Source organism: Bidens hawaiensis, unplaced genomic scaffold (assembly GCF_021521415.1).
Source record: "Bidens hawaiensis isolate Kalapana, Puna unplaced genomic scaffold, B.hawaiensis_p1.1 tig00006845_1, whole genome shotgun sequence".
Lineage (NCBI taxonomy): Eukaryota > Viridiplantae > Streptophyta > Magnoliopsida > Asterales > Asteraceae > Bidens > Bidens hawaiensis.
In genome coordinates, this window is record NW_027491467.1 from 995211 (window position 1) to 1067299 (window position 72089).

Consider the following 72089-nt stretch of genomic DNA (forward strand, 5'->3'; position numbering starts at 1 on the left):
TGAAGTTCTGACTGGTTACAACATCCAGCAAGTCTTGCGGCGTCCCGCGCTCTCAGGGAGGCTGATAAAGTGGGCGCTGGAATTAGGTGAGCACACGATCGCCTACAAGCCCCGTCCAGCAATAAAGGGACAAGTCTTGGCTGATTTCATCGCAGAAGTCCCTGAAGGAAGAGTTGAAGAGGCTCAGCGCGAGGTAGACCCTCCGCGAGCCAATGATGAAGAAAATGTTTGGAGATTGTTCACTGACGGAGCTTCAAACAATGAAGGGTCCGGCGCAGGGCTCAAACTGGTGGATCCAGAGAATCATGAATATACTTACGCCATCAGGTTGGACTTCAAGAGCACCAACAATGAGGCTGAGTATGAAGCCCTGCTGGCAGGCCTGCGCATCGCGCACAAATTCGGGGTTAAAAAGCTAGAGGCCCATGTTGATTCATACTTGGTAGCAGCACAGGTCAATAGCCTTTATGATGCCAAGGAGAACACCATGCCTCTATATCTAGAGCAGGCGAAAAAGCTCATCGAGCAATTTGACTGCTTCAGAATCATTCATATTCCGCGCAGTGAAAACAAATCTGCAGACGCGCTGAGTAAGATGGCATCAACCAGTTTTGATCACTTTGGCAAAGATGTCAGGGTAGAAGTAATGAGCAACCCGTCGGTGGTAGCGAAGTCTGTCCTGGTAACTCATACAACACCTTCATCATGGATAACTCCAATAATGGAATTCTTGAAGGAGGGAAGAGTACCAGATGATCACGCGCAAGCGAGGAAGATAAGACACAAGGCGCAGAACTATGAACTGCTTGACGGTACATTATATCGACGCTCTTATCTTGGGCCGCTCATGAAATGCCTAGATGCTGAGGAAGCGAGCTATGTGATTAGAGAGATACACGAAGGAATCTGTGGAATTCATGCTGGCCCGCGCATGGTGGTTGCCAAGGCAATGAGCGCAGGCTATTATTGGCCAGGCATGTACTTGGACGCTCTAAAGGAGATCCAAAAATGCAAAGCATGTCAGAGCTATGCGCCAAACACCATGCGGCCAAAGAACAACTTGATTCCAGTGACCTCTGCATGGCCTTTCCACAAATGGGCAATCGACATTGTGGGTCCCCTACCGCAAGCGCCCGGGCGAGTAAAATTTTTGGTAGTGGCAGTAGATTATTTCAAAAAATGGGTCGAAGCCAAGCCACTAGCAAAAATCACAGCCGAAGCGATGAAGCAGTTTATCTGGAGCCACATCATATGCCGTTTTGGCTTGCCCATGGAAATTGTGAGCGATAATGGCAAGCAATTCACTGACAAGAAGATATCCAGCTGGCTCAAGGAATTGCGCATCAACCAAATTTTCACTTCAGTTTATCACCCTCAGGGGAATGGACAAGTGGAGCGCGCGAACCAAAGCTTGTTAAATGGGCTGAAGAAAAGGTTGGAGGGAGAATCCCATTCTTAGGTCGAAGAGCTACCTAATGTTCTGTGGGCACACAGGACATTAAGCAAAACCAGCAATGGCGAATCCCCCTTCAGCCTAACCTATGGAACAGAGGCAATGATTCCAGCGGAAATTGGATGCCCATCCCATAGAGTGCTCATGATGAGCAAGATTGATAACGAGCGCGAACGAAGGTTGGATCTCAACTTACTTGAAGGGCGCAGAGAGGCAGCTATCATCAGTGAAGCCAAGTACAAGAAAAAACTGGAAAAATACTACAACCAGCGTGTGAAAGAATGCCACTTCAAGAAAAATGATTTTGTCCTTCGAAATAATGAAGCTAGCCGCGCGATACCCCCGGGAAAAATGTCCCCCAACTGGGAGGGACCTTATCAAATCTCAGAAGAATTGGGGAAAGGCGCATATGCTTTAAAAGATTTGAATGGGAAGAAGATCCCGCGCGCATGGAACGCGGCACAGCTTAGAAAATGTTTCATGTAAATGTCAAGTTTGTAATCAGGGCTTTTTAAGCCATTATGAATAATGATACGCGCTATCTTCTCTTAATGTGGATTCTTGTTACCTTTTTGCATACATGTTTCACACTTCCCTTTATTAGTTTTGAGCAATATGACAACATTGTATTGACATCAAAACGAATTAAAAACGAAGTAAAACATACATGCGCGAGCTTCAAGCTCAAACGCGTTAACGAGTCTTAACTCTAAAACGTCAGGGCCGTAGCCCAATTCTATTACCTTTTGCATACATGTTTCACACTTCCCTTTATTAATTTTGAGCAATATGATAACATTGTATTGACATCAAAATGAAATAAAACGAAGTAAAACATACATGCGCGAGCTTCAAGCTCAAACGCGTTAAAGAGTCTTAACTCTAAAACGTCAGGGCCTTAGCCCAAAAATGTGAGCCTTAGCTCAAACAACTCACAACATCCATCCTGCATGCTGCGCAGCCTGACCATAAAATACCTAAACACAACTAAGGCAGAGCAAGCGCCAAAACATAGTTGTTAAGGTCTCAGGTCGAGGTCGCGCATAAAATTGTAATGGATATCTGAGTAACACACTGACGCGTAAGGCTAAAAAACTCATAATTTCATAAACGCGCGATAACGTCGCGCAAAAGAGGAATAATGAAAGCGCCAAGACACGTGTCAACATAATCAAGATATGGCAAAGTCACTTACAATATGACAAGGGTTAAGTATAATAAATCCCTTACAACCTTGTTCTTATTCCAACGTGCAAGCCTATCTTATATTCAACAAGCAAACATGCGATATAAAGAGATGAATGGGAATGCGCAAGATGCGAAGAAGGGAAAAATAGAATTTCATTCAAAAGCATTGAAATTTACAAGTTTACAAGATGAGATACAAACTACAAAAAAAAAAAAAAAAAAAAAAAAAAAAAAAAAAAAAAAACATGAAGGGCTTCTCAAGTCTCCACGTTGACATCAGCCTCTTCATCATCCTCATCATCGCCCTCGGCATCTGGCGCAGCCTGCTCCTCGTCGTCTCCAAACTGACCATAGTCAAGTTCTTCATCTTGAATGGAGTCTTCTATCATGACAGTGTCAGGAGCGGATCCTTTGGCCACGCCAGAGCCGCTAGCAACGCCAGCATTCGCCGCGCCATCATCGCCGCCACCAGCCCCTTCGCACTCGTCAAGTAATTTCTTTAGCGCGACGAGATCGGGCTGGTCAGCAAGCGCGGATATCTGCAAATCATAAGCAAAAATATGAGTACAAAAAGACTTAGAAAATAAGTCAAGGTAATCTCATTAAGGTTAAAATACCTGCGCAAGGATGGGAATGGGAGTGTTCATATACTTCTCCCCCATCGCGGCCATTTCCGCGCAGGCAGCGTTGCTCTGATAAGGGTACTCGGATGGGTTCTTCTTTAACATGCCATATTCGTAACCATCCGTGAACCCTTCAGCTCGGCCCCCCAAGCGCGCGGCAGCGTTGCAGTCCATCACAAGGGCCTGAAACTCGTCTGAATATTTCATCGCGAAAGCGCAACGATTCATGCCCTGTGAGATGAGCCAGTGGCGATCCTGCGCGAGGCCAGCAACAGACGTCTCGAGGGAAGGAACCTGAGAGTTTAATAACTCAACAGTTTCCTTAGTCTTTTTCAGCTCCTCTTTGTCAGACGCTGCTGCCGCCAAGATTTCTTCTTTCTCCGCTCGCGCAGCATCAAGTGCTTCCTGGCTAGACGCCGCCGCCGCCTGGGCTTCATCTTTATCGGCCTGCGCGGCCGCCAGCTCCCTCTTCAGGCGCGCAACCTCACTCTCCAGTGATGATTTTTCAGTGATAGACTGGACAAGAGCTTGGTCACGCGCCTCCGCCTCTAACTCCAAGTCGCGCGCCCTGCGCGCGAACTTGGCCGCATCCGCCTCCGCCGCCTGCAGCTTCTCCCGCGCCGCCTGAAGCTCATGCCCGCGCTTCACGAAGGCGCTGTTGGCACTGGCTCTGTTCTCACTGAGCTCGGCTTGGAGCTTTTCAGCTCTCTCGCGAGCATCAGAAAGATGCCAAGCAGACACCTTAGCCTCTTGCTTGGCTTCCGCAAGAGCATCACGTACTTTTACGTAATCAGAGCGAAGCTCTTGGGAGGCAGCAATGAAGGCCGACCCAGCATACATATGATCATTGAGCAGGTCGTCGTGAGCGCGGTCCTCCTGGAACCTCCTTTCAGATGGAGGCACAGCATGAGCCCAGAATTCCGCACACACCCCCATGGACTGAAATGTGCTATCTTCAGTAATATTCCATCTCGGGCGATAAGTGTGATCGGCTTCCTGCAAAAAACAAAGAAATTGTCTAAGTCATCAAAACATTAAGATGGAAGTCCGCGCAGCGGAGCAAAAAAGAAACTATACCTGCGGGGACGAAGCAGAAAAGTCAGCGCCAGCCCCACGAGATGGCGCCGCCGCGAAACCTCGTGGCGCTGCAGGGCTGGCGCGGGCGTCGTAGGAGTCTTCAGCATGAACCTCCTCATCCTCCTCTGAAATAGGCCTCTTCTCTTGCGACCTAGAATCAAAATCGGTCTCGCGAGGAGGGCTGTGCGCAGGAGGAGGTGAGGGAGGTCTCGGCGCCGCCAGGTCGGCGCGCAAAACGGCCTCCTGCTCCTTAGTAATCCCAATGAGGGGAGATTCATCGCTTGCAGGAGCAGGAGCAGGGCCAACGGCGCTGGCGCCGGCGCCAGGAGTGCCGCCAGAAGCCTGTACGCCAGCTACAGCTTCTGTGAAAAAATCAACAAAAAAAAAAAATGGTTCATGACTTGGTCTAAAAGAAAGTCAGGAAAAAGAGCGCAATACGTACCTTGGCGCAACTCCGTTCGCGAAGCAAACATCGCCATGAAGTCCATTCTACCCTTCTTTGAGGGTAAAACGGGGGACTTCGAAGCGACCTCCGGCGCAGCCTCGGCATCTTGTTGCGCTGTCGCCGGCTCTACAAACATTTGAGTGAGCAAGATTCATTAGTACTTCAATCAGAATCGCGCTCATAGAACCATAAAGGATAAGCAAAGTTTACCTGTCGCGGGCGTTTCCGCCGGGCGAAGGGAAGAGGTAGTGGCACCATGCCTCAGGTGGACAGGAGGTCTGCCCACTTTTATAGGCAGGGAAGACAAGGAAACCTTGGTGGTAAACTCCTGGGTTTTCCCAAATCCCCCCGCCTGAGTAGGAGGGTCCTGAACAACAGGGGCAACATCTTTTTTCTATTTCTTACTGGCCCCTGCGCCAGTTTTTCCCTTAGCTTTACGCTTTAGTTGGGGCGCCTCCTCCTCCTCCTCCTCTTCCGCGAGCTCCAGCTCGTAGTTTTCGAGCGCATCTACAATACATGCAACAGAAGTGTTAGCAAAATTTGGTATTGTAAAGGAAAATGCATAAGTACAAAGGCTTACCAGGCGCATCGCTGTCGAAGACAAATCCCAGATCAACAGGGATGAACATGTCATCAAATCGATCCGGGAAACCAACCTCCCCAGCGCCAAGCGCGACGGAGCCACCCTCCATGTGCTCATCATAGGCAGCATGGATATACTCCTTGGTGACTGCACAAAACAAGTCAAATGAATTCAGCAAAAAGAATTATATTCGCGCAGAAGTAAAGCAATGAGATAAAACTTACATAACCCGTCGACTTGGATAACGGGCTCAAGCGCGCTGTCCGCCCACCTCTTGCTCATACCAACCCCCACCAGCGCCTCCTCACAAATGTTCTTGGCGGGGGATGGTTCAGCGGTCAGCTTATTAACCCAGGCGCCAGTTGGGTTCTTGAGGACACCCACATCCGCAGGCGCAGAAGAAATCGAGCGCATGGTCATACGGATGGGGATCACACCAGCCCTTATGTAAAAGAACCTCTCAGACCAGTCATGAAGGCTCTTGAATGAAACAGTGGAGCACTTCACCTTCTGACTGCGAGGAACAAAAGAGAACCAACTGTCTTGGATCTTGGGCTTGTAAAAAAACTGAAAGCGCCGAGGGGTGGGCTCCTCGCGCTGGGATTTGCACATGAACTCAAAGTGAGTCATGCGCACAAGTCCAAACGGATGGACTTGGGATATATGAATCCCATAAAACTGAAGCAGTGCACCCACAAACCTTGTCATCGGGAGACGAAGGTTGCAGTGGGTGAAAAAATGGCTATATAGGGATATATAGCCGGTAGGCGGGTCCGCCGCCGTTTGCCCGGCCACATGCAACATGCAGCCAAACAGGGTGGGAAAACCCTGAGAGGCGATAAGGCTGTCAAGATCAGCCTGCCTCAATTTGCAGGGGATTTCATTCCACCTCTTCACTGCCTTGGTCCTCCCTACCTCCTCCGATGAGCCCTCAGCAGCCTTCTTCCCCTTGCCGGTCTTCTTCAATGTAGACATTACTAACGATTTTCTACGGCAATGTATGGGGGTGATTGTGTTGTCTGAGCTATCAGACATACAACGGTGACAAATAACAAACGATGCTTCTGAACAACAGATATTTGGGAAGCAGAACAATGATAATCAGAAGACAAAGAAAGAAAAGCTCAGAAGAATGAACAAGAAGATGAAGGATAAAAAAAAATCTAAGGGCTGGCTTTTATAGGCCCAGGAGAGAGAAATTTTGGTGCTGAACGGACTTCACGCGCCCCCACTCGCAGGATTAAGCCACTACGAGCGCGACACGTGTCCCTGACACTGTGTGAGGGGACATGAAAGGAAACTATACGGCTGCTGCCAGAGTTCACGCGCCATCACTCGCAGGAACGGACCAACGCGAGCGCGACACGTGTCCCTGACAGCATGTGAGGGGACACGAAAGGCAACTGTAGCACCTCGAGCACACGAAAGGTCTGACACGTCTACATCACTGACCCACGTCAGCAACAACCAACCACGTCCAGGGACGATTCGTTTGCAACCAAGAGGATAGAATTTCGCGCAACGGTGAATAATAAGAAGAAAAAGACAAACCACTACTAAAAGACCAAACTGATAAGTCTAATATCTATCTTGCCTCGCTCGCGCGAGACAAGACACACATTAGACTGGGGGGGCTTGAAGAGGTATGTACCCGCCTCAACACGGAGCAAGGCGGGTCAACCCACAAGATATAGACAAGAGGCTTGAAATCAAGACATTAAGAAGTCACAAAGCCAAAACCTATGCGCATGGCGCATATCACATATGCTCATGCATCACATGCTCAGGCATCATATGCCCAGGCACCACACATGCTCAGGCATCATATGCCCAGGCACCACACATGCTCAGGCATCATATGCCCAGGCACACATATGCTCGCGCATCACATATGCTCACGCATATCACATATGCGCGCGGCGCATCAGCGCGCGGCGCATATCACATGCTCGTGCATATCACATCTGCGAGTGAGAATAAAGAGAAGACCTCGCGCATCCTCAGGATTGGCGCATATCACACATGCACATAATCAACCTCGTCCTTATCCAAATCAGGATTAGGGCAACCCTGATTGTGCACGTCAGACAACCTTCCAGAAGGTATCTTTTTAAGGAATAAGAATATGCTGATGCTGACAGCTGCCAAATGAAAGGTGGACAACTCAGCATGACACATGTGCTACCACGTGATTACAACCAATGAGAAAGCACCAGGTGTCCCAGAGGACACGTGGCGCAAAGCGATTGGAGGAGGCCAACAAGGCTGAGTCCAATCAGTGGAAACCCTAGCACTATAAATACAGCATCAACTCCACAAGGAGAGAGACATTCATTCACATTCAATCATATTCAATTACATTCAATCACGGACAGTTACAGCCAGTAACATACACAATCATATTCAATCACAGAGTATTCAGCTATCAAGCAATACTCCCGAGATTTCCTTACGCTCTCATATTATTATCTTCTCCACAAATACTTATTCTCACACCGGAGGGTTACCCCAAAGAGGACCCCTCTGTCCCTTTCTGAGGGGTAAGTTGACGGTGCTGTTCATTTTGTAGGTGGAAGAACCCAGATCCAAGAGAAACCATCGGTGAAGTTGCATAATCACACCCGAGGAAAGTAGATCGTCTACCAGTGAGTCGATCCACATCTCTTCACTGAATATATATAGAAGCGATGGTAGAAGTTGACCAAAATAATATCATTTAAATTAGGTAAATATAAACATTTGTTAAAAGAAACATTGGTGTTTTTGGTAAATACCTTTAACCAGACAATTTGATGACAATATGACATGATACTTGTAGCTTGCAGTTATATGTTTTTAAAGTGTTTTCTTTTACTATACAATTTGATGACAATATGTGACATGAGTACTGTAGCTTGCAGTTATATGTTTTCAATGTGTTTTATTTAATTCTCATATATTTGTAGTTACCTGTGTAATTGTAAACTTTGATAATTCTATTCATTATCATCCCATTGAACACACGACATATAGATGTTGGTAATTACAGACTGTGTTCACAAGTTGGTGAATATGGAATGACTTAAGTTGACAAGTCAGTTAAGTTGGTGCAGTTTCCTAGTTGTAATGTCTTGGTCACCAAATTAGTGTTATATTATAAATATAGGGTTTGGTTAGAGCCTTTAGATGTGTGGTCAATAGAGAATTATTGTAACGAGTTTTTAAGACAATTTTCTCTTGCAATAATAAAGTGTTTGATCGATCATGTGCCTTGAATAGAACCAAATAAAGAAATTCGGGGTAAATCAATCTATGAAATAATATTATTCTAGAAGGGCCCGTCACTTCGTTCGTACCTTCTTGGCTTAGGCTTGCGACTTCACTTACTTTATGGCCTTGCCGCCTTTTTCTAGCAGAAGCTAAGCGCTTGAAAAGCGCGCTAAGAAAGGTTGCTTCTGTCGGCCTTTATGTGCAACAGTCCACCAGTAGCGGAAGATAGGGTTACCGTACATACAAGAGTCTTCCAGTTCTTACGGAAGCTCTTTCTTACCAGTCAAGTAGTACACTATATCTTATCTTATAGCCCGGCGGGTCGCCTTTTTAATTCAGTAGATAGAAGAAAGTATTAGATAAGGAGTAGGTGAGTGAGTCCTCGCTGACCTGAGCGATTTCGATCACCTAGCAGGCCTTTTATTTGGTAGGTAACATCGCCAAAGCGTATCATCAGATTTTACTACGAAGGAAGGAACTCGGCAGAAGATCGGTCTGCAAGAAAGGCCTACTTATCCACGGGTTCATTGACAAAAAACCGCCGTAGGAATGGAGACCTTTCAATAGAGCGGAGGCGAACTGATCAACGAGAAAGAGGCCCTACTCACTACAAAGGAATACACCACAAGATCGAACTACACTTATGCCTCTCCCGCATCAAGTTGACCGCCAGACTGGAGCTTCGTAACATGTTGACGAAGACTTCCGAACTGAGGGTTCGGTCAGTACAAGAGACTACTTTGTCTCCTCGGAAGAAGAATAGCCCCGCTCTCTAGCCGACTGATCCCGTTGATCAAACTGGGAGGGAACGTGTCACATTAGAGGTGAACGATCAAAGGTGTCCTCTAATCACTACGATGAGCTGGTCCCTCTTTTAGTAAACTCAGCTATGAATATTCAAAAATGAATGCCGGGCTCTTTCTTTCACAGCTAACCCCATTTTCTTAATGCCGAGACTTTCTCTTTCGTCGAGCCCCGAGCTTGTGGTCCTCCTTTGAGTTTGGGTTCAATTGGATGAATCTGTCAAGTCAAGGTCAACGTACGTAGCAGCAAGGAAGGTGCATCGCCTCTTTCTCGTTCTCGCTCGGGAGCCAAAACGAACACGCCTGCTACCTACTGTACTGGACCTTCGACCAGGCATTCTACCTTTGTCGAAGCGGAACCAATACCACTGCATTGCGCTCGAACAGTTGAGCGGGCGCCGGCCCTTCCGTGCACAGATATAGATTCATTCTTCGTACCTGCCTGGTCCAGCCTCACAACCCTTCGCGGGTTGGTAAGAAGTCAGTCTTGTTTGGTAAGACGGAATTTGACAAAGAAAAGAGAGTGCTCGCCCCGGCCAACAAAGACCGTAATTACCTAGATAACTGCTCCTCCCCTTCTCCGTCTTTAAGGCTTTAAGGCGAACCGTTTGGCGGCTGGAAATAAAGACGACCTCACCTTCTCGTAGATGGTGTCAGTGAGAGCCATTTTAGTACCCCCCCGTTGACCTTTTTTTGTAGAGAGAATCTTCAATGAGTGGAAACAAGCAACCTTACTAAGCTAAGAAAGGTGCTTGTTGAGTAAGGCCGGCTTTCTTCGAAAGCTTGAGCGCTTCTTTCTCATATCGATCATTCAATATCCTTGAATTTTCAATAAGGGGCGCGTTAGCTAGGCCGTTTTCTTGCAGGAGTGCTAGCGCGCGCCCTTACGTTTTCTTTGCTTGCTCTGCAGTACGAGCCTCATACAAAGCCGCGCCCATTTAATATGATGAAGAGGGGCCCCGCCCTCTTTGATTTTCCGCACCAATCCTTATTTACTACTACATATTTTTTGGGGTGTATAGCTCAGTTGGTAGAGCATTGGGCTTTTAACCTAATGGTCGCAGGTTCAAGTCCTGCTATACCCAAACCTAACTTGCACTATACTATGAGTAAGGATGCGTAGTAGCGCAAAGAGCACTCTTTGGCCTTTAGATTAGAGGCGCTTCGCCGTCTTTGATTGGAAGGAAACAGATATCTAAAGTGTGCAGTGAGGGATCTTTATATTCTAGGTAGCCAGTCTTTACTTCACTCGACCCAAGCAATGCCCAAAGAGTCCCCTGTCTTTCTTGGTCGGACCAAGCTAACTATTTCCGACAAGTCTTTCCTCATTTTTAGAGCAAGAAGCGGAACTACAAGAAATTTATCTAGTCATTAGTGAAACAAAAAGACTTGTACAGACCACGGAAGTTACTCCATCTCCCACGGTCCAAAGACGGAAATCTTTGGAATATTCTGAACCATTTATGAACATCACAGCAAAAATGATTAAAACATTTATGGCTCCTACATAAATAAGGAGCTGCGCAGCAGCTACAAAATGGGAATTCGATAGAATATAGAATAACGATATACAAACAAAAACAAATCCCAATGAAAAGGCAGAATAAATGGGATTGGCAAGTAATACTACTCCCAGACCCCCTAATATAAGACCTAATCCCAGAAAGGCTAAAAGAAAATCATGTATTAGTCCAGGTAAATCCATTATATATAAGAGATAAATAAATCAAAATCTTGCATAACTTTATTGACCCGGTCAGGAAAAAAGAAGTAACTCCACTTTTTTTCTATTTTATAACTTTTTTTCTATTTTATAATAGTTCTTAATTATTCAATTTGAAAAATTCCATTTTCATGGATATGGATTGATATAGATGTAGTTATTGGCCAAATCTCTCGAAGGAGTAATTTGAATCTATATATTTTCAAATCATCAATTTTCAAATCATCAATATAGACTATAGAAAAGAAATATATTTTTCATATTAATATAAATTACTCGCCGCCTAATCCTAATCAATATAATTATGAATATAATTGTAGTTATTCACCAAACAAAAACCTTCATTCTTTTAGATCAAAATGAGTTCTTAAGTTTTTATTTCAAGCAAATTTAAAATTGTTCGAATGGTGTAATCGTCAATTATTGACATTGGTAACCGACCCAAAGCAATTTGATTATAATTCAATTCGTGACGATCATAAGTAGAAAGTTCATATTCTTCAGTCATTGATAAACAATTTGTTGGACAATACTCAACGCAATTACCACAAAAAATACATATTCCGAAATCAATACTGTAATTAAGTAATCTTTTCTTTCTAATATCAGTTTCCAATTTCCAATCAACAACGGGCAGATCTATAGGACATACACGAACACATACTTCACAAGCAATGCATTTATCAAATTCAAAGTGGATTCGGCCGCTGAAACGCTCGGATGTGATCAATTTTTCGTAGGGGTATTGAATAGTTACAGGTAAACGATTCGCGTGCGATAAGGTAATCATGAAACCTTGACCAATATACCTTGCGGCTCGTACTGTTTGTTGGCCATAATTCATGAACTCAATTACCATAGGAAACATATCGTGAATATCTATAAAAAATAAGATACTTGTTTCTTTCTCTTGTTTGAGACAAGTCGTGAATATCGAAGTCTTTTTTTACAGTGAAAGAAGTTGGAAAGAAGTTGTTAATAATAGATTACCTAGAGAAATAGGTAAAAGAAATTTCCATCCAAGATTTAATAATTGATCCATTCTCAGCCGCGGTAGAGTCCATCTTGTTGCGATAGGAATGAACAAGAACAAATAAGTTTTAGCTAATGTAATAAAGATACCAATTATTGTTCCAAAAATTCTACCCCTTTTAGTAATATCAAAAAGATCAGGAACATATATGTACGGAATAGAAAGATTCCAACCCCCCAAGTAAAGAACTGTTACAAATAATGAAGAAACTAGTAGATTTAAATATGAAGCAACATAAAATAAACCAAATTTGATACCGGAATATTCGGTTTGATAACTTGCTACTAATTCTTCTTCTGCTTCTGGTAAATCAAAGGGTAATCGTTCACACTCGGCTAGGGAAGAAATTAGAAAAACTAGAAACCCTATAGGTTGACGCCACAAATTCCATCCCCAAAAACCATATTTTGACTGCGCTTCAACTATATCAACTGTACTTGAACTGTTAGATAATCATAGTAGATGATAACATCACTGTTCCCATCCCTATTGCAAAACCGTACATGAGATTTTCATCTCATACGGCTCCTCAAAGTCACAAATAAATCCAAGGACCCATCCATTATTCTTTTTCTTGATATGTTTGTAGGATAGATAGATAGATATAAAATGAAATCCATTATAGGGTCCCCATTAGACACTGGAATTCTGTCTGCTATATATATATTGCTTCTGAATTCATCTTATCTTTTAATAATTTAAATTCTTCTTTGTTGAGTAATAACTTAATCCTTGAATAAAATGTTTCTTGTAACAATATAAATAGATATGGATATTTCAACCTAACGTTTTCAATTACGAAATCCAATTATCCAATTAGACGTTGGATTAGTTCGCGAATCATGACAAGAATTATATCTCTATATAGAGAAAGAAAAAAATCTATTTTTTCTAGTGCAATTTCATTCAGTCTTTCTATTTCTTTTTTTTTTCGTTCCTATTCTCCTTTCTCAAAAACAGGGGACCTTAAACAAAGTTAAAGGATTACTTCGTTCTTGATAGTTATTTACTTAATCGGTGAATGCACCTTTCGTTTGAAATGCCCTTGTACTCCTATCTACTTTCAGTCTCTTTGCTTTGCTCGGTCCAAAAAGGATCAGGATCTAATTCTGCCATACGTTTCATTTTCCCCGTTTTCACAGAAAGAATTTGCTGTATACTTTCTGGGGGAAATATGTCATCGAATTGTAAAAACAATTGAAATAGTCTTTTTTGGTCGGGGACCGGCCACTAGCTCAATAACCTCTACCACTCTTGTAGATCACTGCGCCTATCTTCGCTTTTCGATCAGCCGTTGCTCCCCGTTCACTTAGCCTACGAACTCCGGCTCACTTCCAGCTTGGATCACTTCTGGCTCGCTTAGCCCTAGCTCGAAACAGCCAACTCACTTCGCCTACGCAACGAAGAGAAGTAGTTTACTTGCTTAGCTCGAACATGCCAACAGCATTCCGTTCACTTACGCAAGATTCACTCGTTTACTTGTTAGCTAGCGCTATTCCACATCTTATTTCATGGAAGCCCACGGAGCGGTTCTGAAAGAACGTAGTGGTGAACGAAGTTGACTTTGACTTATAGCATTTCTCCTTCTCTTAGCTGAAGGCTTATCCATGAATCCGGACTTGAAGAACTTGAGGGCATAGGATTCAATCCAGCCACAGGTTCTCCCTATGGCTACCTTGTTGCGAACGAAAGACCGGATCTCTTTTCTTCCAGCAATCTTCTTTTGATGAGAAAAAAGAAAGAAGAGAAAGAACTGGGAGTTGGCGCCTGCATAACTGCTTGCTTGCTTACCAAGCCATCCTGGCAAGCTCCCCCAGTTCGATTATGATTCTTGACCTGACTTATTATAAAAACAACTCACTATACAAATGAGAGACGATCGATTATCTACCCAAGAAGATAGAGAGTCCCACATACGAGAAAAGATCACAAATAGAGTTGAACCAAGTAACATTGCAAAGGCATAATGATAGTAGGGTCGGGATATCCCCGCCCTCCGAACCGGACGTGAGGGTCTCCCCTCATCCGGCTCTCTGCAGGGGAATCTCCACTCACTGCTTCCCCTAATATCCTCCCTTTACCACATCATGGGGGTTTACAGGAGATCCCAGAGGCTCGCTCGGAAAGGCTGCTATACCATACCTTTTGACTTAACTCTACTCTAGTAGTCACTAGACTCACTATAGTAGTCCGTCCGGCTGCTCTTGCTGAAATCATTACTCTTCAATCTCCCGTGCTCTAGCAATTGCGCTCCCTAGACCACTACCATGTTGTTAGGTAGGGACAATCAATCCGGGAATCTAGGAATGAATGGGGATCCCTATCAATATCAAAATGAAGAAAATAGAATGAAATAGATTACCTTTCTCTCACTCAATAGATGTATCTGGTCTGATACGGTACAGTACAATACGAGACAATGGAATGCAATGGGATAGATGGTAGAGGGCTGTCTGCGCCCAAAAGCGATGATTCACTTGTCCCCTTGTCCATAGGGACCTCGTGGCATACAACCGAAACGACTCCCGCTAGATAGCCGCCCCTTTCTCTCTTTTTACAGCCTCGTGGACGGACAAAAGAAGGTAAGTTACAGAACGGGGCAGTGAAGGCTCGCGAAGTAGGCAGCAAGCAAGAGCTTCTATTAGTCAAGCGCTAGCGCGCCCCTATCTCTAAAGGGGCGTAATGTTTATCTTCTAACAGTAATATAAAAAATTTAAGCACCAAATTCAGTAAATTGATTACTAATGGAGCAGTAATACTGATAGAACGTTCTACAAATTGCGGTTTAAAAAGGGGGACATTCATGCAAATGAAGTCACCAAATTGAACAAAATAAACAACCCAACTATCAATCTGACTAATTTTATTAGAATATATGCAGAGAAGTTAACAAAGAGGATTGATCATTATAACGATACCTGGGATCCGAAGAGAAGACGACATGTTGACGCAGTAGCATGTTGGTGGTAGCGAGTTCTTGGAATGTTGGCATCCAAGATTCCAAGATGGAGCTGAAGTTTAGTGACTGGAAGTGGGTACATCGCATTTACTTGATAATTTATGCTTAATTGTGTAAGATAAGGCTTGGCATATAGTGAAGTCCTGCTATTAATTCTTTAGTTAGATGCAACGTTAAATATCAGAATACTTAAAACTTGAGGGATTGCATCATGTCAAGAACACTAAAACACACATTCTTTTTTATTTACTGTGAATTTCAGGTTCAGTGGTTACTCTGACAGTATAATCTGTTTTCGTTAATATACCCTGGGAAACATTTTTGTGATCGGGTAAAATCTATTTAAAGTAAGTTTTCTACCTCTACCTATTATTTGCATTTTTCTTGCAACGTGTTGTAATTGTTTTTATATTTTATTTCAAAATTGTAAACAGTATTCATACAGCCTTGGTTAAAATTTAAAAGTATAGAGTATAAGGATGATTACCAGGCTACTATCTTTCATGCCCAAACACGAGAGGTTAACAGATTTGATCAGTGAAGAACTTTTTATCGGCTAACGAAATCGTTGAAGCAACCAAGGGTTGTTTATGAAACATTAGTTTCTTGCATACTTGCATATGTTCATTTTGGTGTGGTTTTGTTTTTTTCTAAGGTCTTAGTTTTTATGTTTATAACTGTTGGACACACAAAAACTTACATTACAAATTCAAAATTTAAAATTTAAAAAATTCTATCGTATATGTTACTAAGTAGCCGTTATAATTAAATTGAGTATCGTATTTCAGCGTTCACATTACTAATAAGCCGTTACAATCAAAGAAGCATTGTATTACAATGTTACTGTTGCATCAAACCCTCTATAAAAAGACATAAACTATACGAAAACCAACACATTCATCATCATATATAAATTAAACTCTTAAGTATCATACTCATCTTCAATTTACATCATGCATATCGCGCTAATCGATCGTTTATCTGAAGAAGATCTTGACATCCTTCCTGTTGTTTCCTCTTCTTCACAGCCGGTAGCTTCATACATTTTTCACTTTTATAATTATATAATTTGATTTAAAGTAGACAAGTAACATCTTAATATTATAACTTTTAATTTCCTCCAATTTATTTGTAATAATCAATTGAATATTGGTAAAAAATTAGTTTTTATTTATTTATTATTATAATAATAATTAAAAAATGAAGTGAAAATGAAACTAATTTATCCAGATAAACCGCGAAGAATCATCCCCAAGATCAATGAACTCAGCAACTGAACGCAACATCAATAATCATAATCCAAATCCAATGACCAGATTCTCCATCGGCGAAGAAGACGACGAGGAAGAAGAAGACACCCCCGCGTTGATCGTCAAGCGTCCTAGGTTATCCGACAACGCCTCTCAATCTCGTACACCGGATGACGTGGTGCCAGTGCCGGAGATGCAATCGGATGGTGGTGTGGCAGTTGCAAATAATTTGCCGAATATGAATAATATGAACAGCAGTACTGTTGGGTTAGGAATGCGGGTGTTTGTTACGGATACTGATGTCTTGGACTGCCCCATTTGCCTCGACCCCTTATCTGCCCCAGTGTTCCAGGTATTATATTATGTATGTATAAATGTTTGTTTTGTGTATCAATGCAAATTGTTATGTGTACGTTACGAGTAATTAGTTAATTGTTGAAAGAATCATAAGTTTCTTTATCAAATATACACGGTGACTATAATTAGTTTTATGTGTATCTTTGTAGTAAGTTTGTTTTCATTATTTGGTGTCAAGTAGAGGTGCACAAACCGCTTTAAAACTCAAATTATGATCAGTTTCGGTTTGGGTTGAATCTGGTTTATTGACCAGGTTACAATCAGTTTACTTGGTTTTGGTGGAGAAACTACAAACCGGTACGGTTTCCACGTAATTGGTTTCAAACCAGTTCAGTTAACTGGTTTATTTGCCCACCTCTAGTGTCAAGGGCTTTCTACCGGTCATAAGAGGTTTTTATTTATTAGTATTGTTTTTTTAAGGTTTATTTGTATTTAGTTTTTAGCCCACATGTCCAAGTTATGTTCTTTTTGGATTGTGAATTCTTTCCTGTAAATATCATTCAGTTGTACAATTTCCTTAAAAAGTAACAGTTGTTATCCTTTCTCGTTTTTCTCTTTTTGTGTTGATGTGGAAGGTTAACATGTATTTTATCGGTTTTCTTTTATGTTAATGTTGTTGCAGTGTGAGAACGGGCACATAGCATGCTCCTCATGTTGCAAAAAGGTGAAGAGAAAGTGCCCTTGCTGCTGCATGCCAATTGGATACAACCGTTGCAGAGCGGTTGAAAAGGTCGTTGAATCGGTCAAAGTTGTCACACCCCGACCAAAGGCGGAACATGCCAGGGTGCAACGTGATTGGACAAATACACAAGACACTATTAAAGTGAAAATATTTAATCAACTCATTTATTTCACAAATCAATAAACAACACATCTTAGTCATACAAACAAATTGAACACAAGTAAACAAATATATTGTTCGTTTTACTAATATCCTAATAGTCTTGATAACGTTTCTCGTCAAGTCCTCAAGTCGATAAAAGTCAAACCTGTAACAATGCATAAAATAATATTTTGTTAACACGTATGTTGGTAAGCAATTTCATAGTTTGAGTATATATAATATGAGCGAAATCCACAAACGTATATGAGACTATAAATAAAAGCATCAATCGTGGCATATAAACATATGTAAATGAGGATCCTTTCTACTCGGTAACAACCGACATACTCGGATAATGAGGCCCTATTCTACTAGTACAAGGCTAAGTAGTTAGGGGAGCGTATGATCATACTTAATGAGGCTCAACAACAACATAAAAATAAACACTCGCGCACGTAAAGCGTATGAGGCATATAACACACAAAAGAGCAAGTATTCCAAGTATCATATACCCTAAAGTTTGTGGTTTGAGAAAAATGTATAATAAATCATTCTTGTTTTGAATAAGTATGCATGTTACCCACAAAACATAAAAGGGAAAACGGGGGATGAAATGTACTCACCTCGATTGACGAATCGAGAAATAATAAATGATCGAACTATAGAAAGCTTGCGAACGAGACGAACGAATCCGACTTGAAAGCTAAATGAAAACGAATAAATAATATATTAATGAACTTGACTTTAGTTGAAACTACATTTGAAACATTGAACGAGGAAATTCGGTTGTAAATCGGATTATCGGTAAATGATTAGAGACTCGTAGTAAATTGCTAAATTTAAAATAAAATAATATTATTTTATTGGACTTTTAAATAACTAAACCAATATTAAATAGAGACAAGACGGGTTTAATTTAAGAGTTCGATTATATAGAAACGAATAGATAATAAAGTTTATAATAGTATTATTAATGTTAAAGATAGAAATGATAATAATGATTTTAAAGTATGTTTTATATATATATATACATATATATATATAGATATATAAGATAATGTTGATGATATAGAAAGATATACTACCACTCGAGGGTTGTTGTTAAAACTAATAATAGTAATAGTAATAACAAATATAATAATAATTACCTTTGTTGTTGATTATACATTATTAATATATTTGAATTTTACTAATAATAATAATTATTATTATAATAATTATATATGTCATATTATAACATTTTTAATAATAGTAATATTAGTGATAAAAAAATATAACTCAAATAACGATATCGTTAAACGACAACTAGGCCCGACATGGGTTTCGGTTTAATAAAACAAGTGGATGATATTAACAATACTAGATTGTAATATATTCCTTAATAATCATAATAATAAAGATAATAATAATCATAATAATAATCTATTACTATAAAAATAATGATAATAATAATAGTTTTGTTAAAAGATAATAACAACAACAATAATAATAACGATAAAAACTAATAATCTTGTTAATAATAAGAATGATAATAATTATAATTATCTTGTTAATAATAATATTAATAATAATAATCTTGTTAGTAATAATAATGATAATAATAATAATTAATGATAAATAAATATAATAGTAAGTTATATGTAATAATACTAATAATAATCTTTATGTATTGATGTTAATCTAATAGTAATATTAAATTTATTAAGTATAAAAAAAATAAACTATACCAAACCGATCTAGGATGAGACCCGAACCCTAGACCTCTAGTTTAATAACTAACGTACCAACCAACCGAACCAAGATAACCATTTGTTAAACAAACTCAAAATTAAACCCACAATTGTTAATTTACCTATTATTCGTTCACGGGGTCGTCGGAGAAAGGTTGCCGGAGATGAAGCAACGGAGGGCCGAGAGAGAGGCGGGGAGAGAACAGAGAGATAAAGGCGGAGAGGAAAGGAGACGGAGTGAGAAAGGGACGCGGCACCGACGGCCGGTTTTCCGGTCGCCGGAAAAATGCGCGAAGAGAGAGAGAGACGAGATAGAGAGATAGAGAGAGAGAGTGACGGTGGGCGAGAGAGAGAGAGAGCGTCTGTTGTGTGTGTGTGTGTTAGGACTCGCCGGAGGTGGCCGGGATCTCAAATGACGGCGGCGGCGCCCAGAAAGAGGGAAGGAAGAAGATGGTGTGAGTGGGAGGTGGTGGTGGCGTTGGAGGTGGGTGGTGTTCGGAGGTCGGAGGTCGGAAATGGTGGCCGGAAAATGTCTTCGCCGGAAATCATCTTCGCCGGAAATCGGCTAGGGGGTGGCGGCTGTGGTTTAATATAAAGATAGGTTTAGGATTTTTGGTTTATATAGGTGGGTTATAGATGTTACATTTTTGGCCCCTCAAGTTTCAATAATGGTTTAATACGAGCTTAAAGGTTTGTACAACTCATAACGACTTTACGAAAAGCATTTTGAACTCCTTAAGTTTTTTCTTAACGATAGTATAATATGACAAACATCGATTTATTTACGGTCGAGGTATATTATAATATTATATAATAAATAAATAAATAAGGTTCTAAATTGTTGAGTTGGTTTTACGTATTAAAAGTTTACAAAAACGAATATAATTCGAGATCTGAATTTGTCGAATGTCACAAAAGTGTCATGCAAAAACGCCCGATATGGTTGCAGAAGGATCTTAACTTACAGTAAACAGGCACAGCATGAGCAAATGTGTAAACACGCCGCATGCTTTTGTCCTTACCCATCATGCCCATTTTCTGGTTCTTCCAAGAACATGTACCTCCACTTCGGCATGCAACATGTGGTGTCCACCACCCGTTTCACCTACGACATCGCTTTCTTTGTTAACGTAGAACTGCACCAAAAACACATCTTCCTTCAAGAACAACATGAACGTGCTGTTTTTATCCTCAATCATGAAGTTAAAGAACATGGTCGAGCTTTGAGTGTCGATTGTGTGGGACCCAGCACGTTAAAAGCTTGTTTTTTATGTGATATCACTGCTACTGACCCGGTGTCGTCTCTTTATCTGCAAAGTGTACCAGAGGTGTATAGAAAGTGTTCTGAACATCCGCTTAGAAAGATGTACTTAACGATTCCATCTGACCTTTTTGGTACCGAGACTATGCTTATACAACTATGCATTAAGAAAGTTGTGTCGCCCGCGTGAACAAACAAATGTAGTGCATGCTAATTGTTCTCTTATTTTTTTAGAAGTTACTTTCTGATTAGTCTGTGTAACAGTGAATTTATCTTAATCTTTTTAAGTCGTGGTTGAATGATGTTAATTAATGTCCCATTTGGGATTTATCTCGTTTATTGATATATTTTGCAAGTTCAGAAGTTGATTGAGGTGGTAATTGATACATTAGATGGTCTATTTGGGCCTTCATTCTTCAATCAAAATAGGTTTTGATGGAATTTTTTTTGCTACATGATTCATTTAGTATTTCAAATTTTGTAGATTGTGTTATCAAACTCCAAGAGTAAACGTTACATGAATTCAAATAAAGAATCCAAATTTATTTTTAGAAATTAAACATGAAAAGGGAATTAAAGATCACTCCAAAAGAAAGATATTAATTTATTTAAGATATTTAAATTTGAGTCATTACAAATGATTTTTATGAGTTAGGATTATAAATGATTTTTTTAGAAAGAAAGTTAAATAAAAATGAGTATTTTAGAAAGAAAGTTAAATTCAAAGAGCATGTGTTAAATCACATATTCATGGATTAATATCTTTCACAAATTTCTGTTTTATTATTGTAATTTTATCTATGTTATATATTAGAATTGAGTTGTGATGAGTTGGAATGTGAAAAAACAAAGTGACAACACTAGTTGTCATGTGTGTAAGGGTGGTTTCATCAGATGCATTAAGGCGTGTTGTGAGAATATGAAATATTATAAGAGTGAGTATTAGAAAAATGAAAAATAAAATGATGAGATGGAGATAATGGATTAGTTTATATATGTGGTTATTAATTAAAGAATTAAATTAATTAACCAAATAGGGCCCCCACGCCCACGAAAATCACGAGATTCCACTCCATGGGGCCCTACACACCCTTCTTGCTGAGGTGGAAGGCCTTAGCATCCCTTTCACCTTTACCATAACGACACATAGCTTTTCAAAATCAACTTATAATAATTGTTTTTATAGTTTTATGTCAAATTAGCATGACTATTAGTGTAGCATAACATAGGGTCATTCACATTATATAGTAGTTAGTGTTGTTGATCAGTACTTCATGTAAGTAATATAAAACATGACAAATATTAAACCTATGAACCTGTTACAGCATGAAGAGTAGTAACCGCAGCAGGATATGATGTAGTCGACATGCTTGTCATCTTGATCGAGTTCCCCTTTAGGATGTATAGTTAAGGATGGTTAGGGTTCTTGAGATGAACTCGATTTAGAAGAGAGAGGAGACACATGATTTACTTATGTGTGTGAGATTAGGTTATGATATTAATTTATTCTCTCTATATATACATGATGGTCGGGTATTTTGTATATATATTAGTGTATTAATTATGTAGTTTTATTTAAAACTACATAAGCTCAAGACCCCCCCATTAATCATATTGCAGTCCTTATTTAAAACCTAAGTAGTTATGATCAAAATTTTCAAGTAAGCCCTTCAGAATGTTTGATTTGTATATTTAATTCGTCTATATGTCATTATGCATGCAGAACATATTAAGAGACGTACAAAATCAAAACTGATGAGGAAATTTAATAGTTAATCATTCATAGTACGATATGCAGTTGTACGTGGTCACTAATAAACCCCTCATGATTATAAGCGCTTTCATAATACTTATGGGTAATAGACCTTTAGTTATAGGATCCTTAAGCATATCATGAATGTATTCGATATGAAAATTTAGATTCCTCAATTCGTTCATAAACGAATAATTAATTTCATATCAAAATTTAATGTAGCACCTATCAAACTGTTACTGTTTGAGAAAACATGGTAGCTGACGTTATCACAATTAGTCTTCAATATATAAGTTATTTGAAGTTTAATAAAACTTATGAGTCCACTAATAAATATTCAACAACATTTATTGACAACAACGTTGTAATTAATCAATATATTATGTTGTTATGACTTAGGTTGTTGTTATCAGTTCATTATAACTCCTCATTGAGATAGATTTATCTACTGACATAAGAATATATCCCGAAAATCACATTTTCTTATCTCTGAATATGACAAAGTTTAGAGTAATATACCGGTTTGAATTCTCAGTTCTTCTTTTAAATTATAGTCTTTCGTATCTTTTAAAGATATTTTAATACTCTTTTAGATGTTTCACATTAATCTAGGAATATCTAGTGTGTTACAATTTTGAGTAATATCTGAACGAGTATAGACTTGAACCTACATAAGGCTTCTACTTAATGAAGCATAAGGTAATAATCTCAATGATCCTATTATCCTCTACATAGAGCAATATTGTTTGTTACATGTGTAAGGACCCATTTTAGATAAAACTTATAGAACAAAACTAATGTCCCTTTGGGTCTATCTCAGAATGTTATGATATCTATTATGTAAGGGATATCTTTGAGATATTTCATATCAAAGTGTGTGAATAATGCTTTGACTTATGTAACATATACTTGTCAGAAGAATGTCATCTATATAAGGACAAGTTTGTTTTTAGTTGCTTCCACTCATCTTGAGGTAGGTACATTAATCCACTTGGTTTTTGATGAAAATAATTGTATAAATATTTCATCAAATTTTGATGTTTGCATTAACCCATATATGGATTTTATTGACTTATGGACTAAATGTTCATTAACCTTCAGTTTATAACATTTAGGTTGTTTTATGAGCATGTAGATATGTAAGTCAGTTATTAGGGAAAGTTGTTTTAATGTTCTTCTAACGTAGTTCTTTAACTATTGTAAGCTACTTGAACAGTGATGATCCTCAAAGAAATGTTTTATAATATAGGTTATAAGATTCTTTGATGATTTATTCCCTTTTGAATCTAACCTTTAATTATCAATTATGCTTCTTAGTGTCTTAACGTTTGTGTTAGGATTTAGTTTAGTTATGAACACCTTTAGGTGATTCAACCAAATCTCAAAACGTTAGCGACTTATGGAGTCAATTATGATTGATGATAATGGTTTAATTATAAGGGGTATGATCATTAAACTTTCCAACATCCAATTCAACTTTAGTTAGGGAGGTTACATAAGCATCAAATTTAGTAGGTTTTACAACCTAGATGGCCTCCAAGTTGATTATTGGGTAATTTTAAAAGTTTCGGTTATAAGGATTAGCTCTTGGTTAGGTTGCTATCATTTTCAGGATTCGAAGTGTGTAAGAGTTGGTGCAGTATGGTGTACAAGAGGTGTAATTGGAGTAAAATTTAATATCTCTCTTCCCCCCGCCTCTTGTACTTCTAACAAGTCATTATAAATACTTTTACTGCTCCCACTGGCCTTAGAAACATTTAGGAAATTTACATGCTTATGGTCAATATATAAGGACCAATAGATTCTAATAGAGAAACAAGTTAATAATATAAGTTGTAGTTTCTCTTGGTGAGGATTAGTTTATTAAGAAATCTGAATATGCCCACATTTAGCAACAATGAAACTTTTGTAAGAGTAGTAGTAGTAAATTCTAAAGAGATAAGTTTTGATAAAATAGTGTTGTGATGAAGCAGTGCCATGTGCAAGAGGTGCAATTGAGATAATATCAAGTTTTTACTCCCCCACCTCTTGCAAATCTTGTAAGTTATGATTGAGACACTTAAGGCTCCCACTCCCACTGATCTTTAATATCTCTAGGAAAAATACAAGAGAAGTTTTAATGATGTACATGACGTGGGAATCTGTCATATATATGTTAGACTTGATTTGATTCCATTAATGTCCAGATGTCATAATAAACTTAAAGGACATATTTAGAAGAAATCGTATTAAGTATATATGAACGGATCTCTTTAAGACCGCGGACCATAGAATACTGATTAGATACAAGTAAATATCACTTTAAATGATAAAAGAATTATGTCTGAATATTCCGTTTGAATAAGTTTCACGAATGTCAGTGAAATATAACTTATGGTGGACCCATACTTATTCCTTAAGCCAAGTAATGTTTAGGGCATTTAACACATGATTTAAAATCACTAAGAATGAGATTATATGAAAAATCACCCTCATCAACCATGTCATGATTTCTCATGAAATTTGGTTTTAATAGATGAATATTATAGGTCTCAATTGTCTTTCATTAAATTTTTATTTGCTTTATAACAAAAGTTGTGAAAGTATACATTATCATCTAGTTCTACTTTATAAATGTTTCAATCCAGATATTGATAACAAATAATATAAGAGTTTAAGGTAAGAGTGACTTTATGTTGGCTATGCAAACCTTATAACTGTCATAATGTAACTTAAGTATTGATACTAAATTCTGATTAATCTTCAGAATATTTAAGGTATCATAAAGTGTAATTAAAAGACAGTTTATCATGGTTCAAATAACCTTAACATTTAAATTTATCACTAACACTCATGTTAGTTATTTGTTGATTTCGGGTAAACATATAGAACTAGACTCAACAAATCATGTGCTAATGGGAATATTAGGATTAGCAGACTTATATATCATTATTATACAACTATCAATTTTAGCCAGTTGTTCTTTTGAATTATGGATAGTCTTGTAATGTCTATGCCTAATCTAATGGCATATTTTTGCAATGGGACTTCTCCTTAAGAAACCTAAAGCTGGAAGTAATACTTGTATTTTGTCTATGAACCTTAGAATTATCCTCTTTTAGGTTTTAGTGGTAGTGAGTTGAATAACATCTTATTTCTAGCACCAGACATTTCTTTTCGTGTACATATGTTGCTGATCAACACACTCATTTTCCTTTGGTACTTCTGAGTGTTATAGCTGATTCGTAAGGCACCAAATTGTATTGCTGAAAATTTTAGTATGTAATGTACTAAAAAAATGTATTTATTTTCATGTGTAAGCCCTTAATTTTATGGGTCATGGTATTTTACATTATGATGTATTCGGTAATGCCATTTAACCTTATAGTTAGAATTTTCAAGAAAGAATGCATGCATCTTATGAGTTATTTTGATTAGTCTTAGGAAAAACTAAATCAAGAATAACTATAGTGATAGAATTTATTTAAATAAATTATTGATTATCATTATTATAAGAGACGTTATGATTGACGCATCCCATTTGCTATGCTCTAGTTTTTAATATAATGATTGTTATTAGAAAGAGCAGTAGGATAGTCATATCATGTCTTAATGAATAATTAAAATTGAGAAGAGCTAAATATTATTAAAACTCTTTATGAGACAAAATTCAATTGTATTTTAAGATTAAAGTGGATGATTTGGATGAGATCGTTATTTATGAAAGAAAATATAGTGAGTAATATTATGGGATATTAAAATAATATAGATTAAAGTTTACGATCATTAGATTAATGAATGATCATTAATATGAGGATCACTATATTTTATTGAAGATGTGATATGTCTATTATTAACATCAAACTAATAGACTATAATTAATAGTTCTACTTAAACAAAAAATAAATCACCTTTGGGCAGAATTAAAATTTATTTAAGTATATGTGCAAAACAATTGTAACACATCACCTTTGGGCAGAAGTGAGACAATTATTTTAATTATGCACGGGCTAGTTTTGCTAAATAAAAATGTAACAAATCACCTTTGGGCAGAAGTGAGACATTTGTATCATGTTAGGCAAAACTAACAAAAGCTTTTCAGTTATACTTGAACGATAGGGTAAATGTAACTCATCACTTTTGGGCAGAAGTGTTACATCAAAAGTTCATTCAAGTTAAGCCTTTATGTTTTGTAAAATTTTATAATATTTAAGGTTTACAAAACATTTAATTAGTTAATAGCGGAAAATGTTTAGAGTAAGGATTTTTAAGTTTCCGGTAGGACCTTATTTTGCGGAATTAGTTCTCAGAAATTTTGGGTTCCCGAGAATTGCCCGTTTCCGCCTTTTAGTGGGTATTTCAGTATTTGGGTGTTTACATGATTTTATGGAATTTTATGGAAAATGTTGATTATGGTATTAGTGAGTTTTCGGGTTTATGGGTTATGACCCCAAACCATTTTAGAAACTCATACACTCTTAGAACACATAAGCTATTTTAAGCCCATAATACATGATTTTTAAATAGCCCGTGAACCCGTAAACTGGTTTAAGCCCTTAACCCACGATCTTTTTTTAAACTAATTTAGTAATGATAAGATTTGGTTCAAATCTTTTTAATGATTAACAATTATATTTGTTTCCTATTTTAGAAGGATTCAAATCTTTTAAGAAAATATTAAAACTTCTAATTATCCAAGATTTGAAAAAATATATCCCTAAATAATCATTAACAAATTTTAATCTAGATTTTGAACCAACATATGTATAATTTTCGATAATAATGATGGACGCAAAGAACATAAAAAAAAACTTGGAATCGAAATCTTTAAACATGAATTTAACAGATTTCGAAAATATTAGGGTTTACTATATATGAATTTTAGCGATTTTAAACAGTTTCATATATTGTTTTCGTAATAGACATGAAAAAGAAACCGAAAAAAATAGGGTTTATCAAGTTTTAGTCCATGTCTTCTGATTCAATTCCAGATTTAGGGAAAACATGAAGAACTGATTAATCAACATCACTCTGATGCCACATGTTGATCAGTTCTTCATGTAAGTAATATAAAACATGACAAATATTAAACCTATGAACCTGTTACAGCATGAAGAGTAGTAACCGCAGCAGGGTATGATGTAGTCGACATGCTTGTCATCTTGATAGAGTTCCCCTTTAGAATGTACAGTTAAGGATGGTTAGGGTTCTTGAGAGGAACCCGATTTAGAAGAGAGAGGAGACACATGATTTACTTATGTGTGTGAGATTAGGTTATGATGTTAATTTATTCTCTCTATATATACATGATGGTCGGGTATTTTGTATATATATTAGTGTATTAATTATGTAGTTTTATTGAGTATATTGTTAGAACTTTGGTACTTCATACGTGCTTTTGTATTTCAGGTAATTGATCGTTAAAGATGCTAAATGCGAGACCTGTACGAGCATGGAATGATATCTCAGGAAGACCGAAGCATGATTTGATGTCTTGGGAAGTGTTACAAGGATTCAGGAAGAGTATGGATGAGAAATCATAACCCAATGCTAAAACTGAACAAGATGGGTTGATAAAATGCTACCTTGAAGTAAAACGAGCATATCCTGAGCTAGAAAATGAGTTACGGGAGCCATAATATATGAATTTTGGGTTTCTCGACGAGAGGAATCCAAATATGAGGTTTTCTTAGGTCCCGGTACGCGACGGGTAGGGTCTATGGCCATCGCGATACGCGATGGTCTTAAAAAACGTGAAAAAAAGGATTTTGACCTATATCTTCTATTTTCCGAACCCTAATCAGAATTGACGACCAGCAGCAGCTATTAGGCGATTTTGGGTGAATTCCAGGGCTACCAATCATCTCTTGATCAATCCTAATGGCCTTCCTCATCCTAATTGAAGATCTATCGATGACGATGCTCGGCTAGTCTTCTCCGAATCATACCTGGGATGTAAAGTTTGTAACAATTTCAGTTTCCTCATGTGACTAAGAACATTTATGTATAACTGTTTATGGTTAATCTATGATTATTGATGTTTAGTATTTCTGTGTGTTCAATCGGTTTAGGTTTGCGTTGATCTGAAAGATTAGTTACCGGTTGCTATAATAATTGATCATAGGGTTGTTTGATTAGGTTGAATACGACAAAGCATATAATTGCCCTTAACTGAGTCACACTGGTAGGGACCGTTTGATAACCAGTGCCGTGTGTAAAGCAATTATTGTTGCCTAAGGTTTTGTCTAGTTGATCAGTCTGTAGTTAACCGTTAATGATTAATCTGTTAGGTTGCATGAGATTACTGTAAGTTACCTACTTGAAGTCCCGGGTGTGATTTGCTTTGTTAATTGATTGAAACTCGTTTACTTGTTTGTTTTCTTAATTCTCTAAATTCAACTTAATTGTTTGTGTGATCAGCACTAAAAACCAGTCACTTCATAATTAAAAATCTGTTACACGAATACATTGACCACATACTCCTGGTGGATACGATACCTTACTTATCCTATCTATATAGTTTAACTAGGTTACCCAAGGGGAAACCCTTTATTAGCTATTAAGAGTAATATGGCCCATCAACAATTACCAAGCTAACATATAATAAGGTATAATCAATTATTTTGATCTATTATTATATAAATGATAATGATGGCCATATAAATAAATATATAAAATATATTTATTCTTACAAGTGTAACACTAAACTAACCAAAATACCTTAATCTTTTTCTTTGTTAATGTTAAAATCGAAAAAAAATCTCATCGTTTTCCCACTTTGCCTCTCTTCAAAAAACTGACTCGCCACTAAATGTATCTTTACGACACCAAGGAATTTCGAATTCCTAATGTTTATGTGCTCTGTTGTCACTTACATAACCCTACACTAAATGTATCATGTTTCTTTCCATTGCAAACACAAACTAAGCATATCAAGATTTGCATAAATGTAGGCAGTGTCGTAAAACCGCTAGTCGGACAGTAGGGTGGGACTAACGATTAATCGAGATTAATTGAGATTAACCAGATCGAACTTTAATGTATAATTTTCAATTTTAAATACACATGCACTCATTTTTATATGTATTTTTTAGTTATATACATACATAAACACATTTCGGCTAGAAATTGTCTGGAATCTCGCTAGAAAACATTGTTTTTTATGGAATCTTGCCGGAAACCGCTGATTTTGGTCGAAATCTCACCGAAAACCACCAATTTTGGCCGGATTTAACGATTGACCGATTAATCCAAAATTAATCAGTGAAGTAAGGACTAGCAATTAATCGGGGATTAATCGACGCATAGCCAAGATTTTTGCAACACTAAATGTAGGTATGTATGTGTGAGAGCATTCACATTCAATCATCTATCTTCAAATATAAAATTACACTAAAAATAACTACATTTTCTCTCTCATTTCAATTAAATAATACTTTTTTGTATACCTTTAGTGTTGTAAAAATCGCTAGTCGGTGGTCGGGCGGTGGGGTGGGGACTAGCGATTAATCGAGATTAATCGAATCGGACTTTAATGTATAGTTTTCAGTTTTATAAATACATGCACACATTTTATATATATATTTCATTTTTATAGATACACAAACATATTTTGGCCGGAAATTGGCTGAAATCTCACTGGAAACCGCTAGTTTTTGCTTGAATCTCACGGGAAACCGATGATTTTGGTCGGAACCTCGCCGGAAACCGCTTATTTTGATCAGAATATCGTCGGAACCACCGATTTTCCGGATTTGACCGTTGACCGATTAATTAGCCAACTAGCCCAAAATTAATTAGTGAAGTGGGGACTAGCGATTAATCGGGATTAATTGATGACTAATCGGGATTTTTGCAACATTGCATTTATCATTATTATTTCTCTTTCATTTACTCACAACCACTTTCAAAAATATATTAAAAAGTTATAGGGAGTTAACAATAACTTTACATATATACAGAAAAAGCATTACATTTCTCTTTCATCCGCTCACAATATTCTAAACCACACATTATAAAAACTCCACCCATATTCCATTTATCATAAAAACTCCACTCACATGTCATATAATATGATGGGTTGAATGTGAACGCTCTTATATCTATATACGTTTATACAAAATACAAACACACCAACAAGCTACCCTCCAAAAAAAACCACCTTGATACATAATACAGGGACCAATTATGTAAAATACACAGCATCAGTAAAACGCAAATAAGGGGGCCGTTTGAAGCTATGCATCCATCCGATCAATCTTTAACATCTGCTCTCTTCATCATCCTTCAATTTCACCGCAATCGGATGCAAACCCACTTCCGATCTGATCCAAATTGTTGATCTGAACATTCAATTTTATAAAAAAAACCCTTAATTTACCCGTTTTACCTCTTTTTAAACCCTAATTAACCTCAATTGTACACATGGTTACTGATAGCTCACCCAATTTCGATGAAGGACCTGAAATCTTCCCTCCGATGGTATCGATCCTTGTTCAATTTGGATACTTTTTGATGGGTTTATAGTAATGAGATGTGTCTGTTCTTGATTCTTGATTTTGATTGAAAAATTGATGCTTTTGTTGATGTGAACTTGTGTATGTTTAGATCAATTGCTGCTGTTACAGCTATTATAAGAAGACTAGATGAATCTTGTGAATTGGGTGCTAATGAGTTTTAAGCTATTGATGATCTTAACTTTTAGTCAGTCGGATAGTAGGGTAGGGACTAGTGATTAATCTGATTGGAATGAATTTATGTGTAGTTTTTGAAATATACAAATATATATAAAATTTTAAATTTTGACCCAGTTTGAACAAATAGCGATTAATCAGCAGCTAATCAGTGGGGTAGGGACTTGCGATTGATCGGGGATTAGTCGGGATTTTTACAACCATGCTTTTAGTTAAAGCTTCTTGTTTTATTGATTGTTGTTGATGGTACATTAACAATTGTTTTGTTTGTTGGTGAATTTAACTTTCTGGTTAATGTTTTTGGTTTATTGCAAATAGGTGCCGAGTGAAAGCAATTCCATGGTGGTTAAGAGAAAAGAAATTACGGGTCATGAACTCGAAGGGAGTCGGAGGAAGAAAAAGAAGAAGCAAGGTGGTACGCCTCGGCCCGCTTGCTCGTGGGTACATTTTAGGTAATAAAAAGATTTCTTTTTTATTCTTTTTCTGGTTTTTTGTGTTTGATTGTGTTAACTTTTGATGTATGTGTAACTGACATGTGTGATTGTGAATGATGTTTTAGTCGGGAATTTATAAAGGAATACAGTGCTTCACATCCCGAATCTTCTGGTTTGAAAGTTGTAAGCATCCCGGATCTGATTTTATTTGTGATGACTGAACGAACATGAAGGGAGCATGGTCATGGTCGTTTGTTTAACTTTAACTGAGCATAAGATCAAACACAGACAGTTAAACAAACGGAGTTTTCTTGTTTGTGTTTGCCCATTAAAAAAATGAACGTGTTGTTTATGTTTTTTAGTGAACCGTGAACATACACGAACGGACATAACTGAACCAGATGAAAGAACACAACTGAGTGAAAACTAATTAAAAAGTATAGGTGAACGACAATGTGCTAAAAGGTTCAAATGAATATGTTAACGAGCATAAATAAACAAACGTTCACGAACATAAATGAACGAACGATTTCTATTCGTTTAACTAAATGAACCAAAAATTTGTTCATTTATTAAATAAATAACTTGCCATCGAACGGTTCCTTGAACATTCGATTAGTTTACTGGAGTTGTTTTTGATGTCTGCTTATCTTTTTGTAGGCAACAAAAGCAGCCTCGGACGCTTGGAAGGTAATGACTTTAGAAGAGAAGTCAAAATACACAAAACGGGCCCGTGAAGTATGGAACGACTACTTAAGTTCTGCTCCTGCGCGCGAACCTAAACCTAGAAAGCAGGTAACTTTATGTCAGTTTTCCATCATAACGCCTATGTTTGATAAAGAAAATATCGGCTTTTCACTATTTACTTATGTGTTTTTATGATGCAGGCGAACCTTGTCACTCGGTGCTCACCCGGTCGTTTAGTCAACGTGTTGAAGCACTTCACGGATGACCAAAAAGAAGCCGTGAAAAGCATGGGATTTGGTAGTCTTCTTGATCTTAAATGTAGAACTTTGAGGCGTAGCTTATGTTTATGGTTGTTAGAAAGATTTAACACCATAAGGCGAAGTTTAGAGATTTGTGGTGAAAGAATACCTTTAAACCCACGTGATGTTCATCTTGTGATGGGATTACCTTCAGCCGGTAAAGAAGTGGTCAACTCAGGTCCCGATGAGTTAGTTGCCGAATTGCGCCAAAAATACAACGTGTCAAACCGAGGGATTTCAGTTCGGTTTCTTGAAGAAACGTTGAGTCAACCGGAAGCGGGAGATGACTTCAAAAGGGCGTTTTTATTATATGTTTTGGGGACACTTTTGTGCCCGACTGCAAGATTAGATGTTAGCCCTTCCTTTCTTCATATCTTAACGGATATGGATTCGATTCATGAATACAATTGGGCAAAGTTTTTGCTTGATCGGTTAGTTAGGGAGGTGGCACGTTATAGGCAAGGGAAACAACGGGCGGTTGGTGGTTGTCTTTTGTTTCTTCAGGTGGAATTCAATTATTATTATTGTTTTAAGTGTTTTGGTGATTGCTTTTGTTGTGAGTTTTGATTTGGAAATGTAAGATTTGTTAACTTTTGTAGTTATTCTACTATGAGAGTGTTGCCATAGTGGGAACGTGTGAACCGGGCCTGGTTGATGTTCCGTGTGTCTCTTTGTGGACAGAAGAAGCTATTTCTGAGAGAGAGAAACATGAGAAAGAGCTTGGTGGTTACGGTCGTGGAGAGGTAAGCCGGATATCTATCTCTCTCTCTCTCTATATATATATATAAGATGAGGATAATTCAGAACTTCCAAATAATGTGTGTGCATACTTTAGAGGTGGCAATTTTAATTTTCAACCCATGTACTAACGGGTCAAATTAAAAGGTTTAGCGAAAGGGGAACGGGTTGAAAGTTGCTTATAGTCTATTTTAAGTGGATGCAACCTTCTAATACATTTTTTAAATAAAGATTTATATTGTTACTGTTATAATATTGTCCTTGTATTATTAAAACACGGCGAAAAAAATATTTTTTGAGTCGACCCAATTTGACATTGACCCGTTTTAAAAAGCGACCATTTTCAACCTGAACCCTTTTTGCTCCATTACTGAAACCCACCCATCTTGTCACCTCTAATATATAATGTATATTTGTGTATTTTATTTCTCGAGTAATGGTACATGGCCTTTTGTTGCAAACAACCCTTTTTTGATTTTTTTGCAAATAAACTTAATGATTAATAAAGATTCATTTTTGGACAAATCCCAGAAACTATATACAAAAAGAACATCCATACGTGGCACATTTATCCGTTATTGATAATTTTTGCAAAACTACTATCTTTATCGTTGCTAGTTTAAATATTTTTTCTATGTTCAGGTGATTTGCAAGGAAAGAGGTCTTGGTCTAGGATTATTATCCTTAACTGACAGGGAACATGTCGATGTACTCCCGTTAAGAGAGGTGGCCGCTAGAGTTAACCGTGGCACTCTCGTTCGACAGGATGAAAACCTGGTAAATACAAGGGTAGTTTAGTCATTCTATAAAATTTTAAAGTATGTAAAAATAAGAGAGCTTTTGGGTTAGGGTTGTCAAAGGCCATTCGTGTTATGTTTATGCGTAAGGTTGGACCAGTGGTATCCTTTCTTATACTTGAGGACCAAAAGTGAAATCTGCATATACCACAGGGACCATACTTGTATATTATTGTTGTTATGAAATAATATTATGACACATAATTTGAAATTTCTGCAGGAAAATGTCCCATTCGCGTACAAAAACGACAACACGCCGCCTATGCGAATTGACAATTACGCCTACAAGAATCCATTAGAATATACAAACACAAACATTTACACAAGTCAATCGGGTCAACCCACATGCTCGTGCCCGCTTCTCAACTGCAATTTTGTTGGTTTGTTTCAAGAATTATCAGATCATTTCAGCTCAAAACATTGGGATTCCGGGAGGCGGTTTCAGTATAACTCCCCGTTACCCGTGTCGTTAGGAATGAACGAAGCGTTTCTTGTGCTACAAGCCGAAGAAGACGGTGTACTGTTTTTACTTAATAAAGGGACAGAAAATATTGGTCATACGGTTATGGTAACTTGTATTGGCCCAAGCAATAACAATGAGCGGTTTCTGTATTGTCTTGTGTCGGAAAGAGGGGACGCGTCGTTAAAGTTGAAGTCGTACACACAGACTTTACCGGGTCGGGTGGAAGGTGTTACCCGGTCTGATTTTCTTTTGGTGCCTTTCGCGTATTTGAATTCTTCTGGGGAGTTGAATTTGGAGGTTTGTATATGGAACACTGAAGATTTGGGTGATGTTTAATAATACCAAAAGACTATTTGCTATAATTTTTTTTTTCTTGGAATTTAGGAAATGTATGTAGTAGGGTTATGTGGAAAATGATGATTTGTTTGGGTTTTGAATTTGTTTTTGTTTATGTTATATAAGTGATGGAAGTTTTCTGAATATGTAGATATTAAAGATTGCAATATCCTGATTATATGGTTTGTTTTCAAACCTTGCTATTTGTTTTTCCTTTGTGTGTAATTGAAGATCTTTTTCTTTCTATTTAATGATTAAATCACTAGCATTACACTAACAGCAACTCAATTGTTTCCTAAAGTCCAAAGGATTATTCAAGGATGATTAAAAGCTACATAAAAGAAGTATAAAGTTAATGTGCTCACGTTTAGAGGTGCACAAAATCGGGTATTATTTAAACCCGGAACCGTGTACGAACCGGTTCCGGGTATGGTCAACAAAAGTCAAACCAGGTTCGGGTAGGAACCGGTTCCGGGTATAGTCGGGTATTTGACCGTGTTTTAACCGGTTCTTCCGGGTTTTTTTCGGGTTTTGACCGGGTATTGCCGGTTCCGGGTATGGTTTCGGGGATAAATCCTATACCTGGTCCTACCCGCGGGTCGGGTACGGGTAGGAACCAATTCCGGTTCGGGTCCGGACCCGGTTTTTTTGTGCACCTCTACTCACGTTATGGTTTTGGTCGTAGGTTTGAGATATCTCAACTGTTTGCTTGCGAGTGGAACGGGCTTTGAAGTGGAACCTTTTTATATTAATCTATCATAAGACTTCGATTCTTAACAACTAGAAAAGAAAAAAACGTCTACACATCGGTCTTTGAAGTGAAACCTGTGACAACCGCCAAAAATTAGACTAATCTGGTAATTATCTCAACCGTAATCGTGTATTAATTAGTAAAATAAATACATAGGAATAATATTTTTAGTCAAAGTTTTTGACTTTAGTTGAATTTTAAAATATGGAACCCGAAAAAGTTCAATTTTGTCGTGTAGCTGACACTGTACAGATTGACACCGGGTAATATCTCAAAACGGATAAATTCATAAACGTGTCAAGATGACCTCGAAAAATAAAATTTTATGTTAGGATATTAGAGATAGTGTATAAACTTAATTTTAGAAGGTTCGAATCGCAAAAATTAGAAAATAAGTAACCGAAAGCCAGTAGAGGACACCGTAAGAGCCTGACATTAAGTTTATCAGAAAATTTTGTTTTTAGGCAGACATTGACTGTAATCTAATTTCGCTCAAAGTCTGATAAAAAGTATTAGAAACGGAAGTCGTTTGGCTAGATAAATTACGAGATACGTTAAACTTTAACACCTAGGTATTATCACATGTCATTATTCAAAACCACCTCTCTTTCTCCCTCTCCCTCTCCCATCTCTCTCGGCCGCCACTTACACACAACCCAACCCACCTCCCAAACCCACCAATGAAAAGCTTACATATAGGTATGCAATGATTGATAGATTACTTGGAAGCTACACACTTGGACACATGCACACCCTATACCATCCAACTCACAACCCTATACCTCTCTTTCTTCCTTCATATAACCGGCCACCCCACCACCACCTTACCATCTCACATTTTCAAATTTTTATACACACAACACTTGATTAGGAGATCTTTGGTGGAAGGTTAAGCTAATAACAAGAAGTAGGAAGCCAAAGGAAGGATTATAGCCAACACAAGGTCACATTATCACCTCCTTGACACCAAATCCGAAACCCAAGGTAACCCACTTCAAGATTTGTGTATATTAGTTGCTATTTGATGTTTAAAGCTTGATTTTAGTATGCTTGGTAGTGTACATGTAGGTATAATATGGATATATACATGCATATGTGTGAACCGTGAGTTTACATAGGAATGTATAAGATGGGTTTTGTTGATTATAGGACTTGTTATGGTTGCATTTTAGCTTGTATAGATTGTCCATATTGATGTTACTTGAGTTTGTTTAACAAATGGGTTTAGGTATTGTTTTAATATTGGAAGTAAACGTGTAAATGGCCAAAAGATCAAAGATGGATAATGAGTAAAAATACCCATGTTAGGCCGTGAGTTTTGATTTTGGTATTGGATTGAAGTTGTAAGCTTGTTAAATGGTAAAATGGTTAAAGAAAGAATGATAATTTTGAAAACCCACATACTTGATTACTTGAAAAAGTTGTAAGTAATAATAATAATGGTTTTGAAAGGATCTTGGAAAAGGGTTGACAAAAGTGTAGGGATTTGACTTTGTTGGAAAGTTACTTACACATGCAAGTAATACAAAAATTTGATTTTGATCATAAAGCTCATACTTGTCTTATATGGATTGAAAATGACAAACTAAGTGATTGAATGGGACATATGGAAAGGAATAAAATCTACTAGAAGTACTAGGATGCATGAAACATGATAACTTAGATAAACAAGAGTTTGTGTTAAACTTACTAATAAAGGAAACTTTGTAAATTGTACAAGATGTTTTGCAAAATGATTTGATAAGTGAACATAATCTTGTGTGGATGATTAAAGACTTGTGGTTAGGATTACTTTAGTAAACTCTATTGTAAAGATTGTTAGTATGATAATAAGGTTATTAAAAATTGCTACTTACTAGTAATAGAAACTTTGTTGTTAAAGAAATCAAGAATGTGTTTGTTAAAGGATAACAATGGGATGAAATAAGATGTTAATATGGGTTAATAAGATCTGGAAATTTTGGTACATAAACACCTTGTAGAGATTGTAGAAATAACATGTATATTGTATAGTTGAAAACTTAAGCTAAGGCTTAAGCATGTGTAGTTAAAAATTTGTTTTGTGTGCATACTTGGTGCTAGATGATCAAACATGGATGTGATGATATATTACTTGTTATTATATGTATATTTGCTGTACCAAATGGTTTGGTTTTGACATTGTGACTTAAATAGCTTGTCGGTGACTTTAACGATCGGAAAGTTCGACTTTTAAGGTGAACCGACATGAGTTTTTGGAACTGAATTAAAACAGCTCCCAAAGTCATAATATTCTTATATTTAACATAAGTTAAAGTATAAGAAAAGTCAAGAATAGCAAAACTTAAACCAACACGGTTCGTGTCGCGAAAACCGACACGAAAACGTTAAAAATTGACATTTTTAAGAAATTGGCAACAAAATAAGAACCAAAACATTTTTATTGAAAAACCAATAAAACTTGACTAAAAACTATATAAAAAATGTTCTAGATAATTTAAAACTAAAAGTTTCATAAAAATGACAACCGGTTCGTTTTTAAGCTCAAAATCAACGAAACCGGCAAAACCGACAAAACCGATTATAATAGAGTCAAAATTTTAAATAAAATAATAACTTGAATTTTTCCAAAACACTCCAGCAACTAAAGGTAATAATTTTTATAAATTTTAATAATTAAATTAAATTATTAAATAAAACAATTATTAGTTGATTATTACTTGTTTATATTTTTAAGTATAGAATTATAAGATTATAAGTAGTAAACTTTATGTGTTATATGCTTGTGTGGATTTTTAGAATAAGAATATATATATTTTAGTCAAACCTAAAATTAACGAACGTGTACTAATATAGGAACGAGCATTTATTCGAACACTGAAATCAAAGGTGAGTTCTTCCTCCGAAAAGCATATTGTATATCTATATTCGTATTTATATATATATATGTTTTGAAAACGCATTATACTACAAATTGTCGTTATTGTGGGATGAATCAATTTGGTTAAATAACTGTTAACCGAATTGAGGGCACAGAAATGTTGGTAGATCTATCGGGGTGACGCCCCCCACTTCCATTCGCGTTGGGTTAAAAGTGGGAATATTTCGAGTATGGTACGTTTCGAGTTATCAAATTGGTAGTCATACACGCGTTGTATTCTTAGCTAGTTTACAACTAACGCTTTTTGTGCTTAAAGGTAAAATGCGGGTTTCGTTATTGTGTTATACCGTGTTATGATCGGTTTTATTGGGAGTATAATGGCCGTACACCATTATATTCATGTGTTGTTTATATATAAATTGTTTATATTTATATAATAAGTTTTTCTTCTCAGGAATAACTCACCAACATTCGTGTTGACCCAAATATTATTTAAATATGCTTTGCAGGAAAGTGAAGGTTTCGAGGTGGCATGGAAACGAGAGCGTGGGGTGTTTGAACAAAAGTGATGTGTTGTAAACCGTGCATTAGCACGTGTAGTAAACTCTGATTTTGTAAAATATTTCTTATAATAAAAGATGATGCTTTTATTATTAAATGGTTATTATTGTTGACTATCGGCATCTGTCATAACCCGAATGAATTAAAGTTAAGACTTCCGCTGTGTTAAGTTAAGGTTTTCGGGGTGTGACAGAAGTTGGTATCAGAGCCAACAGTTATAGCGAATTAGAAAATATAAAGTTTTATAAACTATAACGGTATGTTCAAACACGCGCTCCTTTCCCGCCTCTCGAAACGAAAAGGTAACAAAGATATATATATAATTGTTTATTACTAACTTGAATTAATATGTTTATTCAGATGACGAACTCTGTGGCGATCGTATCTGACTCCGACTCTAGTAGCAGCGGTACTCCACTATCACCGGTGGAGTGGCGTCCGGTAGTTGCATCAGGAGATGCCGGGTCTACTTCGAGAGCTACACCCTTGAAGGTGTACACTCGAAAAAGGACCAGGGCAAACCGTGATGCATCGGCCCCTGTCATTGCACTCCCATTAGCTGTGATCCCACCCTCTCCACCACCGCCTCCCGCACCGGAGCCTGTGGTCGAGGAACCCTCTGATCACAAGCTACTTATGGTTCTTCTTGCCAAGTTCTCAGCTTATGAGAACATCGTTCATAACATGGTGGACCGTGTGCTTGCAATCGAGCATAAACAAGGTCTTGATGACCAAACCCGTGATGTGATGCACCAGTTTGTGAACGAACTGAGGAACCAGGGACTGATGACAGACGCCAGGGTAGGAGTTCTCGAGATGAGGAATGAGATGATAGAGCCATGCGTAGGCTACTTGATGAGCCTTCACTAGACGTAGTAGGGTGTTTTGGGTAATATGTCTAGTATGGTAATTGTGATGTAACTTAACTTTGAAACTTGTTGTTTTTTTTGTGTGGTTGTGGTAAGAACTAGAAATATGGTGGGTGACCAAGGTGTAGGTAAGTACACCTAATTTTGGTATTTTGGTACATTATGAAATCCCACTCTTTGATGATTATATTTATGTTTGTATTATTAATGATGCTATTTGATTCTTTACAACTTAGAAAAATATCACTTTTTTCCAAAACTAACCAAAATTATATTTTTTCTAAAAAGAACATGGCGCCAAAAACAAGACGATCCATTAATAATCAAGCAACCGGATTACCTTCCTCTCAAGACGAGTTAGCTCAGCTAATCGCTCAACATGTAAATACGGCACTCGAGCAACATGAGGCTAATCGCAACGCAAGCCAAAACCCCCTAAATACAACTAATACTTCAAATGGAGAAGCACCTAGAACCAAAAATCTAAACGAAAACCCCTCAGGTAGCACGGTACGCGGGTGCTCATACAAAATTTTCCAAGGTTGCGAACCGAAAGAATTTACCGGTGCCGAAGGACCTTTGGAAATTATCCGGTGGATCGAGAAAATGGAATCTGTAATGAAAATCAGTGATTGCACTCCTCTCGAACGGATAAAATACGGAGTGTGCTCATTCCGTGATGAGGCACTCGAGTGGTGGAACTCCATAATTCAAAATCTTGGAGAAGATGCCGCTTACCGTCTAACCTGGGAAGAACTAAAAGAAATGTTGTTAAAGGAGTACTGTCCCCGAAACGAACTTCAGAAAATCGAATACGAATTATGGCAGTTAAAGATGGAAGGTGCTGACATTGGAGGATATACTTCCCGATTCAACGCTTTGGCACGGCTAGTACCCCGACTGGTTACGCCTGAATATGCAAGAATCGAGAGGTACATTTGGGGCTTAGCTCCCGAGATCCGAGGATTGGTTACCTCCTCCAAACCAACCACTATCCAGTCAGCCTGAGAGCTGGCAAAATCTTTAACTGATAATGCAATTCGTATGGGAACTCTGAAAGACTTCGGTAAGAAAGCGACTACCGCCGAACATGAACGAAAAACAGTTACCGATAATCAGAGAACCGGAGAACTCAAACGAAAGTGGAATGGTAACTCAGGAGGACAGTTCAAACGAAACCAAGGAGCACGAAGAATGTTTGCAGCAAACGCAAGAGGATCAGGACAAGGATTCACTTGTAACAGGTGTGGAAAGAGTCACAATGGGGAATGTTGGAAATGTCAGAAGTGCAATCGATTTGGACACCAGACTCAGTACTGTTTCAGTAAGGACTCTCCGTCCGGTTCAGGAAACCGAACTTTCGAATGTTTCGAGTGCGGTGTCATCGGGCATTTCAGAAATGATTGCCCCAAACTCAAGGTACAAAATGCTAAGAGCAAGGCATTCGAGATGAAGGCGAAAAAGGCCCGGAAAGACTCATCCGTAGTCACCGGTATGTTTCTCGTTAATAATCATTATGCTTATGTACTATTTGATACTGGAGCAGATTTAAGCTTTGTTTCTGACCAATTTGAACCCCTTCTCGGTATTGAACCAAGCAAGTTAGACAATAATTACTCAATAGAATTAGCCAACGGGAAGCTAATTGAAACCAGTAAAATTGTCCGAAACTGCAATATTCTGTTAGAAAACCTTAGGTTTCCAATCTATCTTCTACCCGTAGAGTTAGGCAGTTTTGATATAGTAGTAGGAATGGATTGGTTATCCAAAAATGGTGCTGAAATCGTATGCTTTGAAAAGCTAGTTCGTTTACCAACCCCAACCGGTCAATTTCTGAGCATTCGAGGTGACCAGAGTAACACCGAGTTAAAACTCTCTAGTATCACAAAAACTCGCAAAATGTTAAGGAAAGGATGTCCCGCTTTTCTTGTCAATGTAGTCGACACAAAGGCAAAAGAGCGAAAGATAGAGGATATTCCTGTAGTACGGGATTTTCCAGAAGTTTTCCCTGAAGACTTGCCCGGATTACCTCCTCAGCGTCAAGTCGAATTCAGAATCGATCTGGTTCAAGATGCCGCTCCGATAGCTCGATCTCCGTACAGATTAGCACCATCGGAAATGCAGGAGTTATCTAATCAGCTCCAGTAATTACTAGACAAAGGATTCATAAGACCAAGTTTCTCACCTTGGGGAGCTCCAGTCTTATTTGTGAAAAATAAGGACGATTCTTTTCGAATGTGTATCGATTACAGAGAACTGAACAAACTTACTATTGAGAATCGGTACCCACTACCGAGAATTGATGATTTGTTTGATCAGTTGCAAGGATCAAGCTATTACTCAAAAATCGACTTGCGGTCCGGGTATCATCAGTTACGTGTTGCAGAAAAGGATATTCCTAAAACCGCTTTCAGAACTCGTTATGGCCATTATGAATTCCTGGTCATGCCTTTTGGCCTAACGAATGCATCGGCTGTGTTCATGGATCTTATGAACAGAGTTTGTAAGCCATACTTGGATAAATTCGTGATAGTATTCATCGATGACATACTTATCTACTCACGAACCAAGAAAGAACATGAACAACACTTAAAACTGATTCTAGAATTGCTAAAAGAAGAGAAGTTATATGCCAAATTTTCCAAGTGCGATTTCTGGCTTCGAGAAGTCCACTTTTTAGGGCATGTAATCAATGAGAATGGTATCCTAGTTGATCCAACAAAAATTGAAGCAATTAAGAATTGGGAGACACCAAGATCACCCACTGGAGTGCGACAATTTTTAGGATTAGCTGGCTACTATCATAGATTCATTGAAAATTTTTCTTCTATAGCTCAACCCTTAACCCAATTAACCCAAAAAGACAAGAAATATGAGTGGACAGAAAAACAAGAAGGAGCCTTCCAATTGCTTAAACAAAAGTTGTGTAGTGCACCAATCTTGTCCTTACCAGAAGGTACCAATGGATTTGTAGTATATTGTGATGCGTCTCGCTTAGGTCTTGGCTGTGTGCTTATGCAACAAGACAAGGTGATAGCTTACGCGTCCAGACAACTCAAGGTGCATGAAAAGAACTACGCGACGCATGATTTGGAATTGGGAGCTGTTGTGTTTGCTCTTAAGATTTGGAGGCATTATCTGTATGGAACCAAATGTACAATATTTACTGATCACAAGAGTCTCCAGCATATCTTTGATCAGAAAGAGCTAAATATGAGGCAACGTCGATGGGTAGAATTACTCAATGATTACGACTGTGAGATTCGTTACCACAAGGGTAAAGCGAATATTGTGGCTGATGCGTTGAGTCGAAAGGAAAGAGAAAAGCCTCTGCGTGTTCGTGCATTAGGGTTGACGATTCAAACGAGTCTTACTACTCGAATTCGTGATGCACAGCGTGAAGCTTTGAAACCGCAAAATGTAAGGTTTGAGAAATTGCGAGGACTTGAAAATGAATTTGTCACAAAGTCTGATGGGACACTATACCTACTTGATCGAGTTTGGGTACCACTCTATGGAAATCTGCGTAATCTTGTTCTAGACGAAGCGCATAAGTCTGGATATTCGATCCACCCAGGATCAACCAAGATGTATAAAGATCTCCAAGAACATTATTGGTGGCCTAACTTGAAAAGAGACATAGCTGTGTATGTCAGCAAGTGCCTGACATGTTCCAAAGTGAAAGCTGAACATAGAAGACCGCCTAGACTACTGCAACAACCAGAGATCCCTAAGTGGAAATGGGATAATATTACCATGGACTTCATAACCAAACTGCCAGTTACGCCGCGAAGTTATAATGCGATTTGGGTAATTGTGGATAGATTAACTAAATCCGCTCATTTTATACCCATTAGAGAAAAAGACAGAATGGAGAAGTTAACTCAGCTGTATCTGAAAGAGATCGTAGCCAAACATGGAATACCGGTCTCAATCATTTCTGACAGAGATGGTCGATTTGTTTCTCGTTTTTGGCAATCTCTTCACGAATCCCTAGGAACTCGCTTAGATATGAGCACCGCCTATCACCCCCAGACAGACGGTCAAAGCGAGAGAACTATCCAAACATTGGAAGACATGCTGCGAGCCTGTATCATTGATTTCGGAAGTAGTTGGGATACTCATCTGCATTTAGCTGAATTCTCCTATAATAACAGCTACCACTTCAGTATTAAGGCTGCACCGTTTGAAGCTTTGTACGGAAGAAAATGTCGATCTCCTCTTTGTTGGGCAGAAGTTGGAGAAAAGCAACTTACAGGTCCTGAAATTGTCCAAGAGACTACCGACAGAGTCTTTCAAATCAAGGATAGGTTAAAAGCTGCAGCCGACAGACAGAAAAGTTATGCGGATAATCGCAGGAGACCGTTGGAATTCCAGGTAGGAGACCAAGTGTTACTAAAGGTATCACCTTGGAAAGGCATAGTCAGATTTGGTAAAAGAGGAAAACTTAGTCCACGATACGTTGGACCGTTCAAAATTACCGAACGAGTAGGGTCGGTAGCCTATCGACTCGACCTACCTTCAGAACTCAGTGGAATACACGACGTGTTTCACATATCCAATCTGAAGAAATGTCTATCTGACGAATCGCTGATTGTTCCTATTGAAGACATAAGGGTTGATGGTAAGCTTCGATTTGTAGAAGAACCTGTTGAAGTCATGGACTGGAAAATCAAGAAGCTAAGGCGTAACAGGATTAAGCTTATCAAGGTTCGCTGGAATTCAAGACTTGGTCCCGAGTTCACGTGGGAACGTCAGGATCAAATGAAGGCGAAGTACCCTCACCTATTCCCAGAAGAAACCGAAACCAGCACTACATCCTAAATTTCGGGACGAAATTTCTAAAAGGATGGGTGAATGTGACAACTGCCAAAAATTAGACTAATCTGGTAATTATCTTAACCGTAATCGTGTATTAATTAGTAAAATAAATACATAGGAATAATATTTTTAGTCAAAGTTTTTGACTTTAGTTGAATTTTAAAATATGGAACCCAAAAAAGTTCAATTTTGTCGTGTAGCTGACACTGTACAGATTGACACCGGGTAATATCTCAAAACGGATAAATTCATAAACGTGTCAAGATGACCTCGAAAAATAAAATTTTATGTTAGGATATTAGAGATAGTGTATAAACTTAATTTTAGAAGGTTCGAATCGCAAAAATTAGAAAATAAGTAACCGAAAGCCAGTAGAGGACACCGTAAGAGCCCGACATTAAGTTTATCAGAAAATTTTGTTTTTAGGCAGACATTGACTGTAATCTAATTTCGCTCAAAGTCTGATAAAAAGTATTAGAAACGGAAGTCGTTTGGCTAGATAAATTACGAGATACGTTAAACTTTAACACCTAGGTATTATCACATGTCATTATTCAAAACCACCTCTCTTTCTCCCTCTCCCTCTCCCATCTCTCTCGGCCGCCACTTACACACAACCCAACCCACCTCCCAAACCCACCAATGAAAAGCTTACATATAGGTATGCAATGATTGATAGATTACTTGGAAGCTACACACTTGGACACATGCACACCCTATACCATCCAACTCACAACCCTATACCTCTCTTTCTTCCTTCATATAACCGGCCACCCCACCACCACCTTACCATCTCACATTTTCAAATTTTTATACACACAACACTTGATTAGGAGATCTTTGGTGGAAGGTTAAGCTAATAACAAGAAGTAGGAAGCCAAAGGAAGGATTATAACCAACACAAGGTCACATTATCACCTCCTTAGACACCAAATCCGAAACCCAAGGTAACCCACTTCAAGATTTGTGTATATTAGTTGCTATTTGATGTTTAAAGCTTGATTTTAGTATGCTTGGTAGTGTACATGTAGGTATAATATGGATATATACATGCATATGTGTGAACCGTGAGTTTACATAGGAATGTATAAGATGGGTTTTGTTGATTATAGGACTTGTTATGGTTGCATTTTAGCTTGTATAGATTGTCCATATTGATGTTACTTGAGTTTGTTTAACAAATGGGTTTAGGTATTGTTTTAATATTGGAAGTAAACGTGTAAATGGCCAAAAGATCAAAGATGGATAATGAGTAAAAATACCCATGTTAGGCCGTGAGTTTTGATTTTGGTATTGGATTGAAGTTGTAAGCTTGTTAAATGGTAAAATGGTTAAAGAAATAATGATAATTTTGAAAACCCACATACTTGATTACTTGAAAAAGTTGTAAGTAATAATAATAATGGTTTTGAAAGGATCTTGGAAAAGGGTTGACAAAAGTGTAGGGATTTGACTTTGTTGGAAAGTTACTTACACATGCAAGTAATACAAAAATTTGATTTTGATCATAAAGCTCATACTTGTCTTATATGGATTGAAAATGACAAACTAAGTGATTGAATGGGACATATGGAAAGGAATAAAATCTACTAGAAGTACTAGGATGCATGAAACATGATAACTTAGATAAACAAGAGTTTGTGTTAAACTTACTAATAAAGGAAACTTTGTAAATTGTACAAGATGTTTTGCAAAATGATTTGATAAGTGAACATAATCTTGTGTGGATGATTAAAGACTTGTGGTTAGGATTACTTTAGTAAACTCTATTGTAAAGATTGTTAGTATGATAATAAGGTTATTAAAAATTGCTACTTACTAGTAATAGAAACTTTGTTGTTAAAGAAATCAAGAATGTGTTTGTTAAAGGATAACAATGGGATGAAATAAGATGTTAATATGGGTTAATAAGATCTGGAAATTTTGGTACATAAACACCTTGTAGAGATTGTAGAAATAACATGTATATTGTATAGTTGAAAACTTAAGCTAAGGCTTAAGCATGTGTAGTTAAAAATTTGTTTTGTGTGCATACTTGGTGCTAGATGATCAAACATGGATGTAATGATATATTACTTGTTATTATATGTATATTTGCTGTACCAAATGGTTTGGTTTTGACATTGTGACTTAAATAGCTTGTCGGTGACTTTAACGGTCGGAAAGTTCGACTTTTAAGGTGAACCGACATGAGTTTTTGGAACTGAATTAAAACAGCTCCCAAAGTCATAATATTCTTATATTTAACATAAGTTAAAGTATAAGAAAAGTCAAGAATAGCAAAACTTAAACCAACACGGTTCGTGTCGCGAAAACCGACACGAAAACGTTAAAAATTGACATTTTTAAGAAATTGGCAACAAAATAAGAACCAAAACATTTTTATTGAAAAACCAATAAAACTTGACTAAAAACTATATAAAAAGTGTTCTAGATAATTTAAAACTAAAAGTTTCATAAAAATGACAACCGGTTCGTTTTTAAGCTCAAAATCAACGAAACCGGCAAAACCGACAAAACCGATTATAATAGAGTCAAAATTTTAAATAAAATAATAACTTGAATTTTTCCAAAACACTCCAGCAACTAAAGGTAATAATTTTTATAAATTTTAATAATTAAATTAAATTATTAAATAAAACAATTATTAGTTGATTATTACTTGTTTATATTTTTAAGTATAGAATTATAAGATTATAAGTAGTAAACTTTATGTGTTATATGCTTGTGTGGATTTTTAGAATAAGAATATATATATTTTAGTCAAACCTAAAATTAACGAACGTGTACTAATATAGGAACGAGCATTTATTCGAACACTGAAATCAAAGGTGAGTTCTTCCTCCGAAAAGCATATTGTATATCTATATTCGTATTTATATATATATATGTTTTGAAAACGCATTATACTACAAATTGTCGTTATTGTGGGATGAATCAATTTGGTTAAATAACTGTTAACCGAATTGAGGGCACAGAAATGTTGGTAGATCTATCGGGGTGACGCCCCCCACTTCCATTCGCGTTGGGTTAAAAGTGGGAATATTTCGAGTATGGTACGTTTCGAGTTATCAAATTGGTAGTCATACACGCGTTGTATTCTTAGCTAGTTTACAACTAACGCTTTTTGTGCTTAAAGGTAAAATGCGGGTTTCGTTATTGTGTTATACCGTGTTATGATCGGTTTTATTGGGAGTATAATGGCCGTACACCATTATATTCATGTGTTGTTTATATATAAATTGTTTATATTTATATAATAAGTTTTTCTTCTCAGGAATAACTCACCAACATTCGTGTTGACCCAAATATTATTTAAATATGCTTTGCAGGAAAGTGAAGGTTTCGAGGTGGCATGGAAACGAGAGCGTGGGGTGTTTGAACAAAAGTGATGTGTTGTAAACCGTGCATTAGCACGTGTAGTAAACTCTGATTTTGTAAAATATTTCTTATAATAAAAGATGATGCTTTTATTATTAAATGGTTATTATTGTTGACTATCGGCATCTGTCATAACCCGAATGAATTAAAGTTAAAGACTTCCGCTGTGTTAAGTTAAGGTTTTCTGGGTGTGACAGAACCTTTTTATATTAGTCTATCATGAGACTATAATTCTTAACCACTAAACAGAAAAAAAAACGTCTACACATCAATATGAATTTTTATACCATTGAAATAGAAACCATTCCGTTTACAAGTAAAATAAGTATGAAAAAAAAAACAAAAAAAACAAAACCTTTCTCAATAACCAATGAAATGAGTCATACAAGAAGAGTTATTTTGATTATAAAAATGAGATTTTTATATGTTTCCTCTTATTAAAAAAATATCAATTACATATTTCTCCAATCAACAAGTTTAGTTACATATTTATCCTTTTTTTTAAATCAAATTACCCATTTACCCCTCAAATAAATTAAATCAAATTAAAAAACAAAGTAATGTTAGTAGCCATAAGAGTTAAATCCACTATATGCAAATATTGTCAGTTTAAACCCTGAGCCCAACCGGGTTTTCATCCCACCGTGTGTTACGTCACAGAGTTCTGCTCTTGTGGTGACACAACGACTATCAAGTGACATCCGTCAGATGGTTCCCTCGGGGGAATGACCAAGCCAAACTCTAAAAGCTAGAGTGGGCCCGGTTAAGACAACATATTTTGGCCAGAATGGCAACGAACACTCCAAATTTGAGGAGTGCGGTGACCTATATATAAGAAAGTCGCTAATTCCCCCACACTGAAGCTCTTAAACGGGTAAAAAGACATCAACCAAGTTTGTATCTAATCCATCACTTCAAATCTAGAAATGTGGTTGTGTTGGCAGTCGCCAAAGATGGGTCGAGCAATCCGGTAAAACAAAATAGTGGAGGACTATGTGGGGGTGATGGGTTGTGTGTGGTGGTTCGGCGAGAGACAGAGTGTTTGAGAGAGAGAGAGAGATCAAAACTAAGTCGGAGAAGAGGATCTGTGTGATGATAAGAGCGTTCTCAACCCATTTCCTAATATTTATGAAAAGAGAATTTGCTAATTATAGGGTTGGGTTGTGAGTGATTGTGAGTGTAAATTATAGGATGAAGAGAGAAAAGATAATGATTTTTTAAAAAAAAAATTTTGGGGAAACTTTGTTTCTCGTTGTTTATTTTTTAATAATTGTTGAATTGGCTGTGAGTAGAATGAGATAAAAAACAGTAATGATAAATATATTAAAAAATATTATTTAATTGAACATGAAAAAGAAATGTAGTGTTTTTTAGTGTAATTATAGAGATATGGATGAGAGACAGACTAAAAATGCTCTAACACTATTTGTAGTGGAGGGAGGGCTACAAAATGAAAGAGATTTTTGACATTTGGCCAAGGGGGTAGCCCAGGGGCGGTGTTGTAGCCCAACCTCCCCCCCCCCCCCCAACCCACCACCTATACTTGATCGCCACGTCATCATCATCATCACACAAGTTGGGCGATATAAACATGTCGCTCCCACTTGTAGCCCATTTTAGCCCAGAGCCGGTGTTCTTGCCCCTCATCGCCCAATTTTATCGCCCACTACGATTTGGTCTAAAGTGGCCACTCAACATGTTTAGATCAAATTTTTTTGCGTGGTGCAGCAGACCATGTTTATAAATCTGTGTTCAATTTTATTTTTTAATTAAGGATATAATAGTCTACTAATATATTAATTTTAGTGAACTAGGTAAGTAAATATGTAATTTATATGCTTAAATAAGGGTAAATATGTAATTACATTTTATAATTGAGAAAATATATAATTAAGCCACTTAGCAAAATAAAATATGTAAATGCAACCAAAAAAAATGTCAATCAAATAAGTCATCTGGTTACTTTTATGAAATGTTTATTTAAGAAAAAATCATTTATGTAGAAGTAACAATTAAAAAACATTTTCTTTTTACCAAAGAACGGCTGACTTGATTGATTGGTGACGGATTGAAAGACAGGTAAACAAGAAATAGTTCAAAACTTCAAATAGAAGCTACTGTATATTTTACCCACTCTAAAATCTAAATTTAACATGAAGAGATATTAAGATATTACACCACTTTTAGCTAGAGGTAAATGAACTAAACTTTTGGCGAAATATTTGGGAATAGTTCATTGAAAAGTTTGATTATTTCTGTGTGTTTAATAAATGAATGAACATAAGCATTGAATTTGATTCGATTAATTAAATGAACAAATAAGAACATAGACTATGTCCATTCAGTTGTGTTCATTTACGCCCATTTATGTTCGCTAATGCTTGTTCACGTGTTTTCGTTAAAAGTTTATAATATTATTTTATTTATTTATTTTTTAACAGCGAAGGCCAAATCACCCTTTCGCCCGAAGAACATAACGTGGTGATCCAGCCTAACCACTCAGGAGAAACCCCATTGGCTCAACCAGAAACAAAATACTTCAGGTGAGACTCGAATCCACAACCTCCCATAAAGAAAGTCATAAGGCTACCGTTGAACCAATTGGTCTTTGGTCATAATATTTTTCGGTGACTTTCTAGGCTAATCATGTAGATTTTAAAAAAAAATTTATGTGACATAAAACTATATATACAAGTTTTATGTGATACTTATATGTAAACTTAGCATATGAATATAAATTAAAAAAAAAACGTCAAAATAAACTTGGTTTTTGGAGTTAACTGTTGAGACTAACCGAGCCAAATCAAATAAATTTTTCTTTGTGTTCACGAACCATTTACGAATAAGTTCATTTCCTTATAGAACAAATGGAAAAGAAATTCTTCTTCACTTGGGTGCTTGTGAACCGTTTGATTTACTGATAAAAGTTTAACATAGGAACATAAACATGGCCTTGACCATTTCGGTTTGTTTACAACCCCATAATTAGCCATAAACCACCTATTTTTATAGTTTTAACTATTTTACCCATTCCAAATTCCCTCTTTTTTATCATCATGAAAGACAAAATACCAAAAAAGCCATTAAATCTCATTTTTTGTAATTAAAAAATATGCAAAATAATCATAAGAGAGAAGAAAATTAACCAAAAATCTGCAGGTAGTACATCCTTCAAATACTGGTCAAATCACACAATCTTACACTCCATTTCTCTCTCAACATATCCATAGTGTGTTTTTCTTCTTCTTTTGGTATCATCACATGACATATTTGAGTACAAACCTTTCTCTCTCAAAAACTTTCTAAAAGTAGAAAAAAACACATTTACAAGTTACAACAACAAAGGCTGAAGAACAGAAGAAGAGAAATGTCAACAAATGAGCATGTCCAGATATTAAAGATTAAGGTTTCCATTGTTTTCCTTCTTTTCTTTTCTTTATAAATGTAAATAAAGATATGTGTTTCTTGCTGCTCTGGTTTGTTATTTTAATATCAGCTACCTTCTTTTCTTGCATAATCAGACTCTTTCACTCAAAGTTAATATTCACTGTGATGGATGCAAGAATAAAGTCAAGAAAATACTCAAAAAAATTGAAGGTATATCTAGACCATTATTCTTTAACTTCTCTGAAGATCGGTTATTTTTTATATATTTTGTTTGTTTTCACCATAAAAGAGAAATTAGACCTTCTAATAGCTTATTGCTCATGATGACAGTAAATATTTTGACTATTCTATTTTGACCATGCTTAAAAATTATTTTTTTAGCTTTTAGCTGCTGCAGAAATACAATGAAGAAGGACTAGAAAATCAGATAATGCAATAAAATACAGTGAAACTAGGCATGTAAAATGTAAATGAACCGAACTTTTAGTGGACCGTTCATGAACACATGTCTTGTTTATTCATTTTTGGTCGTGAAATTTCTTTGTGTTTGTTCATTTAAATTCGTTTATGTTAGTTCGTTTGCATTCATCTATGTTCATTGCTCTAAGTTTGATTAAGTTCCTTCACTTACATTCGTTAATATATTCATTTAAATTTTTTAGGCCGATTTAAAATTTAGTATAGTATTAATAACTTTTTGGCCAAACATATTTGTGCTTACGTTTACTTTTCATTGGTTTTTGCTCAGTTATGTTCATTTTCGATTGTTTGTTTATGCTCATGAACCTATCGTTTATATTGTTTACAAACAAACATCAACGAACGCGAACACAAAGACGTTCGTTTTCTTAACAAGCGAACACAAACAAGAAAACCATGTTCGTTTAGTTGTTCATGTCCGACTGTTTGTTCGGTTAAAGTTGAACGAATATGAACATGCTCCATTCGTGTTTGCACGGTTCGTTCACAAGCATAAGTGAGAAATTATTTTGGTGTCTTTCATATGAAGAAAGTTCAAAAGAGATTACTATGTCTGATTACTGAGTTGGGATTATGAGTGCAGGAGTTTACTCTGTAGATATAAATTCGGAGAAACAAAAAGTCAACGTTTCTGGAAATGTTGACCCCAACAACTTAATCAAGAAGCTGGTGAAATCTGGTAAGTATGCAGAGCTTTGGCCATCTAGTAACCCAGAAATTTCTACTTTCTTGGATGACGGAAATTACCAAAATATTCAAAATCAGATCACAAGTTTGAATGCACCAAAAAGTCAACCTTTGTTCACTCTTGGTTATCCAAGAAACCTCGAAGACGAGATGTCTTTTGAAAGGTATTTGAAACAGAGCATGAATATGGGGAATCATCCACACATGGGATGGAATGACGGGTCGGGTTTTGTTGATCTAGAAGGAAGTCAACTCGGTGGAAGCTTCAATGGTGGAATGCTAACTTATCCTGATCATCAAGCAAGGATGCCCATGTATCATCCTTTACCAATGATGATGCATGGCAGTATGGGAAATGCCATGGTGCATGATAACATGTAACATGGATGTCTAATACTCTAATCATGCACATCCTATGTTTTATCATGGTTATTGTGCTCGCTACTACTAATCATATACCATATGTTATGAGTTTATGACTAGCATAATTTGAACTTTGTAGTCTTGCTAGTAAGTCGTTTTATCAGGCTCGTATTAATATTAATACTGAGATGATCGAATGTCTAGACAAACATGTTTTTCTTACTTAATTATCATGAATCTATCTATCTTTCTATAGACTCTTTTACTAACATGATATAATACACAGCCAGCATATAACACGAAATGTCATAATGTGCACACTTTGTGGATGCTGATTTGAGTCAACGGGTCTTTTGTGCTGATGTTTCACCAGCCTATAGCCATTCACCTACATAGAATAAACTTTGTAGTGAACATAACATTGTAGACATGGTTTAAAGATCAAATTTTGTTACTGACTCAATTTTGACCTAAGTTTAGGCATGATCAGTTCTAGTTTACAAAATCAACAGAGAACTAGCTTACAAGGGCTTCAACACAGTTAATATCAGCACTAGACTTGTAACGAACCGAACAAGCATGAATGGGGCATGTTTGTGTTCGTTCGTTTAACTTTAACCGAACAAACAAGATCAATTAAACAAACAGTGTTTTCTTGTTTGTGTTCATTTGTTAAGAACATGAGCATGTTCGTGTTTGTTTATGTTGGTTTGTTAGCAGAATAAACGAATGGTTCACGAACGTAAATGAATGAACATAATCAAGTGAACACCCATTATTAAAACTAAATGTGAATATCAATCTGTTAGGCCTAAAAATTCTAAAATTATGCTAGGTTGTAAGAAGTGATATTTTAATTTCATAGATTTAGACTAAATTGTAGTGAGCACAATTATTTTAAATGAATAAATGAATGAACGCTAGTGAACATAAATGAATGAACGTGGCATGTGTTCTCATGTTTGTTCGTTTAACTAAATGAACCAAAAAATTTTATACATGTTCGTTCGTTTATTAAATAAATGAACAAAAACAAACATTCGGCCGAACAATTCTTGAACGATTCACTGAACGTTTGGCTCATTTATAGGCTACTTGATTACAACGTTCATAAAACTCTATCCTTCTATAAATTCAATTAGTAAGATGAAATATCATAACAAATTTAACAAAAATGATCATAGAATACCAGTAATATAAAGTTACAAGGGCCATAAAACTAAAAAACAAAAGTACAAAACCTTAACGCTTCCGTGCTTTCCTCCGCCTAGACTCTGCCTTTTGCCATTTCTTTCTCGGTACCACTTTGCTCTTCGGTTTCAACTTCAACTCAGGCGAATACTTATAATTCGGGTCTCTCATGCGCGCTTGTATATCCTTAAAAAACTCCATATTCAACTTCTTGGGGCCATCCTTCCGAAGCTCTTCATACTCAGGCCCGGAAACAATATTCTCAAACGCACCAATAAGAATATCCAAATCACTCATAACCTCCCATACGTTAATGTAACGTCCATCGGGTCCTTTCTTAAGTTTCTTTAACGCATTCTCAACCGCAAGTTTTCTAGCCTTCTTTCCTGGTGATAACTCTTCCGGTTCCTGCTCTGATTTTAACAGCTCGGATATGGTCCGATACTTAGGCTTTTCATTAAATTCAAATAATTTATCGATATAAGGATCACTTTTTTCATTAGGGTACGGTTCTGTAGGAACATCATCGTCGTCATCACACTCACTACCGGTCCATAACGTCTTCTCTTCATCACTGCCCGACCATACGCTTCGTAACTCATCACTGTCATCAGCATCAATGAGATCATCTTGAGCCTTTGCTTCTTGTTTCATTTTCTTGATTTCTTTATCAAGATTGTGTTTATCGGTTTCCTTATCACTTTCGCCTTCGCTTCCGGTCCATAAACAATCGTCTTCATCGAGTTCTTTCCCCCACGCTTCTCTAAATTTCTTGTCTCCGGGCTTCCCGTTGCCGAACAGATCGTAATGAGGCGGTTTTCCTTTCGCGTATGGTCGAATTGATGCTGCAAATTCATTCAGGCATTTTCACAAACAGTTGGTGTGCATAGGACAACAGGACAGATTAATGTACCATATAACATAAAGATTTTAATGGGGTTTATGAATAAATGGTTTTGGAAGTTATTGATAGCAAAGGAATGCATTCTAAAGATGAAATTAAAGGGTACTGACCTTGAGCAAATGGGGATTGTGGCCCGTTTATTGAGGCCGTGAAGAAAAGGGATCCGGGTCGGGTAATGGGTGATCTGATATATGGGTTTGGATTGTGAAAATGGGTTTTGGGGAGTTTGAAGAAAGAAGGTAGCAGAGAAAAGCGTGGCGCCATTACTAGTTGTCTGCAAATGCAAAACTGTGCTTCCTTAAATAGGTTTTGTTCTGCACTCAGTCGCGGATCGAGAAATATTTGGGTCACGCAAGGGCGGCTCAATCATTATAGGGGCCCAAAGCTAACTAAATTCTAGCGACTTTTGAAATATATATTTTTTGTTTACCATCCTAAAACGCACGGCTCCAAGGTTGGAAACTCCCTTCTTGACTCTTGTACTCGATATGATAATCATAAGTCATAACCTAACAATTGGGGTAGCCGTCTCGATTGAGATGGTTCCGAAAAGTATTTGAGTTTCATGTGATCCGTCTTAATCACAAAACTGGCACCCTAACAAATAATAACGCCATCTAGAATGAATTGCGTCTTAAGACGTAAATTATGTAACATGGTGTGTGAAGCTAAGTTTTCGTGAGTCTTTTTATTTCTTTTGAAGGGCAAAAATAATGTATCCAGCCAGAAAGTTGACACCCAAGTTACAAACGAAAAGAATAAAACTAAAACAAAATTACAAATTCTAAGGCAACCAAACAAAGTATTGCGCAAAACACATTTTCAATATAGCATTTCTAAAAACCACTCCATTTCCTACTCACTTTCCCAATTCAAGAGACCAATAACTGACGACAATATACACAAGCAAAAAAAATGCATTCCTCCTTTTCTAATGCAAGCGACTAGTACCTATGACAATATACACTAGCAAAAATAATACATCCCTCCCTTAACAGGCTTCAATCATATGACCTTCAATATGGAATTCAAACTCCATACCCGGTACCACCAAGATTGTTCCCATTTTTGTGTATGGGTTCGCTCCAATTTTTTTTATGCGTACACAATTAGTTTTCTGAAACTCAACCCCATGAGCCCGGATATGCATATGTAGGTCCGCCCATGTCTACATGGGAGCAACAATATCTTGTGACCAATGACACGTTAAGCACACCTGGGCATGTTCACGTTAGGCATGTTCACTTTACTAAGCAGATACCGAAGGCATCGCAACAAAGATTCTTGAACTTGATGTTATTATCTTCCTTGAAATTTCACTCATCCATCATCACCACAACCGGAGCAAACTACAAAAACAAGGTTGTTACGCTTAATCACAAACAAATAAATAATGTTATTCTGGTACATCCTGGAGATAGTGTGTGCACTTAAATGACCATACTAACCTCATCATCTTCTTCATAAAAGACTCCATCACCATTGTTCTGCTGAAATACCCATCCTAGGGACGTCTCAAGTAATTCTTTCAATCTCCTTGTCTACATAAATACATATGTATTTAATAAAATTATAACTCCATAATAAGTAAAAATAAAAAGGTTAGCTTTCATCATAATACTCACGCAAGTCAAAAGGTCCCCATCAACAACGGGAGCTTCAAGCACGAGTGAAAAGTACTCCTGCAAATATCCAACTAAAATATTAAATAACGAACCAACTTAAATATCGAAAGATAAAAAACAACAGACAAAAGGATGCGAATACCTTGCACAAGTGATGAAGAAAACTATCGGAAGATAAAAATGATTCATCTAACAATGTTACGGGTCCCTTTGCAGCATCAGTATTATCCGATTGACCTTTCTGTAGCGCATACTTGAGTTGACTATATAGCACCTTCATAAACTATAAACAAATATGTCAACAATAATGAACATCGAAAGTAACTTCACAAATAATATGACACTAACCTTGGTGAATAAACGACTCCTTGAGTGCAGAGGCTTCAAAACAAATTAAACAAAGATAATTAAAACTTCAAAAAGTAACGTTCACATAAAGTCGATTTGATGCAAGCATATAACTTACAGCTTCGGTACAACCAAATAGAAGGTGAACAATAGCTTTCCATTGAAGAAACCCTTCAAGTGATTGCCCCATCTGTCGCATTAAACACGTTTTAAACTCAAAGATTCCTTTATATAAATTAAATAATGTAAATTATATACAGCTATAAGTTCGTACCAAAAACGCAATAAAAGCAAATTGCAGCTCTCCAAGAAGCAAATCTTCGGTTCCTCCATATTCTTTCATCAGTATGCTTTCCAGCAAACTTGTCTACATGATAAATATATAACAATAAATATAAAATGCTATCAACAATGGCAAAATTGTAATTAGAAATAACATGTAACGTGTAGTTGTGTACCTTGTCAAGATTCAAGGAAGTAAGGTCGTGGCTAATGGCACCTTTTTTCTTAATTAAACGTGGTATTTTCGTGTAATAACATCCTCTTTTTTTAAACTTATCATCAGACGATGGAACATTACTATATTATTCCTTAGTTGCTCAGACAACGCTTCCTCCATTGCGGTTTTAGGACCGGTTTCAAGAATGTCTGGTTCATTGATAACCGTGATATCTCCTCCAATGGGTTCTGTGTGTGGGCAAAACATTACACGTTAGATTGAATAACCGAGACCCACAGCCACATATTCATTTCATTATAAAAAAAAAAAGAGAATTACCAATGCGTTCAATGATACTCTTTGTAATATAGTTTGATAGCATTTTCCACTCTCCATATTGACTTAGATTGTACGGCCCGAGGTACTTGTCGAATTCCAAACTTTTTACAGCTCGAGCGTATCTTTCTTCCTACAACATAAAAGAAAATTAACATTTAAAAAATAAACCGACAGCACATATTCATGGAAACGACAGTGCGCGTACCTCTTCTTCGGGTACTTTGACTAGTCGCTCCTCTTGCGGGTCCCACTTACGAACAATTACCTGTAACATAATCATTAAACTTTAGACAAGAGTAAAGTATAATACTTGATGAACTAGTGTAAATATTATTAACCTCAGAAGGATTCAAATCGATGAAGAAACCGACCATTGGTGAAAACTCACTGCCACCTCTGCAAGGAAACATAAAAGGTCCAGATTATAAGAAGGAGTAAACGGACCGACATACAAAAAAGGGAAGGATAGGGGAAACATGAAAGGCAGGTACCTGTTAGAAGAAGTGTAATAAATAAAATGAGTGGAATCAACAGAAAACATCTGCAGCATATAGTAATTATAATACAACATCATAAACTTTTGCTTTATATGGATAATAAAAAACATCAGAGGAGGAGGTAATAAAATCAATTATGACAAAATTTGGGGAAAAACAAAACTAAAACTAACAGTGACTGTGAATCAATGAGGATTATGATTATAACCACCAAACTGGAATTGGTAGGTACCTGAGTATCGATGCCAAAAAGAGTGTGTTGAGGAAAATAAGAGTTGAGCCTTTCTTTACAAGCTCTAAAGCCTCCATACTGATTTGATTGTTTTTGGTGAATGAATTTGGTGTTTGTGAGACGGAGTGTTGTTCGTTTGCTTTGCTGCTAGAACCTTCACACCAATTCAATTCGGGTTACATACTGACCCCATTCAAGAGTATTAAGCCCATATAAGTTATTAAGCCCAAACCACTACATGCCTAGCCTAGATTATTAACATATAAAATAAAATAAAAAGAAAAATGGTGAAAAATTGCTTTCGATTCTTCTAATAGTCATGTACCAGATAAACCATCTCAAAACCTAAATTAGCTATGTATTTGAAGACCTAAAGCTCCGTTTTATTCACCATCATGCTCCTTATTTAAACGCTTTATATCTTCATGTAGTTCAATAATACCAGTCGTGATTGGGGTTGGGGGGGAGGGGGGGTTCGAGTTTGGGACGAGATCTAACGCAAAAAGTTCCTATCACCACCCTCACATATAATTTTTAAGGGTTAAAATAACTGGGCTTAGATGCCTCAAATTTGATAGGCCCACAACTAGCTGCCCTAACCCCCCCCCCCCCTCCCTCTGGATTTGTCATCGGGTGCAGTTAGTAGATTTTAAATAAACGAACACAAGTGCTCATTTTTTTAAAAAAACTTAAATATTTGTTCGATTAAGTGTTCATGTTCGTTTAAAGATAAATAAACGAACACGAATATGCCCTTGTTCATGTTCGTTCGATTTATTACATTCACGCTAATGAATACAACGGTCTCAAAAATCTAGGCTTTGCCGATTTTATTCGTGTTCGTGAAGCGTTCGTGAACACATTCATTTCCTTAATAAACGAACACAAACACAAACACAAACACATAATCTCGTTCAGTAAGTGTCCGTGAACCGTTCGTGAATACATTATTTCCTTAACGAACGAACATGAACAAGGTCTTGTTCGTGTTCGTTCGGTTCGTTTACAGCCCTACGGCTGACCCAGTGAAGACCAAGGGCTCCAGGTCAAGTTTGAGTAGAGTCGTATACTATCCCACAACACCGAGCTACTTTTTAAATGTTGTAGATTATCTCAACCTTTAGACAATAGTTCAAGCTAGATGTGGTAACTAGGGATGTAAGCCAGCCAAACTGAGATCGAGCTTGATACTTAACAAAGCTTTGTCCAAGGTCTATATCCAAAGGTTAAACTCCGGTATACATGTAACTAACAAGCCACCAATCCAAAGCAGCCGCACTACACTTGTAAAATATTTTTATTTTGGGAAAATTCCCTAAATAACCCAAATAAAGAAAAAGAAAAAAAATGATCCAAAAAGTTAAAACTTTCCCATAATAGCCCAACTAATTTGTACTGAGGAGACACCTTGGAAATATAACCGACGGGATTCAAAAACCAATTAAAACTTGGCACTTGGCATGGGTATGACAAAACCGACAAGATTTTCAAAAATCTGGGGGTTTTCGTCCAAATCTGATATTTAAATCATTTTGTAAGAAGCAGTCTCTTCAGACGGTTTTTTTATTTTCTTATCTGTTTCGTTTAAATTCTATTATTCTTGAGAAAAGAGTTTTTTGAATTTCGTCTTCCAAGACGCGTTTTAAATGAATTTGTTCCAAGAAGATCATATTCTTATGTTTTCTATCCGGTAGGATCAAATACAATATTCTTATATCTTCTTATGATTTCATCTTCTCTTCTAAATTATTCACCATCATAAAATCCAATCCACCATTATCATTTCATTTCAATGAAGTATAAGAAAGAAGATAGAGTAATCCGAACTATATCCAAGAAGATTATATAAACAATAATATAATGATACCCGAAAAAATGTTCATCGTTAATCCCAACTATCTTTGATGCTTCATGGTTATGATGTTCCTCCATCTCTAGTGCGACGATAATTTCCAGATCATCCAGTGACATCCACAACCACCTCCGAATAATGACAACGGGTCTTAGTGGTAGATGTATTTTGATTTATGTAGGATGTGTAAACTTATTTACTTATCTGGTTTTCTTATTTATCTTATTTATTTAATGTTTGTTTATTACTTACTAGTTTTTATCCTCCGTATTACGGGGGATTGTTTTATATTGTTTGTTCTAAAATTTATTTATTTTATGAATTTAAATTTTCTTTACTGTATGAAAGTTAATAATATACTTATGGTTTGATGATAAATTGTTTCACAAATAAATGAGATGTTATAACTCGGTTTAAAAGCTATATGGTTTTGATGAGACCTAAGTCTCGTTTATTTTTTTTACTATAAAATTGGTTTTTTAATTATAAATAATATTTATGAAAGTTAATAATATACTTATGGTTTGATGAGACCCAAGACCCATTTATTTTTTTACTATCAAATTGGTTTTTTAATTTAAATAATATATATATATATCTTTTTTTTAAAATAAATAAGATATTAATTTTTATTATATCCTATTTTTTAGGATTTTTACATCAATAATTTGGTGAGAATAATTTTTAATTTAATGAGATGCTATAACCTATTTAAGGAATATATGGGTTTGGTAAGACCCATACCCATGAATTCGGGTCAAATGCATGGGAATTCTCTATTTAAAAGTCAAGCAAATCTGGTGACTCCATAAAAAAGTGGAGTGACCACATCGCGACACGTAGGATTTTTATATCTTCGTTTATATATATTATAGATACTAGCTCACGGGATTTTTCAAATGACCGAAACTTAGGTATTTAGTTATATGTAATTTAGGTATTTAATCATACGTAATTTAGGGACTTTCTTTTGAATTTATAGATTTTTAATATAATCACACACACTTCAAATGTTACATATTTAAGTTTTACATTTTCTTAAGATTGAAATAATGTTTTAAGATGACATAAAATCAATTATTAGTACCTAAACATATTAAAGATGTTTTATATGATCAATACAAATGTTTTATATTAAAAATGTTTATTAGTATAGGTAGAATTAAATACCTTTTTCTCATATGAGTTACAACTAATGAGTCTTAACAATTAAACCCATGACCCGTAGATAGCATGTGGTTATGACACATCATCATTATTATTTTTGTTTATTAGTATAGGTAGATTGGTTGTTTATATTGATTTTTTTTTTGAAAAAAATGATTATAGAAATTAGCAACAACCAAAAAAGTTGTCTCTTACATATTAAAAAAAACGTATGGATTCATACTAAAAAAATGAGTCGCGTAAACCTATAAAACTCATTATTTATTTGTGTGAACCGTAAAAACCTATACGAGTCGTATAGCCGGACATTTTTCTTTTAAAAAATGTGTAGCCCTATACCACTCATTAGGTATTTGTGTGAACTATAAAAACCTATACGAGTTGACATAGGCAGAAAAAATTTTCTTTAAAAAATGTTGTGTAGTCCCATACTAGTCATGCACATACATAAACGAGACATGCAATTCGTATAAGATTTGACCATGTAGAGTCTAACACCCATCTAAAATATCATTTCATCTCAATGAAGTATAAAAGATGAGAATATGATCTCCTTGGAACAAATTTATTTAAAATGCTTCTTAAAAGACGAAATCAAAAAGCTCTTTTCTCAAGAAAAATAAAATTTGAACGGGTTAGATAATAAAACATAAAAAAACCGCCTGGAGAGACTTTTTTATACAATGATTTAAATATCAGATTTGGACGAAAACCCCCAGATTTTTGAAAACCTAGGTCGGTTTTGTCAGACTCATGTCAAGTGTCAAGTTTTAATTGGTTTTTGTATCTTGTCGGTTATATTTCCAAGGTGTCTTCTCAGTACAAATTAGTTGGGCTATTGTGCGAAAGTTATAACCTTTTGGATCATTTTTTTTCTCTCTTTTCATTTGGGTTATTTAGGGAATTTTCCCTTTTATTTTTCAACTATGAGCTCGAGCTTCTTGTTTATTATTAAATTTTTTACGAATAATGAGCTATATAAATTAAAATTGTACCTGCTAAATAATTTATATAGCATAATATATATTTTAAATTAATTTTGTATTGTAACTAGATTTTTACCGGCGCGTTGCCGGGCAGGTTATTAAATCTCGGGCGGTGGTAAAACCCAAGTGTTGTCGGTTCTGAGCGTTGAGATAGTAAGTCGACGCGAATTCGGTCGGTTTCGGTGATCTTTGTTATTGTACCGAAATTAAAACCAAATATATAAACAAAAAAACTATAAAAGTTGAAATGACCAATATGGTGGCGTCAGTCGGTAAAACTCGAACGTTGGTAAAAGCCGATCGTTGTCGATCCTGGAACTTAAGCAAAAAAAATTGATGTTACCTCGGTTTTCATAACGTAACGGTTCGTTACGCTGACTGAACTTGCGCCGGGCAGGTTACTAAAACTCGGAGTACGGTGGTAAAACCCAAGTGTTGTTGGTCCCAAGCATTGAGTCGGTAAGTCGACACGAATTTGATTGGTTTTGGCGATAGTACCGGAATTAAAACCAAATATAAAACAAAAAAGTATAAAAGTTGAGGTGGATCAATAGGGTGACGTCAGTCGGTAAAACACGAGCGTTGTTAAAAGTCGATTGTTGTTAATTAGGAACTAAAACACAAAAAAATTGACGTTCGCTCGGTCTTCGTTACATTCGTTTCGATGACTGAACTAAGGAAACAAAAACAAACTTTACGGACCAGTTCGGTGCCGTCAAGTGGCCAATAAGACACTAGCGGCACCAAACTTTCTATTTATTATATATAATAATTGTTCAAATACATAATTACACATGGTGTCTAAGGTTTGAATAAGGTAACACATTTGGAAACTAAGGTTTTAAAGTAACAAGTTTGGGTTTTAAGCTTCAATTATGTAACGAATTTGGATATTAACATTAACTTACGTAATTTCCCATTAAGATATATCGACTATCACACCCCGGTTTAGGGCCTAGGCGTGTGACCACTGTTTTTCCTCCTGCAATCATCTTTTAAACGACCGAGATTCTTGCAGAAGGTGCATGTTACCAATGGAATATTTTTTTATTGGTCTTAAACATTTTCCGTGATGTCTTCTGCCACAGCTTTGGCAGATTGGTCTCGTGAATTTAGACGACCCTTCGTCTTTTTCTTTGTTTTTCATTGCTTTCTTTTCCTCGGTTCCTTCTTCTTTTCCTTTGCCATTCTTATCTTCCTCTTGATTTTTGATTAGACCATTCATAAAATAACCAACTAATTCCATGGCTGAATCAGCGATTTGAGGTAGATGAGATCTTACCATGTCTCTAATTTCCCGAGGTAAACCCCAAATATAGCGAGTTACTTTGTTGAATTACGGTGTTACTAAGTGTGGTACCAATCTACAATTCTCATGAAACTTAGTATTGTATTCCTTGAGATTAGTGTCTTCCACCTTGTGGTTCAAAAACCTAGTTTGAATAATATCGGTTTCATGCATGGGACAGAACTTTTGTAGCACAAGTTCTTTGAATGCTTCCCGCTTCAACTGGTACATAGTTTCTCTACCCTTTGACATGATTAGGGTATTCCACCATTCCAAAGCTTCGCTTTAAAGTGTTGAGAGGAATACTGAATCTTTTGAATCTCAGTACATTGGCTGATGATAACAATGGACTCGATTTCTTCAAGCCATCGTAAAGCTGATATGGCGCCTTTATCGCCATAAAATTATTTTGGTCCATAGGCTTTAAAGTTCTTGAAACTACAGCCTTGGATTACTTATTGTTTCTTGAAATCACGATTGAATTTGTTATCAGCATTGGAGCTATGAACACTCTCACTATGATGAGAGGGATTTCGGTATTGGTGGGTTCTAACGGTTTTGTTTGAATGTTGAGATTTACTTTATGTGTTTCTCCTTTCATTGCATTGATGAGAGGAGTCATTGCGTTATGAATTATCTCTTGCATTTTAACCAGATACTGCTCAGAAATCTCCTGTGCAGATTCTAATATATTCACGTTGCTTATTTGAATTGAACCTTCGTCATTATTTTCTTAATTGTGTGGGTTTGACATTCTGTAAATAGAATTTGATTTAGTATGAAACGAATTTCAACTTATGTAATAATAATGATAGTATGTTCACAATAAGCGCGTGATACTAAAATAAACGATATTAATACAAGGGATCTAATTGTTTATAAGACGTTTAATAAGTCAGCCATATTTCAAGAAGAACTTCTTTTTGTCTTGGCTTCTTCCTTTTTACTCGACCTCAACTAACTTTTTCTTGAGGTTATTTGTCTCGTACAGAGCAGAATTCAGTTGTTTATTCTTTGTTTGAGAAATTATGTTAGGATAATTGAAAGAAACGATAACTCCACTATATCATTTTCCAAATATCTTAATGATGATAGTTGATGAGGTTCTTGAGAGGCATCAATACTTTCTTGTTGTATATTCTTGAAATGGCTAGTACATACCTTGTGTACAGGTAGACCATGAGAATTCCTCTGATTCTCTCTCTCGGTCTATTTCTATTATGAATACGTTGGAAAATCATCTTTTAGATTTCTATCCACATGGACTTTTCCTAATCTCATTACTGATTTTCTCTCACTTCCAGATTTACTGAAAGAATTACTCTGAGAGTTTGTGCTATCCTTTCTTGACTTACACCTTAATGATAAGTTTGTGCTATCCTTTCTTGACATACACCTTAATGATAAGTTTGATATTTCGAGAAAAATCAAACATATTATTTATTTATGTCGTATTTGCAAGAGCACATAACATTACTACAACTATACTGTTTATAATTGTTTATTGTATACTTTTCCGACAAATAATCAATTTCTTGATCTTGCTGTCCTTCTTGTTGTTTTCGCCTGTCTCTTTTAATTTTTGTTTCTCTTCGGTTTCCAATTCTTTCTTAAGCATTACATCTGCTATCTTGGTAACATTGATTTCATAATGAGTTGAATCATCTTCAATGTTGTACATTTCTTTTGAGGAATTATAGGCCATGCTTAAGTGTTCACTTTAACTGTGAGCAAAGTAAGGATCTTGGACTGGTGGAAAATATTCTTGTCCCTGAGAATATTCTTCTGGATTGGTCATTACTTCTTTTCCTTTTGACATTACTGGTTTCTTGAATCTACTTGATCCTATTCCATGTATATTCTGGTTTGTACTTATCAGAACTAATGGGGTGTTAGTGTCGAATAAATCTGAATATTCCTTCATTGTTGTTTGATATGAATCTTCATTACTCGATATTGGAATTGGGAGTAGAGGTGTTCCCATATATCCCTTTTCCTTTACCGGATCGAGGTCGACTGGTATAACTATTGTGATCGTACATCTTCGTGAGGTTTGATAAAAAGTAGGAATGTGTTCCTATCTTATCCATACAGTTTACCTTATCTGTAATATTTGAATATTCTATGATTAAAGTTTAGATATTTTTCGGTCAAATATCTAACTTATTATAACTCATGGTTTACGTAATAAGATTGCTCTTCCTATCGGTATCTGTGGATTTCCAGGAAGATACTTTGGTTGACCTCCATATGTAAAATTAGGAATTGTCGATTGTTCTTAACTGATAAAGCTTGTATAATAGCTGTTATTACTGGCCATGTCTGATGGATCAGATTTAAGTGCAGTGATTGAATGTCTAGCTACTTGGCGTATATGCCTAAAGTAGTTTGTATAAGACATTGGTACAGATTATGTTTAGGGATATATGAACTTTCAGTCTTTGCTTATACCTACTTATTCAACAAGTAGTTAAATCTTAGGTACTAATACATTAATACCTAATTAGTTATAACCGACGGCTCTTATTTATAAGATTGATATCTATCTCTGATCAAAGCCTAGGTATAATTAAATACCTAATTCGCTAAGATCGATGACTCTGATACCAACCTGTCACACCCCGATTTAGGGCCTAGGCGTGTGACCACAAGTTGGTACCTGTTTTGTAAATACATCATAGTTGCAGTTTATTTTTAGCGAAAGACTTTTTATAATAAAATATTAATTTATTGAAAACTTCTCGGATAATAAATACCCAAGTGTTTGATTTATTAATCATGTTTAAATCTTGTTATAGTATTTTAATAATTTAAAATTGAGCCATCATTACCTTGCGAGTATCTAACTCCATGAATGTCTATAATGTCTTGCTACCTGTGCTAATCTGTTTCCCTGTAATGTGGGAAAAATACGTCAGCTATATGTTGGTGAACACGTATGACTCTATAAAACACTTGAATGACATAACAATACAAATATAGTTTTATTGACAAACTCAGCGGAAGTACTTCTACTTCCGGTATATGTACCACTGCCCTACACACATAATGGTATTCTCCGAGCCACGAGGCCCTGAACAGAGAACTAGTCATGACCGTTTAGCCTGCGGCTACCTAGCCTTTGACTGATTAGGCTTAACAGTTATGTTTGGATCCAGACACATGTATATTCGGTTTGAGTTGATTTTATTCTCTACTTTGTATTGTAACGTTTTAGAGATCATGTAATCTCATGAAATCATTGACTGACTCGTTAAGACAAACACCCGTTCATCTTAGTCGAGTATAAATATGTTTTGATTGATTAAAAATGTTAACGTATTCACGTTATAAAAGGTTTGAACGTATTCACCTGTACCGTCGGTGAGCGTTTGAAATCTTGACTGTGAATGATTGATTGATTGACTGACTGATTGATTGATTGAACTATAATAAAATAGGTATATAAATATCTGGATCATCTCTTGATCCGGCTATAGACCTTTAGTCTGGTTTTGATAGCTTTAAACTTTGATTGATCATTTGTTTGAATAAAATATTTAGACCTGTAGTCTTTCTATTTATTGACTAATCATATGCTGAGTTTCTTCTTCATGAAGAAACATCTATAATATGTTTCTTCTTCAAGAAGAAACATTCATTGATTGATATACCTTTGTATGTAAAATATTATGTTTCTTAATCATGAAGAAACAATGTTTTAACTATATTCCTTGTATATGAAATGCTACGTTTCTTAATAGTGAAGAAACTATATTTTTAACTATATCCTTATGAATGAAAAATTATGTGTTTATTAATTGTAAAGAAACATTACTATAATCCTTTGTATGTTTAAGCTTATGTAAACATAATTATGATCAAGGTTTGGGCTATACCCTTGACTATGGTCTAAGCCATATAATAAATAATAATAACTTAGGCAGAACTCCTGCCTTACGCGGGTATCCGGAGTTTATATGCCTAATCTTGTACAAGCAGCACTCCCACTCTATGTCGCGTATAAGAGTTTAAATTGACGAAACTTCGGAGCTTGGCACGCATTACGAGGCTCGGCACACATTACGAGGCAACGTATGGTGATCGTAGAATGTCGGGTGGCACGAACTTTGAGGTTGGCATGCAAAACGAGGCAGAGAGAGTATTTTAGAGAAAGAAGTGATTTTTTTTGTGTTTGGGATGCCAAAAAAATGAGGAACCATGCTCACTATTTATAGCCATCCCCGGTCGGACCATCACTCATCACATTGTGACGTGTGTCATTTTTTATGATGAGTCATGATATAAGGTGTTGACATGTGGCATTCATATTGATTAGTCACTAGCCACATGTCACTTTGTGAGGGTATGAATTGTTATGTGACGACATGTGTTCTTTTGTGTTGCCACCATTTGAAATGTGTCTTCTTATAATGATGAGTCATAGGACATTTGTCACTTCCATATATCTTTAGCTAGATGACTAACTAGTCCCTCAACTTCCTAAATTGACAAAATTGGTATGGATAATTTCAGGATGTTACATCGACTGTGTTCCTTATAGTATAAACAACGTTAGTAAAACCTAAGAGTTCAAAACCTCCAAAATAATTTTTGTCAAATTTACATATAAAATATATAAAACGACGTTTATTCGGTCATTAAAAATAGGGTATTGGTAAAACCTGAGTGTTGCTGGTCTCAAACTTTGCGGCGGTGAGTCGGTAAAATGAGTGTTGGTAAACCCCGAACGTTACGGCGGTGAGTCAACACGATTTGCTCAGTTTTGTATACGTTCGTTATAGTACCGGAACTAAAATAAGCAGTTGGTAAAACTCGAGCGTTAGTAAAACAGTAAAATCTGAGTGTTTCCAGTTCCCAACATTTCCGCGATGAGTTGACGCAGGGGCGTTGCGGTGGTGAATTGATGTGAATCTAGCTGGATTTTGTTATGTTCGTTATGATATCAGGAAAAACAACACAAAAAATTAATAAAATAAAGGTGATGTGGCTCATTGTGTGACAACCGCCAATTTTCAGGTCAATATCCGTACATGTCCTAAAAACGATTTCATTTTATGAGTTTCTATTTGGCTTAAATTACATTAACTAAGTCATAAAGTCTAGCGAAACCATACATTCCATCATCATACATTTAGTAACTATGATAATTACCGCTACATGTACACGAACAACCCGAAAAACCCGAGCGTTAGTAATATATATATATATATATATATATATATATATATATATATATATATGTGTGTGTGTGTGTGTGTGTGTGTAGGTGGAACCAAATCGATATTCTATAAGTCCATATATAAAGCTTTATATTGTACATTCGAACCTATGAACTCAAAATTATGACAATAAATAGCTCCAAGATTTTGTATTAAATTGTCATCCTTTAATAATGTGTACACATATTATACATACAAGTATTATTAAAGTAAGTCATGTATTAGTAGAAATTATAAACGAGAACTTAATCTACGAAATTGCTTTATCACAAATGTATTACAAGACACATTTATATCTTATATAAAGATAAGTTGATAAGAAATAACAAATAAATAAAATAGAGAGGATAAGTACATAGACTTTTGTGAACTCGTTGGCCATTTCAAGATCAAATTTTAGCTCCATAAAAAAATGCCCCAGGTTACCGAGTTATAAGCTAATCAAAATCCCAAATTCATTTAGTTAGCACATGATTTGAAGGATGTTGGATGAAATGCAACTTGTCATAAAAGTCAAACCTGGGAGTTAACATAACTATCTCAAATCATATCTCGTCCCTAACTTAATTTGCAAAACACACTCCAAAGAGGCCCCCCTTCCCTTACATTGCCTTGCATCCCACTATCCCAACATGTGTCTCTTATGTCCCAACATCCTTTTTGTGTAAAATACATACCAAGTTAATATATTATGGATCAATGCATTATATTATGTGCAAGTCTCCTTATAATACTTATTTAATACACATATCACAAAAGCAAGACTCCAAACCAATCTTCACCTCACAATACTCCTTCTCTTGGCACTTCTTCATCCCACCAAACCCTCCTCCTCCAACTTTATTAATCAACACACTCACATACTCTTGCACCCATATTCCATTCAAGTATAACTTTCAAGAGGCAAATCCAAGTAAACAAGTAAAGATGAAGATGCAAGTGCAAAGAGGCTAGACTTGCGGTGCTAGGAGCTCAACATTTCTTCTTTTCTTCTTATTATTTTTATTATCTCTTCTATCCTTTACCTAAGTGAGCCTCTACACTCTAATTCTTTATTCTTTATTATTATATATACAAGTCTTGAAAGCTTGTATAATGAACCACCCAAAGCATTAGACTAAAAGATGAATGAACACAAACTAGTAACTAAAACCTTATTTTCTCTAAACAAACATCTTCTCTAAATCATGGAATATTAAAATGTTTATATAGAAGATGTATTTAATACAATCCTTTCATACGATTTGTTAGTAAAAGAGTAACATTTTTGGTAAACCATAAAATACTACTAAAGATCTAAGCATGACTTGTTTTGAACTAACAAAAGTGATGTGTTCATCCTCTTTAAATATGAGACACAACCAACTTATGTTATATATTGTGTGTAAAAAAATTTATAATAACAAGGACTAACCAAGGAACATGGGCAAAACCAAGATCTACAAAAAACATGTATAAGAAAATCGAGAACTATGGACAAAAACAAACCGAGAACCCGAGACTCGTAATCACCACATAAAAGTTGTTAAGGATCTGGAACAAAAGGCCAATATTATTTTAAACATAATGTTAAACAAAGTTTATAAACCATTAACCATAGGATAAAGTGGTTACACACCTAGGAAATGTGTAAAAGTGTCTCACAAGTACAACTAGAGCTGGACAGTTTGCTGGCAGTTTTAAAACTTGGATTCACGAGGTCATATCTCAGTTAATACTTAACCAAAAATCATGATTCTTGAGTCTAAAATATACTACTAAGAGTCTAGTTTCCAACCCAACCGGTTTGATGCGATTTGGACGAGTTTTGATATCCGAAACGGATTTTACAAAAATACGTGTCAAAACTATCAGTTTGTTAACAGATTTGACTCTTACTCAAGAACCCATAACTCAGTCATATTAAGTCCAAATGACATGATTCTTTTTGAAAAAGATACCTTTTTGTCTTAGTTTTAAATGTTGTACTCACACTTTTCATGAAAATAAGTTTAGGTCAGTCAAATAAAGGTTTTTCCGCAAACTATCATTAATTTTCGCTGTACGACCCTTGTGTATTAATAAATGTGTTTGGACATCTTAAACACCTCCAAATATTATGGATAATAGCTTTCTGGAAACCTAATACATGTGAGATTATGTGATAAAAATTTCAAGTCAAAAGAAGGTCGTTTGATACTAAACAATAGGGTAACTTCTTACCCCAAAATATCTATAGAATTTGTGAAGAATCTGTGAACACATAAAATGATGAATACTAATTCTAAGTCATCTAATCCCAATATTAAGCATACACGAGAACTTATGGATTAATAATAACATGCTAAATATATATATATTACCTATATATATCGACCCAAAACTTAAACGTACGATAAAACACATAAACAAATCATCAACGGTTCATTGGGATATACATTAACAATAAACGCATACACCATCGAGTCTAACATGTTGGGTGGATTTTATACAAGATCAACTTGTAGGTTGATATTGTACTATGAGATTCTAAGTAACCGTAACTTATTAGGTCACGGTTAGGAGAAGTCTCACGCTTGTGTTTGATATTCGCTAACTATTCACGCAGAAACTCAAAGGTGAGTTTCACGGCCCCTTTACTTTTAAACGTTTTATAAACTGGGGGGAAAACATACAATTACTCGTTTTTATACGTTAATAAGAAACAAGATCCGACCTTTATGTTTACATGACTTACCGTTTGGATCCATAAAGTCCCCATATCGTTTATTTATAACCATTAGCTATGTTTTAGCCAGAGATTCTGTGAGTAGTACTATTGGGTCTGACACCCCCAGTCATGGTTAGTCGCTCTAACTGCCGATCCGTATGGTCGAATGATTGCATAGTGTCTACTCGTTGCTCGTGAGGTACGAGTGAGGGGTGAAACACCTGTGTCTTGGTTTGGTTATGCCTCATGTAGTTCATATTTATCGTATTCTTTGCTAGCTTACGATAGGTCAATCGTTACTTGTTTTTGCTTATCGTATACGTGGAAGCATTTTCATACTAAGAGGTTTTACAAACTTGTAAACGCTAAAACCTGTGAACTCACCAACATTACGTTGACATTTCAAAGTATGTT

At 36.4% G+C, this 72089-nt stretch overlaps 4 protein-coding genes, 1 non-coding gene and 1 pseudogene across 6 annotated transcripts; 4 read left to right on the forward strand and 2 right to left on the reverse strand.

Moving 5' to 3' along the window:
* Positions 1 to 10433: 10433 nt before the first annotated feature.
* Positions 10434 to 10506, forward strand: TRNAK-UUU (transfer RNA lysine (anticodon UUU)). Its single transcript has one exon. It is a non-coding gene; the product is annotated as a tRNA-Lys (tRNA).
* Positions 10507 to 16396: 5890 nt separating this feature from the next.
* Positions 16397 to 20755, forward strand: LOC143633663 (putative E3 ubiquitin-protein ligase SINA-like 6). Its single transcript, XM_077101918.1, has 3 exons — positions 16397 to 16738; positions 17366 to 17485; positions 20163 to 20755. Exons 1-3 carry the CDS (start codon positions 16397 to 16399, stop codon positions 20745 to 20747), a joined length of 1047 nt encoding a protein of 348 aa, XP_076958033.1. The 3' UTR covers positions 20748 to 20755.
* Positions 20756 to 30608: 9853 nt separating this feature from the next.
* On the forward strand, positions 30609 to 34852 carry LOC143633691 (uncharacterized). The gene is made up of 8 exons (XM_077101945.1): positions 30609 to 30770; positions 31301 to 31434; positions 31542 to 31599; positions 32077 to 32211; positions 32304 to 32906; positions 33002 to 33145; positions 33783 to 33917; positions 34158 to 34852. The coding sequence occupies exons 1-8, from the start codon at positions 30714 to 30716 to the stop codon at positions 34734 to 34736; spliced, it is 1845 nt and encodes a 614-aa protein (XP_076958060.1). The 5' UTR covers positions 30609 to 30713; the 3' UTR covers positions 34737 to 34852.
* A 5969-nt stretch (positions 34853 to 40821) lies between these two features.
* Positions 40822 to 41925, forward strand: LOC143633664 (uncharacterized). The gene has a single exon (XM_077101919.1). The coding sequence runs from the start codon at positions 40822 to 40824 to the stop codon at positions 41923 to 41925; it is 1104 nt and encodes a 367-aa protein (XP_076958034.1).
* A 12115-nt stretch (positions 41926 to 54040) lies between these two features.
* LOC143633681 (uncharacterized) lies at positions 54041 to 55064 on the reverse strand. The gene has a single exon (XM_077101931.1). The coding sequence runs from the start codon at positions 54739 to 54741 to the stop codon at positions 54139 to 54141; it is 603 nt and encodes a 200-aa protein (XP_076958046.1). The 5' UTR covers positions 54742 to 55064; the 3' UTR covers positions 54041 to 54138.
* A 1234-nt stretch (positions 55065 to 56298) lies between these two features.
* Positions 56299 to 58152, reverse strand: LOC143633666 (uncharacterized; annotated as a pseudogene). The gene is made up of 11 exons (XR_013153704.1): positions 58081 to 58152; positions 57948 to 58007; positions 57743 to 57872; positions 57423 to 57651; positions 57239 to 57331; positions 57083 to 57154; positions 56965 to 56997; positions 56759 to 56899; positions 56617 to 56673; positions 56440 to 56532; positions 56299 to 56340 (listed from the first exon to the last, which is right to left on the reverse strand). The product of XR_013153704.1 is annotated as an uncharacterized LOC143633666 (transcript).
* Positions 58153 to 72089: the final 13937 nt, after the last annotated feature.

Bases quoted from the DNA above. Each gene is read 5' to 3' on its own strand.
- LOC143633691 (XM_077101945.1), top strand. From the start codon at position 30,714: ATGGTTACTGATAGCTCACCCAATTTCGATGAAGGACCTGAAATCTTC. The intron at 31,600-32,076 runs GTAAGCATCCCG...ATCTTTTTGTAG, and splicing joins AATCTTCTGGTTTGAAAGTT to GCAACAAAAGCAGCCTCGGA. The intron at 33,918-34,157 runs GTAAATACAAGG...AAATTTCTGCAG, and splicing joins TTCGACAGGATGAAAACCTG to GAAAATGTCCCATTCGCGTA.
- LOC143633663 (XM_077101918.1), top strand. From the start codon at position 16,397: ATGAACTCAGCAACTGAACGCAACATCAATAATCATAATCCAAATCCA. The intron at 16,739-17,365 runs GTATTATATTAT...ATGTTGTTGCAG, and splicing joins TATCTGCCCCAGTGTTCCAG to TGTGAGAACGGGCACATAGC. The intron at 17,486-20,162 runs GTCAAAGTTGTC...ACGTATTAAAAG, and splicing joins TTGAAAAGGTCGTTGAATCG to TTTACAAAAACGAATATAAT.
- LOC143633681 (XM_077101931.1), bottom strand. From the start codon at position 54,741: ATGAAACAAGAAGCAAAGGCTCAAGATGATCTCATTGATGCTGATGAC.
- LOC143633664 (XM_077101919.1), top strand. From the start codon at position 40,822: ATGGGAACTCTGAAAGACTTCGGTAAGAAAGCGACTACCGCCGAACAT.